This window comes from Telopea speciosissima, chromosome 3 (genome assembly GCF_018873765.1).
Source record: "Telopea speciosissima isolate NSW1024214 ecotype Mountain lineage chromosome 3, Tspe_v1, whole genome shotgun sequence".
Lineage (NCBI taxonomy): Eukaryota > Viridiplantae > Streptophyta > Magnoliopsida > Proteales > Proteaceae > Telopea > Telopea speciosissima.
The window spans coordinates 30,114,787-30,177,261 of NC_057918.1; the positions used below are offsets into that span (position 1 = coordinate 30,114,787).

Here is a 62,475-nt window from a genome sequence, read left to right on the forward strand (position 1 = left end):
GGCAACAGATATTAGTCAAGTAAAACAGAACATCATAGACCCGTATTGAAATCTGTGGACCCCACCATCTTGTTAAAACAAATATAAATCATCTAAAACACAAACAGCCACATATCTGATTTTATCCATCAAAATGGGACTAAAAACTTCAAGAGAAGAGTGAGAATTCAAGTGGACAGAAACCAAAATGCATGAACAAAAATTCAGAAACATGACCAGTAGAAGGAGGAGAGAATACAATCCAAAGGTAGGGATCAGACTCAAAATAAAGACATGATAAACAAATACAAGATACAGCAAACACATCATGTAGACAGAATCAAAGTGAGACAAACCATGAAACAGGTGATATGTTTAAGAGGACACTAAACCAAATAAATCAGGAAGAACAAAGCAGGATAATAAATCTAAAATAACAAAATATAATAAAGCAACAGGAATAGACTAAATGAATTAAAAGAGAGTGAAAAGTGTTAGAATTTTAGTTCTAATAAAATTCCATATGGACATAATTAAATCCCTAAACCAGGCTAATTAGGATTTTGGTCTAATAAAGTGGGGTCATTAAGTTATATTAGAAGTCTAATGTGGACTGGCTTAGTGTGGGCCAGATAGATTCCTATTGGGACTGTGATGAGTCAGACCCTATAGGGATTACTATATAAGGAGAGCTAGGTCCCCCCTCGACCCATCACAACTTATTATTCTCAATTGCTATTGAGAAGTACATTATTGAAAGAGAGGGAGATATTCAGTGTTCGTCATCCCTACGCATTCGGTATTCTCATCAGGCCAGTTACTTTGGGAATAGAGGGGAAGCACCTAGATCTTTGTTCTTTATTTTTCGCTGCAATCATCATCACTATGGATGCGAAACAAGGTTGGTGGTTCTATCCCTATTTTCTATTATTTATTTGATTGTGTTCTTGAACGCCCTATGGAGATCTTGGCTTTCGGGATTTTGTCCCTATTCGGATCGATTTATTCTAACATGTGGTATCAGAGACTCCATAGATCCGTTCTTGAACCTATATGGATTCAAAATAATAGAACATAATAAGGGAATTGGAAATTTTTTTATTCGAATCAAGGTTTTTAAGGTTTTTTCCAGTTTTCCAAATATCCGTACGGACACTGGCATTCTGCCGATTTTTTAGCCGGCGAAAACAGAATCTAATCACATGGGGGCGTAGAGCTCGAAAAATCAGAATTTTCGGTGGGTGGATCACCACCGGCGGCTGCCGAACGCGCTCTCACGCGCCGGCGGCAGCCGCGGGTGATCCTCACTCGCCGACAGAAGTTAAGGAAAAAAAAAAAGAAGAGAGATTCTGGGTTTTGCTATCGTGCGCCTGATATTATTTATGGGCAATGCTAATGTGGGCCACCCAGGTCGGGCCGACCCTTTTTCCGACCCGGAGACCCGACCCGTTGACCCGGATTTTGACCCGAGCCCGGTTGGACCATAAATGAACCGGTTTGATGGACTGGGTTTGGTTCAGAACTGAACCGGTTTGACCCTTCGGACCGGTCAAACCAGTACAGTCAACCATTTTGGGCTGAAAACTTTGACCAGACTTTCTGGGGGCTACGAGACTCCGTTTGGGGTCCCCTTTTTTGCGTTGGTTCTGTTTTTCTGTGCTCTACACAATGGTGCCCTCTGTTTTGATCAGATATGCATATTTTAAAATTGTATTCTTTTGATGCATGCCCTATTCTGGAATTTGTCGATTCGTTCCATTGGGAACCGAACTAATTTTCTGACTTGCTGGAATACCTACCTTGATGAACAGAATCGTTGGATTTTGTGTTAGTTTTAAGACATTAAAAATAGATATGCATATTTTAAATATTCTTGGTATTCTTTTGATGCATGCCCTATTCTGGAATTTATTGATTCGTTCCATTGGGAACCAAACTAATTTTCTGACTTATTGGAATACCTACTTTGATGAACAATACTGTTGGCATATTTGTGTTAATTTTGAGACAGTTAAGCCCCTTGTTATAAATTATAAAATAACACAATTTGTTTAAGGATGTAAGTAATTTTGGAATATCCCAAGAGAGGGTTCCATGGGTTCGACAGGATGCAGCCGCCAAAGCGACCTTCCTTGTTGGATTTGTGAAACACCGGTCTCATACAGTTGTGGGTTGTCCTTCAACTCTAATGTGTGGTCATACACCCAAAGGTGGTGGTCATGTATTGGTACTTGAAGGGGTACATATATAGTATGCATATGAATAGGCTGACCCTAGAATTCTGCACACCCAAAGGTGGTGGATTTTGAAAGTTGAGCTGTATTCCCATGACCACTGGTATGTAGGGATTTTTACAATTGCATGTTGGGAATTCGGCCCAAAGGTGTTTTCACAATGATGTGTGTAAAATTCTCATAAGCTTATAAGGTTTCAAGCTATACTTGCATCATGCTGATTATTGTACTGTTCATTGTTTAAATTTTCAGTCACCTTTTCTGTCAATAATAACATGGTCACTATTGAGATTCTTACTGGGTCAAATTTTAAGAAGTGGAAAGAGGACATTGCCATGGAAATGGAAAATGTGCATACGTCCCTTGTTATAGATAAACCAATGGACCTAACAGCTGATAGTACTGAGGATGAAAAATCTGTGCATTCTGCATGGGAAAAGAGTAATCGCTTAGCTGTACTATCTATAAAGAGGTCGATACCGAAACACCTTAAGAGTGGTCTATCTGATAAATGTACTGCCAGAGAATTGTTGGATGCAATTTCCAAGAGATACCAAGTTTCATCGAATGCTGAGATTGGGAGACTTCTGCAAGGGCTATTTAATATGGAATATCATGGTTCTGGGGGTGTTAGGGATTATATTGTTTGGATGGTTGACTATCAAACCAAAATCAAAGCTTTGAATATTGCTCTTCCTGATGCCTTGATTGTTCATCAAGTTCTTAATACCCTACCTTCTGATTTTGACATCATCAAAACCAACTACCTTTCCCAGGATGGTGTTTGGAGTATCGATGACCTTATTTCTAGGGTTGTATCCGAGGAAGAGAAACTACTTGTTATTTCCAAATCCCATGAGAGTGAAAAGTCTAAAAATCATACTCATAAGTCTACCAATAAAGAGTGCGATCGGATTAACAATTTGGGACCTAAGAAAGACTCTTTCAAGAAAGAGAGTGATCGCTACTTCTTTTGCAAGAAGAAGGATCACATAAAGAAGGACTGCAACAAATACAAGACTTGGTTATCAAAACCCAAGCCATCACGTAACGATTCTTTGGTTTTTGTTTGTGAATCCAATCTATCATAAGCCTCATCCAGTTCTTGGAGGCTAGACGGCGGGGCAACTAACTAAGTTGCCTTTACCATACAGGGATTCATAAATCGGAAGAGGCCAAATCAAGATGAATCAAGGCTTGTCATAGGGAACGATGGATATGACTGACAAAGTTCGTGGGAGATATCATTTTCTTACTAGTTTCTAGTTTTAATTTGACTGTAAAGAATACTTTTTTATGTACCATCCTTCAGGCGGAATTTAATTTCGATTTCAGTGTTGGACATTGGTAGTTACCATTTTGAAATAAAGAACAGTATGATAAATTTGTTTCAAATAAAGTTGGTTCCTGCATTACGTCCAATGGATTGTACAGATTGTGTTTATCTCCCAATGATATCTACGCCTTCCATAATGTTGAGAACGTTATTTCCAAAAGACCCTTACCTAAAGAACGGTCTTTCACATTGTGGCATAAGATGTTAGGTCATATTTCTAAGGCAAGAGTGGAAAGGCTGATAAAGTCTGACATCCTACCTACTCTCGAAAGTGATCTAGAAACTTATGTAGACTGATATAAGGGAAAGATGACCAAGATAAAGAAGAAAACTGTAGTCTATAGTTCTAATCTGTTGGAGGTCATTCACACTGACATCAGTGGTCCCTATTCAGCCACATAGTGTAGAAATTTTTTATTTCATCACTTTTAACAGACGACTACTCCCGATATGGCTATTTGTTCTTAATTAAAGAAAAATCTGAATCTCTTGACAAGTTCAAGATTTTTGGGACTGAAGTTGACAAACAGTTGGGGAAAGTTATTAAAATTGTTAAATTCGATCGTGGGGGTGAGTATTATGACAGACATGGCGATGCTAGATAGCTTAAAGGCCTATTTGCCAAATACTAAGAGGACTCTGGGATAGTTGGTCAGTTTACTATGCCAGGAAGTCCTGAGAAAAATGGTATCGCCGAAAGGCATAATCGCATGGTGAGGAGTATGATTAGTAAGACAAATTTTACCTAAGTTCTTATGGGGTGAAGCCTTGAAAACTGCTCTTTATATCCTTAACCGTGTACCTACTAAAGCCGCTCCTCTTACACCTTTTGAGTTATGGACCGGCCGTAAACCCAGTTTAAACCATCTTAGAGTTTGGGGTGCCCTGCAGAAGTAAAATTATATTATCAGACTTTGAACAAGTTGGATCATTCGAAGGGATATAAATTTTATAACCCCTGCGGAGACACTAGAATTATGGACTTATAGGCAGCGAAGTTTCTGGAATTTGATATGGCCAAAAGGAATGATTGTTCTCAGACTGTTCGAGATAGTGACATGGTTGGTACATCGGTACATGTTCTTCTACCTATTCAGACGGATATGGGGCATACCACGCCATTAGTTACACCTGCTGGAGTTCAGGAGCCTGATATTGATAACGATCCTTGACATTCATGTAGCACCTGATGAGATTCCTCTCAATCAGGATGCGATTGAGGATCCTATCATTGATGCAGTTCCAGCTGAGATTTCTCAGATTCAGGGTGAGGCAGTGGTAGCACCATCACGGAAATCCATCAAGGGGAGAAATTCAGAAATACCATCTATCTATGAGGTCTATCTGAGAGAACATGACTACGACATTGGTTGTGTGGTTGATCCAGTTACTTATTCAGGCGTTGTTTCTAGTTCTCAGTTAGATTTGTGGTTAGATGTAATGAGAGATGAGGTGGAATCGATGAAACATAATGATGTTTGGGAGCTTGTTGAATTAAACCTGAGGGTCTTACTGTGGATGGTTCAGACCATCTTGCGTGGACTCAAGAAGTCTATTTACGGTCTCAAACAAGCTTCCAGGCAGTGGTATTTGAAGTTTGACAGTGTCGTAACTTCATTCGATTTTGTGGAAAACAAAGCGGATCAGTGTACATATCACAAGGTCAGTGGGAGCAAATTCTATTTTCTCATATTTTATATGGATGACATCCTGCTTGTTAGCGGTGACCTAGGGATGTTGCATAAATGAAAGCAACTATTATCTAGGGAATTTGACATGAAGGACCTTGGTGAGGTTTCTTTTGTCCTTGGCATTGAGATCCATAGGGATCGTTCTCGTCGTTTACTAAATTTTTCTCAGAGGGCTTATGTTGATCGTATTCAGGAGAGGTTCAGTATGCTGGATTGCAAACCTGGGAATGTTCCTGTTCTCAAACTGAGCTCGACACAGTGCCTGAAAAATGAAGCTGAGAAGGATGACATAATGAGGTGCCTTATACTAGCGCACTAGGTAGTATCATGTATGCTCAGGTCTGTACCAGACCGGATATTACTTTTGTGATGGGTATTCTTGGCAGATATCAGTCAGATTCTGGTCTTAGCCACTGGGTTGCTGCCAAGAAAGTATTATGGTACTTGTAGGGGACAAAAGATTATATGTAACATAAAGACACATTCCGGAACTCAAGCTAGTGGGTCATACAGATTCCGACCTTGCTAGCTGTGAGAATGATAGGAGATCCACATCTGGTTATGTTTTTTTAATGGCAGAAAGGGTAGTATTATGGAACAGTACAAAACAAACATTGGTAACCACATTGACTATACAGGTAAAGTTTGTAGCATGCCATGGGGTTGCTACTCAGGTTATTTGACTCAGGAATCTCATAAAGTAGTTGACCATTTTAGATTCTGTGGATAGATCCATCCAGACATATAGTAATGACAGTTTTGCTGTGTTGTTTATAAACAACAATAAAGAACTTAGAGGGTCTAAGGACATGAAGGTCAAGTATTTGACTATAAAGGAGACAGTAAAGAAAGGTGACATTGCAATGGAGCATATTGGTACAGATGATATGGTTATAGATCCCCTAACCTAAGGTCTTCACCCTTGTGTTTTGAAAGACATGTCATAAGCATGGGTTTAAAAGCATCATGGGATGCGGTTGGTTAGTGGGAGTTGTTTTGCTCCATTATAAAATAAAATTTATTTTCATCTGTAATTTTTACCTTATGGTAAACTTTGATTTATATATATATCAGGTGTCATTGCATGCAGTTTCTTTTAAACACATGAGTGTTTTATTTATTGACATGATGTATATATTTTTGATTTTAAAGTCTTAAGGAATGTGTTGACCTTAAGCAAGGCTGGGGCATTAAGTTGTTAGCCTAAAGTTATGTCTTGTAACACATAAAGTATAATTCGAGTTATTTCTGATGAGACATACAGATTCGTTAGAATCACAAAGTTTATTTCTCTAGTGAGCCTGTGCCACTTAAAGAAGAGAAATTTTGGACTGATAAATGGATAATACATAAGGAATCACTACGTGAGTATTATCTCGTTGCCACACTACCACATTGCATCCATGTTAGTAGAGTTGAGGGCTCTCGTGACCATGGAAGGCTCTATGTCGCTTGATCATAGATGTAGTTACCGTCATGATTCGGTGTCTAAAACTCTATGGGATAGGATTGACTTTCTAATATGACCTCTAGACCAATTTATTTTAAAAATTGTGCACATAAAGTTTTCTTAAAGAGTTGTTAGCCTATGATTTGTTTTGGTCAAAACTGTTTTTAAATCCTTTTAAAAATAAGGAATTTAATGTAAGTCCAAGTGGGAGAATGCTAGAATTTTAGTTCTAATAAAATTTCATATGGACATAATTAAATCCCTAAACCAGGTTAATTAGGGTTTTGGTCTAATAAAGTGGGGTCATTAAGTTATATTAGAAGTCTAATGTGGACTGGCTTAGTGTGGGCCAGATAGATTCCTATTGGGACTATGATGAGTCAGACCCTATAGGGATTACTATATAAGGAGAGCTAGGTCCCCCCTCTACCCATCACAACTTATTATTCTCAATTGCTATTGAGGAATGCAATTTTGAAAGAGAGGGAGATATTCAGTGTTCGTCGTCCCTGCGCATTCGGTATTCTCATCAGGCCAGTTACTTTGGGAATAGAGGGGAAGCACCTAGATCTTTGTTCTTTATTTTTCGCTGCAATCATCATCACTATGGATGCGAAACAAGGTTGGTGGTTCTATCCCTATTTTCTATTATTTATTTGATTGTGTTCTTGAACACCCGATGGAAATCCTGGCTTTTGAGATTTTGTCCCTATTCGGATCGATTTATTCTAACAAAGAGGACTACCTGTACACCAGAACCAGTAGTAGAAGTGAAGCCACCGGACCGATCTTGGGTAGAGCAGAGATGGGTCGAACGCAAGGGGGTGGGGGATTATTACAGACCAGGGAATAGTGGGGGGTGAGGATCAATTACAGACCACTTAAAGAGAAACAAACATTATAACAAATGAAAATAAGGAAAATAAAAAAAAGGGAAAACAACTTGAATCGGCTCCCTGGACGCTTCAACCAAGGATCACAGAGCTTTACTGTTGTTGCACTTTGCCATCACCATCGGTTCTACAGACCTGAAAATGGGTTCTAAGGGAAGGAATGGGGGGTTTTGGTTGAGATTTCTAGAAATAGGTTTCAATGGAAGAAGAAGTGGAATCGGTTGTGATGGGTGGAGATTTGATCAATGGGATAAAATAGAAATGGGAATCGATGGGAAATGGTACAAAAAGAAAATGAAAGTCGAAGAAGGAGAAGTGGAGAAGAAGACGAAGGAGGTGTGGAGAAGAAGCTTCTTCCTCGGCTCAGGGGAGTTCCGCAAGCTCTGTCTCAGCCATTGCTCTCCTTTCCTCTCTGTTTTTCACTCTCAGTCTTCTCCGGTTTTCCTCCTTCCTTCACCCTCTAAACTCCTTTGCTCTCTCTGCCTTTCTCTTTTCTCCCTCACTCTCTCCCTGTCTTTTTTTCCTTTCCTCATTTTGCTCCTTTTCTGGAAAAATTCTCTCCTCTCTTCTATCCTCATAGAGAATGACGGCTCCCTTTTTTTAATCATTTTTTCCTTTTTTATCCATCTCACCCTCCCCTCTTTTAGGGTTTTAAAATATTTAATTTATTTTTCCAATTCTGCCCCCCTCACCTTTAGATAGGGTTTGTTAGATTTTTATAGTTTCTCTTTTTAACCCTCCCCCCTTTTAGGGTTTTAAAAGTTTAATTCATTTTTCCAATTCTACCTTCACCTTTATTTTTACTTTTTCTATTTTATCCTCTTAAAAAGCTTTTCTATTTTACCCTCTTACTTTTAAGGTTTGACCATTTAACCCCATTTCCCTTTTTATTTTTCTCTTTTACCCTTTTTCAAACCAAGATTGACATGTCTCTTTTTTATTTTCCCACTTTGCCCTTCTCCCTCTTTTATTTCTTTTTTTTTCTTTTATTCCCCTTAGATGCCATGTGTCACCCTCTTATGGACTTGGCACCAATGGACTTTTCCATGGGCCAAGTCTACACATTCTCTCTTTTATTTTTGCGTGTCTGAGACAAAGTTCGTTGGCATTCCATGTGTCATCATCGCCAGGGAGGGTGACCAAAATTCAATGTCTACAATGAGATGTTGAGGGTCATGACCTTCGAATATATACCTATTTTGGCATATGTTCATTTTCGGTTTAAACCAGACCGGTTGGGTCATTTGGGGTTATTTGGGGGCATTTCTATACTTTTTTGGGTTTTATATTTTGTAAAAAGTGTCCTTATCTCTTGTTAGACGTGTGGATGCGATGTTGAGGGTCGTGACCTTCGACTCGATGCCTATTTCGGCATATGTTCATTTTCGATTTAAACTAGACCGGGTGGGTCATTTGGGGTTATTTGGGGGCATTTTTGTACTTTTTTGGGTTTTATATTTTCTAAAAAGTGTCCTTATGTCTTATAAGAAGTGTGGATGCGATGTTGAGGGTCGTGACCTTCGGTTCGATACCTATTTCGGCATATGTTCATTTCCAATTTAAACCAGACCGGGTGGGTCGTTTGGGGTTATTTGGGGGCATTTTTATACTTTTTTGGGTTTTGTATTTTGTAAAAAGTGTCCTTATCTTCAATTAGACGTCTGGATGCGATGTTGAGGGTCGTGACCTTCAAATCGATATCTATTTCGACATATGTTCATTTTCGGTCTAAACCAGATTGGGTGGGTCGTTTGGGGTTATTTGGGGACATTTTTGTACTTTTTAGGGTTTGATATTTTCTAAAAAGTGTCCTTAACTCCTATTAGACGTGTGGACGTGATGTTGAGGGTCGTGACCTTCGAATCGATACCTATTTCGACATATGTTCATTTTTTGTATAAATTTGACTGGGTGGGTCGTTTGGGGTTATTTGGGGACATTTCTGTAGTTTTTGGGGATTGGTATTTTCTAAAAAGTGTCCTTACCTCTTATTAGAGGTGTGGATGCGATGTTAAGGGTCATGACCTTCCACTCGATATCTATTTTGACACATGTTCATTTTCGGTATAAACAAGACCAGGTGGGTCATTTGGGGGCATTTCAAAACTTTTTTGGGTTTGGAATTCTCTAAAAAGTGTACTTATCTCTTATTAGACGTGTTGATGCGATGTTCAGGGTCGTGACCTTCGAATCGATACCTTTTTTGACATATGTTCATTTTCGATTTAAACGAGACCGGGTGAGTCATTGGGGGTTATTTGGGGGCATTTCTGTACTTTTTTGGGTTTGATATTTTCTAAAAAGTGTCCTTATCTCTTATTAGACGTGTGGATGCGATGTTGAGGGTCATGACCTTCGAATCAATACCCATTTAGACATATGTTCATTTTCGGTTTAAACCAGATCGGGTGGGTCGTTTGGGGTTATTTGGGGACATTTATGCACTTTTTAGGGTTTGGTATTTTCTAAAAAGTGTCCTTATCTTTTATTAGACGTGTGGATGCGATGTTGAGGGTCGTGACCCTCGAATCGATACCTATTTTGGCATATGTTCCTTTTCGGTTTAAACTAGAACGGGTGGGTCGTTGGGGGTAATTTGGATGTATTTCTGTACTTTTTTGGGTTTGGAATTCTCTAAAACGTGTCCTTATCTCTTATTTGACGTGTGGATGCGATGTTGAGCGTCGTGACCTTCGAATCGTACCTATTTCGACATATGTTCATTTTTTGTTTAAACCAGACCGGGTAGGTCGTTTAGGGTTATGTAGGGGCATTTCTGTACTTTTTTAGGTTCGGGATTTTCTAAAAATTGTCCTTATCTCTTATTAGACGTGTGGATGCGATGTTGAGCGTCGTGACCTTCGGATCGATACCTATTCCCACAAATGTTCATTTTTGGTTTAAACCAGACCGGGTGGGTCGTTTGGGGTTATTTGGGGGTATTTCAGTACTTTTTTGGGTTTTGTATTTTCTAAAAAGTGTCCTTATCTCTTATTAGACGTGTGGATGCAATGTTGAGGGTCGTGACCTTCGAATCAATACCTATTTCGACATATGTTCATTTTCGGTTTGAACTAGACCAGGTGGTCGTTTTGGGTTATTTGGGGGCATTTATGTACTTTTTTGTGTTTTGGATTCTCTAAAAGGTGTCCTTATCTCTTATTTGACGTGTCGAAACGATGTTGCGGTCGTGACCTTCGAATCGATATCTATTTCGACACATGTCCTATTTCGGTTTAATCCAGACCGGGTGAGTCGTTTAGGGTTATTTAGGGGCATTTCTGTACTTTTTTGGGTTTCATATTTTCTATAAGTGTACTTATCTCTTATTAGACGTGTGGATTCGATGTTGAGGGTCGTGACCTTCGAATCGATACCTATTTTGGGATATGTTCATTTTCGGTTTAAACCAGACCGGGTGAGTCGTTCGGGGTTATTTGGGGGGCATTTCTGTACTTTTTTGGGTTTTGTATTTTCTAAAAAGTATCCTTATCTCTTATTAGCCGTGTGGATGCAATGTTGAGGGTCGTGACCTTCGAATCGATACCTATTTCAACATATGTTCATTTTTAGTTTAAACCAGACCGGGTGTGTCATTTGGGGTTAATAGGGGGCATTTCTGTACTTTTTTGGGTTTTGTATTTTGTAAAAAAGGGTCCTTATATCTTATTACACGTGAGGATTCGATGTTGAGAGGGTCGTGACCTTCAAATCGATACCTATTTCGACATATGTTCATTTTCGATTTAAACCCGACCGAGTGGGTCATTTGGGGACATTTCTATACTTTTTAGGGTTTGGTATTTTATAAAAAGTGTCCTAATCTCTTATTAGACGTGTGGATGCGATGTTGAGGGTCGTGACCTTTGAATCGATACCTATTTTGGCATATGTTCCTTTTCAGTTTAAACCAGAACGGGTGGGTCATTGGGGTTATTTGGGGGCATTTCTGTACTTTTTTGGGTATGGGGTTCTCTAAAAAGTGTCCTTATCTCTAATTAGACATGTGGATGTGATGTTGAGCGTCGTGACCTTCAAATCGATACCTATTTTGACATGTTCATTTTCGGTTTAAACCAGACCGGGTGGGTCGTTCGGGGTTATGTGGGGGCATTTCTTTACTTTTATGGGCTTGGGATTTTCTAAAAAGTGTCCTTATCTCTTATTAGATGTGTTGATGCGATGTTGAGCATCGTGACCTTCGAATCGATACCTTTTTCCATAAATGTGCGTTTTCAGTTTAAACCAGATCGAGTGAGTCGTTTGGGGTTATTTGGGGGCATTTCTGTACTTTTTTGGGTTTTGTATTTTGTAAAAAGTGTCCTTATGTCTTATTAGACGTGTTGATGCGATGTTGAGGGTCGTGACCTTCGAATCGATACCTATTTTGACATATGTTCATTTTCGATTTAAACCAGACAGGGTGGGTCGTTTGGAATTATTTGGGGAAATTTCTGAATTCTTTTGGGCATGGGATTTTCTAAAAATTGTCCTTATCCCTTATTAGATGTTTGGATGCGATTTTGAGGGTCGTGACCTTCGAATAGATACCTATTTTGACATATGTTCATTTTCGGTTTAAACCAGACTGGGTGGGTCGTTTGGGGTTATTTGGGGGCATTTCTGTACATTTTTGGGATTTGTATTGTGTAAAAAGTATCCTTATCTCTTATTAGACGTGTGGATGCGATGTTGAGGGTTGTGACCTTCGAATCGATACCTATTTGGACATATGTTCATTTTCGGTATAAACTGTTGGACAAGTGTGTGTCCATGAAACCCGGTTCAGTCCGGTTCAGCCCGGTTCACCTTTGTATTGAACATTTATACATTTTAGTTTAATATTGTCACATGCGATATAAACTTTTGAGCATTATGTGTCCGTAAGTTATACTTAAAATGGTAGTCACGACTAGGGTTTGGGCTGGGCACCCTAATCATATGGTCGTCGCATTGGGTATGCCTAGACATGTGATGTCAGGGTACGAATGCAAGTGCTCACATGTTTGATGTGTGCATTGGCGAAGAATCTACTTTGTCAATTCCCTCATGTATTCTGCCGGATGCAGGAAGGGATAGATATGTGTCATCGACACCGTGCACTGAGGGAACCCTGTCCTGCAAAGTGTGATCGCATTCTTTGGTTCATCAATGACTGAGACTCAAGCGAGTCAAAGTCGATGTTCTAGGAATGCGTGAACACTTTGTGAGTGAAGGAGTTATCCAACACGGTCACCACTGCCCGATTGGGGAACACCAAGATAGAGACTGTCTGTGCATGGTCGGATCAGAATCTGGATCCAGTACCGTTTTGGAAATGGTTTTGCAAAATTTATTTTACATAAAATGATACATTATTTATAGTTATTTCAAATAAAGTGTTTTATCGAGTTTTGCAGGACCCGATCGGATGCACAGACGCTCTTATATGGACATGTACTATGGATTGGGGTTTGGCAGTACATGTGTACATGCCCTAGATTCCATAATGATGGTGTTGATTAGTGGGGGGGGTTGTATATGATAAATTGTTATCATATAGGGAGTTATTTGGAATTTGCTAATTTAATTGGCTCTTTATTTAATTAATGGATTTGGTGCTAATTGTAATTATCCATTAATAATTAAATAAAGAATCTAATTAATACTTTCCCTATTAGATTCTGCTTCTTCACCTGTGTAGCACTTTGAGTTTAAACAGAACTGCCAGACTGAGAGAGAGAGAGACAGACTCTCACTAGGGCTCTATTAAATCTATCTAGGATTTAATTAAACCCTATTATTATAAATAGGGGACCATAAAACATAGAAGAGAGAAGCTCTCCACATTTTTGGAGCAGACACTCTCTCTCCTACATTTTTGGTTTCTCTCTCTCCCTCTTGTGATCTCTCTTCTTCTTCTTGCTACGCTCACTTGTGTTTGAGAGTTAGGGTTTGTGAAACCCTAGATCTGTGCTGAGGAGTTTGAGGGCATCTGGGATTGGCATGTAGAACCTTGGTAGCACCATTGGAGGTTTAGATCTGTTTGCTTGGAGCGCTCATTGGAGGAAGAACCACTGTCTATTGGAGGAGCAACACTTGAGGCTCACCAGGTTAGCAGTTCTTTATTAATTCCTTCTGTTCATTGATTATTAATATTTATGGGATGCGAAAGAAACTCGATTCGATTAATTTCCGCTGCGCATTCGAGTATGGGATGGATCCCTCTTGCCATGTGATGGACTAGAGACGAATTTCTCCGTCCCTATTGTGATAATTAATTTTATGGAATGCAATAGGGAAGGAGAAACCCTAATAGGGATGCACCAGGGTTCCCATGGGCGACCATGGGAAACCCTAAAATTAACATGGGGCACCCATGGGACACCATGGGCTAACCCAGGGCGTGCAAAACCCTAAAGATAAATATCTTGGTCTCCCTAGGGAACCATGGTTTGATCCCTGGACCGTTGTTTGGCCAACATAAACCAGACTAGGTGGGTCGTTTGGGGTTATTTGGGGACATTTCTATACTTTTTGGGGTTTGGTATTTTCTAAAAAGTGTCCTTATCTCTTATTTGACATGTGGATACGATGTTGAGGGTCATGACCTTCGAATCGATATCTATTTCGACACATGTTCATTTTTGGTACAAACCAGACCAAGTGGGTCGTTTGGGGTTATTTGGGGGCATTTCTATACTTTTTTGGGTCTTAGATTCTCTAAAAAGTGACCTTATGTCTTATTAGACGTGTTGATGCGATGTTCAGGGTCGTGACCTACGAATCGATACCTATTTCTGTTAAATCCGTGCCGAAAACCTGGTTTAAAACCCGGTCTGACCATCGGTCTGGTTTAAATCTTTTATGTAGAACCGGGAGCAGAGTACGCTCGTGAACTATGGGCCATGATACTCAAGCCATCCCATAAGATTGTTGACCGTGACTCGGGAGAAGTCGTCGAGAATAGGTACATCGACAGAGATAGGGGAAAGTTTGTCTTCGAGGGTGCATTCCTAGAATTTCCTTTTTTAGAGGATCCGCCCGGCCCTCGCCCGGTGTACCCGTTCCCACTTACAGATGATTGGGAGTAAGTTAATATCTTAATAACTCATGAGTATAAATACTAGAATGGGCTTAGGACCTTATGTTCCTTCTAATCATATTATGGGCCTAGTAGTATAATGGGCCCAATAACTTAAAATGGACGTAAAGACCTAAGACAACCAAGCATGACTTAAGACTAAAGTGAGGTAAATAGGGGTCAATCTACTATTCACCTCACAATAGAAAACCTAAATCGTGGGGAGGAAAGGAGAGAAGGAAAGAAAGAATAAGAAGAAAAAGAAGAAGAAGAAGAAGGAAGAAGAAGAAAAAGAAGAAAAAGAAGAAGAAGAAGAAGGAAGAAGAAGAAAAAGAAAGAAGAAGAAGAAAGGAGAGAGGTGGAACCCAAGCTTGCTCTCCTACATTGGTGAGCATTCCCTCTCTCTCTCTCTCTCTCTCTCTCTCTCTCACTTCCTAATTTATAGACCTAGGGTTTGAAATTATGAGCTATCAATGCTTCACCTACCTTATTAGAAGAGCCATTAATGGCAAATCCTTGATGCTTAACTATGAAGCACCTAACCCTACCTTAAACCCATTCACCCTTCTCTATTTATGAACCCTAAGTTGGGGATTCACCTCCATTTTTGGGTTTCACCAACCCTCATGGAAGACCATAGATGTGTGGTTTGAGGGGTGTTAAATAACATTGATTGAAGACACTTCCAAACCCCAATACCCAAACCTATGAGTTCCCTTTCCATGTGTATTTTAATGGAGGAAAACCCAATCAATCGATCATTGGGTTTACAAACCCATGTTGGGGGTGTGCTATGGCACCTTGATTGAGTTGTTTTTGTGGCCAAAGAGACCTCTAAAAACCCCTAAGAATACCCCATTTTACCCCAAGGTAAAACCATTCTCAGAATGGCATGAATAGCAAAACTGGCACATGAAAGTACCTGTCCCTGAGAAACTAGATCTGTCGGTGGGAAGTCCGAGAGGGACAGGCACATGTAAGTGTCAGTCCCTCATAAACTAGATCTGCCAGTCCCTGAGAGGGACAGACACATGGACAGGCACATGTAAGTGCCAGTCCCTGAGAACCTATCTGCCGGTGGGAAGTCCGAGAGGGACAGGCACATGATATAGCCTTGCTATATGTGCCGGTCCCCTATTTCAGCCTTGTTTGATAACTTATGGGGCCCAACTCTTCTAGCCCTAAGACACTAATCTCTCCCCACAATGTACACCCTCTTTAGGTTGACTGACCCGGCTCGGGGGCGTATTAGTATGTGGGATAGTGTACATGGCATCGAACGCCGATTTAAAGAACTCCGTACTGACGATTGACTGAGAATCAAGGTGAGTGAGTTAAGCAAAACGTCTTAATTTATGGAATGTTTGTGTGTCGTGTCTTGTGAATGCCATTCATGCATGTGTGCTATAATATATAATTATCGGTAAGATATAGGACGATATAAATGTTTAGATGTTGATAGGACTTTACATTCTTGTCTTGCGATATTATTTATTTTATTGCACTATGGTGCGAATGGTATTGGATTTAGTTATGGGACTCGGGTGCCGGTTGGTGCTGGACCTGGGGATTCCATAATATGGACTCACTCATGGCATGTAGATCTAGGGCTTCGGAAGCGGGATCCAAGTGTCGGTGGGTACTGGGCTTGAGATTGTCGTACTTGAAATTTCATTAGAGTTGTCCATTGCATTAGGTGAAAACGGGATGGTGACCGACCGACTGCCTTCGGTATTCACATCTCGTACTTGTATACGTACGTATGGGCTAGAGGGGCGAGAGGATAGCCGGTCGACCATATTTTGGTATCTATGGACTCGGCCTCTGGCCTATGCACATGCGTACCTCACTCATACAATAGGTGAATGTTGGCTAGGATAAATGTTTACCCAGTACTATGACCCTTACCGATAGGGGGTTAGGTGTCGGTCAAATCCGTGGGTTTCGACCGTTATTCGGGTATACCTCCCGAGAAGTTTGGGCACCGACCATATTTTGGGCCGAATGCCAAGACGGGATTTGACTTGGGGGTTTCTGTATATCTCTTGGTGGAGACCGATACTACGAGGCTTCCAGCGCAACTCGGGTTTGTCATCGCCAATATACCATCCATTTATGATACCGATGTCGGGGATGCTACCTAAGGTGTTGCTATAGTACTATACCTGACTTAGTTGTGTGTTAGGTGGATAACAATAAAACTATACATCATCATTCATTCATGTAGCATGATTGTAAATTGTATGTGATGTACGGTCTACCTTGGTGGTATGGGACACCTTGGTGTTCGTCCATCATATATGGTTTGTAGTCAACCCCATTCATTATTATTATTGTGTATGCTTGTGTGGCTTAGCCACTCATTGGGCTCAGTTAGGGCTCACTCCTCGAGGAAACATATTTTTAGTTGATGCAGGTACATTCGAGCAGAGTGGCACGGAGTACGAGACTCCTGAGGTTGGTTACGTTGATTGGTGGGCTCCGGAGATCGTGGAGCACGGATCGGAGTGCTGCTGTGATGTGTGTTCCTTGGCGGGACAGTGACTTATGGCCGGTGGCCATCTTTTGATGCACTTGATTAGGTGTCTTTCTCTCTCTTTTTCCTAATTTAAAATGACTACTTTACCCCTCAAAAGGAGGAAGAGAGAGATAGACACATAGGGTGGTAGCATACCTAGCCTTTTTCCTTAAAATATATACACTAGAGAAAGATTTCACCAGTTCATAAGTATCATATAACAGAGAAAATAACTCTCACAACCATCTTTCACAACTTTCTTGCATTAGCCATATTACAATTTCTTGAGAGTCCATCCAAACCTCTATCTTTGCCCATCCATGCTTCTTTGTGTTAATGTTACAGAATTGAATTTGTATGCACTGTTCCACCTGTACACACACTATTCCATCTACTACATTTATATTTCTTATATGTACTAATGACTTATATATAGGTCCTCTCTTGTACAATGTTAAGACACACTGAAATACAGAAATTTACAGTTCATAACATGGTATCAGAGCTCTAAGTTCTCCACCATAGTCGTCTTTCTCTATCCCATTCTTAGAAGCCTTAAGCTCTATCTTCTCTGGTTCTGGTCGTATCCTATCGTTTTCTCTGATTTTGCGATCCCCACATACCAGCACAAGATCTATCTTTTCTAAGTTTAGCTTCAAACCTGCTTTGCTCACCTTCTGTAGTGTACGCATCTCGCCATTACAAGCATCAAGCATCTACGACTCCGTTTCTCTGAAGGCGCAACACCACTGCTTATTTGTCAAAGGCTTAAGTTGCGACTAGTCCCAATTCCGCTGCACCAAGCTCTAAGTCCCGCCGCTGCCAGCCCTTCCCTGCCTGCGCTTCCACCTCCTATCTGATCCTTGTTCGTGCACCCAACCTTCATCGTCCTCTCCCTTCTCTACTAAACCGAAACCCATCCCACCATCATTTATTTTCCACCCACCTTTGTCATCTTTCCCATTTTACTTCAAACCCTCCCTGATACATTCCATACTTTATTCCAACCATTACTCACATCTGACATCATTCCCTATATTTTCAATCATCACTCTCTTATAATTCAAACAATCTTATTTTATTCCATCCATTCGTCCTCTTCTCAATTAATATCTTACTCATCCATCCACATTTGTCAAACCTAACCCCACCCACCACCTAGCTCCTACACGATTACTCATCACCCCCACACTCCAAGTCTTACCATCTAGCCACCCTAGTTCCAATGGCTACTACCGATGTCACTCAACCCATCCGCCTCATTTTGGAAGGGACCGTTAACTATGTTCCTTGGGCTCAAGCTATAACTAGCTTTCTTAAAGGGCGTACTCTTTGGCGTTATATCACCGGAGACAAGGTTGTTCCAACAAAGCAATCCACTAAACATACAGATGCATTTGAGAAATGTTTGGACAAATGGGATAGCAATAATCACAAGATTATCTCTTGGATCACCAATACCTCTGTCAATTGGTGTTCTTCTTGGCAAGTATACCACAACGAAGGAAGTTTGGGAATTTCTGGCCCACCGGTATATTCCTTTGGATCTCTCTTGTCAATATCAACTGCTGCTTAAACTTCATGGTTTGAAACTCAAGAAAGGTCAGTCCATTTCTGATTTCCACTTTGCTATGTCAGCACTCTGGGATCAACTTGCACTTATTGGACCTCACCTCAAGTGTTCTACTGATATTGTGATTTATCGCACTCACCATGAGTCCACTTGCTTGATTCAATTTCTCATGGCACTTAATGAGGGTTTTGAGAATACATGAGCCTCTTTTCTTTCTTGACAACCTTTGCCTACAGTTGATCAAGCTCTTTCTGAACTTATTGCTGTTGAGACTCGCATGGCTCTCTCTGATCCTGGCCCGACTGATGTTGTTCTCCTGGTCTCCATTCGTCCACTACCTATTGATTCCTCTCGTTTGGAATGTCATTACTGTAAATGTTTGGGACATCACATTTTTGAATGTCGTTCTCGCCAGCAGAAGAATGCAACGTCTACATATTTCTACTGCCACCGTACTGGACATGTTAAATCTTTTTGTCCTGCTCTCAAAGGCACCACTCGGCCTTCTAATAGACCTTATCGTACCGCCGCTACTGTTACACCTGAAGCTGAATCTTCTTCTTCACCACCTGCTAGCTACTCTACCGTAGACGTTCAGGCAATGCTCAACCAAGTCCTCTCTCAGTCTGATACAACCTCCTCTGTCATTGCTCTCTCTATCACGTCAGATAAATCCTCTTGGTTTGATTTTGGGATTTACAACCATATGACTCCTAACTCCTCCAGATTTTGTTCCAAATCTTGTTCTCTTGCTTTACCCACAATTCACACTACCAATGGGTCCTCTCTGCACATTAGTCACACTGGACAAGTTTCCACACCCCATTTATCTATTTTTTATGTCTATCTTGTACCTCATTTATCTCTTAATTTACTCTCTGTCCGTCAATTATGTGATCTTGGTTATGAGCTCTTATTTTCTCGTTCTGGTTGTGTTGTGTAGGATCCACGGACAGGTCAAACCATGGGGACAGGTCGTAAATTTGGTCGTTTATTTGAACTATCCACCCTTCACCTTCCCAAGAAACTTATTGCTTCCGCCCAATCATCCCTTTCCTTGTGGCATTCTAGACTAGGCCATGCATCAGTTTCTCGTCTACGGTCTTTGGCATCCAATGGGAAGTTAGGTTCTATTTTGATGGATGATTTTGATTGTCATGACTGTACTCTTGCAAAAGAATATGCTCTACCTTTTAATAAAAGTACTTTGGTTTCATCTTCTCCATTTGATTTAATTCATTCTGATGTTTGGGGCCCTGCTTCTACTCCTACTAAAGGCAGATCAAGGTATTTTGTCATTTTCATTGATGATTACTCTCATTTTACATGGATTTATCTATTTCAATTTCGCTTTGAGCTTTTGTCCATCTATACAAAATTTGCCCATGTGACTTTCACCCAATTTTCGAAACATATTAAAGTTTTTCACTCTAACTCGGCTGGGGAATACACTTCAAAATCATTCTATTCATTTCTTCAACAAAATGGTACTCCTAGTCATCTTTCATGCCCAAATACACTTCATTAAAAATGGTGTCGCTGAACATAAACACCGTCACATCTTAGACACTATTTGTGTTTTTCATTTCTCTGTCAAACTACCATCATCCTTCTGGGGGGAAGCCGCTCTCACTGCTGTAGTCACTATCAACCGCACTCCATCTCTGGTAACTCACCACATTTCTCCTTATGAGCGCTTACATGACATCCCTCCTGATTATTCAGTTCTCCGTGTTTTTGGGTTTACTGTTTCGTTCTTCTGCTTGACAAAGAATGCAATAAACTCTCTCCTTGATCTGCCCAATGTTGTTTTCTCGGTTACAGCATCGAACATAAGGGCTACCAGTGCTATGATTCAATTGCCCATTGTCTCCGCTTATCTCATCATGTTGTCTTTCGAGAAAACACACTCTTCTCTAACATTTCTTCGCTTACCTCTGATCCTTCCATGCTTTCTGGCTTCTTACCTGACCTTATTCCCGATCTTTTTCCTCCTTCGCCCCCATCTAACTCCGCTCCTCCAAATCCTTCAACTTCTAACCTTCCTATCAGCTTTCCACCTGCTTCCGACTCCCTCCTTGACATTCCACTTCCCACTCCATCAGTAACACCATTATCAACTACTGCTGTCCTGTCCAATGGTAGACCTCTCTGTGGATTCCTTTGTTGGCCCCTCTCGTCGATATCGTGTCCGGGTAAGAGAACAGTCTATTCGTCTTCAAGATTTTCATTGTTATTTGTTTGCACTTGTTTCTTTACATGAACCAACCTCCTTTCGTGAGGCCCCCATTGATCCTCTTTGGTAGAAAGCAATGACAGAGGAGCTTGATGCTCTCCACAAGGCTCATACGTGGGATCTGGTTGATCTTCCTCCTGATAAAACTATAGTAGGCTGTAAATGAGTGTACAAGGTAAAGACACGGTTTGATGGTTCAATTGAGCAATACAAGGCGTGTTTGGTTGCCAAAGGATCAGAATCTGGTCTTGACTATGAAGAGACATTTACTCCTGTTGCTCGATTGACCTCCATACGTACCTTGATCGCTGTGGCAACTGTTCACAAATGGTCTCTCCTTTAGATGGAAGTTAAAAATGCTTTCTTGAATGGTGATCTCCAAGAAGATGTTTTCATGAAACCATCTCCACTATATTCTCATCCACCTCACAAGGTGTGTCATTTACGTCGTGCCATATATGGGCTCAAACAGTCTCCCCGTGCATGGTTTACTAAGTTCACCTCTACTATCTCTAAGTTTGGTTTTTCACCGAGCCCGTATGACAATGCCCTTTTTGTTCGCTGGACTACCTCTGGAACTGTACTTTTACTTCTTTATGTGGATGATATGCTCATTACAGGGGATGACATCACAGGAATACAATCTTTAAAAGTCTTCCTCAATCAACATTTTGAGATGAAAGATCTTGGATCTTTACGATACTTTCTTGGTCTTGAAGTTTCTTCTACTACTGGTGGTTATTTTTTATCTCAAGCAAAGTATGCTTCCATCTTACTGTCTCGTGCAAGGCTGACTGATAACAAAACTGCTGACACGCCTATAGAACTTAATATCAAGTTATGTGCCACTGATGGTGAACCTCTATCTGATGCTACCCTCTATCGATAGCTTGCCGGTAGTCTTGCCTATTTGACCATCACTCACCCTAATATTGCCTATGCTATCCACATTGTTAGTCAGTTTATTTTTGCTCCACGCTCCACTTATTTTGCTGCAGTTCTTCACATTCTCCGGTACCTCAAGGGCACTCTAGTTCGTGGTTTAGTATATTCTTCAAGCTCTTCTCTTGATTTGAGAGCCTACTCTGATGCTGACTGGGCCGGAGATGTTACTAACCGTCGTTCCACCATAGGTTATTGTTTCTTTCTTGGCAATTCTCTTATCTCTTGGCGTAGTAAGAAACAAAGAGTTATTGCTCGTTCTAGTACTGAAGCCGAGTACTATGCTCTTGCTGATGCCACTTTTGAAATTATCTGGCTTGATGCTTACTACAAGATATGGATGTCTCCCTCCCTACTCCAACTCATCTCTACTGCGACAATAAGAGTGTTGCTCAAATTGCCCACAATGATGTCTTTCATGAGCGTGCCAAGCTCATTGAGATCGATTGTCATTTTGTTCGACATCATTATTCCATGGCACACTCGCTCTTCCCTTTGTTCCCTCTGCACACCAACTTGCAGATCTGTTTACCGAAACACATCCTTCCGAGCGTTTTCATTTCTTGGTATCCAAACTCAAGTTGGGTTTCTCCGATCCACCTTGAGTTTGAGGGGGGTGTTAATGTTACAGAATTGAATTTGTATGCACTGTTCCACCTGTACACACACTATTCCATCTACCACATTTATATTTCTTATATGTACTTATGACCTATATATAGGCCCTCTCTTGTATAATGCAAAGACACAGTGAAATACAGAGATTTACTGTTCATAACACTTTGCTTCTTGCAACCCTTGAAGTAACCCATGTATCTCCGACTCTTGTGGCCTCCCTACACTATCAGAGTAAAGCGTGATGATTCAAGTTAAGAAGCTGGTTTGACACCGCAAAGAAAACATATAATACAGATTAGACAGAAATTGCAAATAAAGAAATGACAAAAGGTAGAAGTTACTTGATTAGTAGATTGTACGTAGAGTCCCTTTACCATTGAGGTCATAACAGCATCCTCACAATTTCTCATGTAATAGTCATATGGGATTCATCTCTGTAGTCATTTCGCAGACCAAAGCCTTCATCCTCTCGGTCATGGCAACAGGATCCTTAGATTTTGACAATAGCTCCACTGAAAATCAGTGAAAGACATCCAGTTCCATAGCATATGCACCTGAACCTTCTAACCCCTTTCACTCTCACCTCCTTCACCACCCCTCACTGGACAAGGAGTGCTTGTTATCACTAGATGAAACTGGTAAAATGTGAAGGGGTTACTTATCAAACCACCAAGGAGTAGCATCCAGTACAATGTCACGCTCCATAGAACTCTTGAAATCAAATGTAAATGAGCCACTGTCAATAAGGAAAACAGATTTAGTATCCAGGGGAGTTCAGGTTGAATTAAAAAAAAAGAAAAGAAATTTAAGTTAAGTAGATATTAAGATAGAAAATGTACTATGAAATAGGTCAGTCTGCTTGGCATGCATCGAATATTACATTGTTGGAGAAGGATGACCATGTAAACATTAAAACGAAATGTATAATATAGTATCAGTATTAATAATACGTAGTTAGATTAATGTATACTTAGGAGGTAGATTTAAAGGTAAAGTGGCCAAATATAAAAAATGTGTCATTAAGGGGTAACTTGTATTTTAAAAACTAAGAGAAAGAGAAGTGAAAGTTTGAATTATTAAAGGAACTAGAAACAAATTTGTTCTATCTGAATATTTGAGCAAATATAAATTAAATTTCGGAAACTAAAGAAAAATTTTCCTAATCTGTTCTCGGCCACTTTAACCATGTAAGGGTTTGTTTCTCGAGAATGGATCATCTGCACGTACCAACAGGTGAACATACATCTTAGAGCCAATCACATTTTAATTTTGTTTCCATAAAAACCCCTCCTCCCCTTGTAAATGGCGAAAATAGGAGGGTGAAAATAGGACAGGTGGTTGGCTCTCACATGTACGTTCACCTGTTGGTACGTGCAGAGGAACCGAACTCTTGTTTCTCTCTCTCTCTTGATATTAATTAAGAAACTTCATCCAATATATATAATCAATTGAATGCGCTGGTCTTAGCGTTCTTAAATACCCTTTTGATACATTTCCCAAAAAAATCCTTTTATTACATGACATATTTTACATAGGACAGAGTTTTCTTCCACCCATTGAGGACGGTTCACCCACCATTGTAGGGTTCACAAACCCTTCCTAGGATTTTGGTATGTTCCAAAATACCCTCCCGATACCCTTTCCTGCTCTCTCCCGCCCCTCGGTGAAATGAGATCCCATTCACCGTTGTGGAGGAAAACTCGATCCTTTTACATAATACTTATTTGTAGTGTTTTATTATAGAGGAGTGAAGAGCACCAACAAAGGAGCAGGTATTTGAATCTCCCCTTTTCTCCCTCTTAATTTGATCTCTTTAAGAAGGTCTGTTCTCCACCCAAAAAAAAAAGATAGGTCTTCTGCATATGAGCCCCATAGTTTCTTATCTAATGTTGAATCTTATGAGTTATGGTTGTTGGTGATTTATCCCCATTTTGATAGGTGGAAATATTGTGTTGGCCAATGAGAATTATTGTACCCAGTGAATTGAAGGATAGTTACAAACTTGTCTTGTAATGTCTCTATGCAGCTTATTGGTTGCCATGGACCTTTGGCAAGACACCAACCTGGGAGAGCATTTTGGAATGCGACTGCTTGAAATATTATCTTTGATTCAAATTACTGGGATATCTATTCAAAAGCCTTTCGGTTCAATTTTTATTCTTTTAATTAGTTGGTATCTGTTGCACTTGTACTCTTGGGAGAACATTTTTTAATGCCACTGCTTGAAATATTATCTTTGATTCAAAATACTGGAACATCTATTCAAAAGCCTTTCGGTTTAATATTTGTTCTTTTAATTAGTTGGTATCTATTTGCACTTGTACTCTTTTTCAGGGAGTCTTCTGAAATATCGTTTTTCTTAGGTCAGGGTTGGATGGTGAAACAGAAGCCAGGGTCTCAGGGGGGCCTGGGCTAAGCTATGATGATTCAGGGTTGCGTTGGGGTTGTAAAAAGCCCGACCCAACCCAACCTGTTGCAGCCCTAGTTTAGTTTTATACTTCAAAATTGTATTTTTCATATATCCTAAGCCTTTTCATATGTTTCTTAACCATTTCCATACATATCTAGCAAATCTTGCATCTCTTTGATACGATGAAGCTTTTGTTCTACCATTCAGTTTGCATCTTTCTGATATAATACATCTCTTAAAATCACCATTCTGAGATGATACCCAATACTGATACTTTAAACCTTGCAACAAACACCTTAAAAATTGCCCCGCAAACTAAATGATAGAACAAAAACTTCGATGCCAAAAACAAGATTCCTGGAGCAACTCCTCTAATTTTAGTTTGTAAAGAAGAAAAAATAGGGGACCGTAGAAGCATTAGGTGCAGGAGAAAAAAATAGATTGATGGCATTACACAGGAAACTGGTTCTAGTACAAATGAAGATACAAGGACAAAGCAGAAAATACCATGTCATTTAGCGTGTTTATTACACAAATGCAGCAGTCTGTCAACTTTTCCTTGATCCAGATGATCCTCCCTTGCGAAATCACTTGCTGCAGCAGTCCACCGATTCAAAATTCCCACCAGATGGTTAAGCTGTAGTGACTTGAGGAAACCAAGGACATCACGAGTCATGATGACTTCTAACAAGGAAACAAAGAACTTCCAGACAATTTTTCAACTTAAAAACATATCTTACTTGCCTAATCAAATTATGTCACAAGAAAGAGGATCTACCACAATATATATATATATATTTTTTTTGGGGGGGGGGGGGTGTTGAGAGAATCCATCATTTGATGAACAGCACCACAAAAATCTGGGGCCGTTAACGAAATAACCCAGGGATGCTAAACAAATGTAGTAGTACCGACTACTCCCATAGGAAAAGTGATTAGAAAGGACTAAAGTCCATAAATTGGATGGTCACGACCATCTTTAGGAACAGAAATTATGCTAAGTCCCAAGTCCCAACACCTCTATGTACATTGTTACGGTCATTCTGAAAGTTGAATTAATATATTTCTTGGAAGATTGAAATTCTTCCAATTTTGATGGGATTATTATTGGTATTTTCTACTTTACTACAACTGAAAGAGAAAGGATACAGCAGTCCTGAGAGTAGATTTCCTGCCAGAAGTGCTTGAGCTCTTAAAATCTTCACTGGAATCTTCTACCTGGTGATCAAAGAGGTCTTCTTCAATAAAATCAGAATTCTTTACAAGAATCGCAACATAATTGTGCAGATTTGATGGGCTCATATCATCTTCTTTAACTTCAGCCAATAACCTTGCCAGCACACTCCAGAGTGCACTCCGTGTTTCCAAATCATCCGAAACAAGGGGAAAGTTTTCAAGAAGACCCTGTAAGAAAGGCAGGTCTGGATGGACCAAATGCATTATTCCTATGTGGCAAGGATAAAATAACTGGCCAAAGATTTTTCAACCTAGTACATTTACCTTGAGACATAGCCAAAGCTAGACCTGGTGCATCAGACAGTATATTTGAAATCAGGACCACAGAACTAACACAAGAGCTGGCTACCTGCAGAAAATAAATGTTCTGTGAAACATACTCATAGGTTAATGCTTCACTATATTGCTTTGAGCTCATTGCCAATTTGAAGGCAGTGTCAAATTGCATGCAATCCTTTATAAATTTATAATCCAGGAGATTTTATTCTGCACTACATGCCCTAGGCATCTCAAATTGTTGCCATGGGAGTATAACATTAAGCAGTTCTTCTAACATCCTAAGTTCAAATTCCGAGTTTTCTTCATAGCTTATACAATAAAAAGATAAATGTCAGTACGACATACTATTTGGCATAAGGTGATAAGGAATACCTCAACTTTGTCAGGAAGTTTGACCAGGCCATAAACTAGTCTGAGAAGTTCATTGTTTGAAGAGATTGATTGTGAATAATCATCATTAACAGAAAGAGCCTCAATTGCACGCAGGATCAAATCAAGAACAGGGAACCTAAAATAGAAAACAGAGACAAAAACTCAATGACAAAAGTTGTCTACCAATCATTCGTGTGGATTCTTGTGTAAGTGACACATGATCAGTAAACAATATCTGAACAGAACCTGCATAAAAAACATTGAAAAAGTAAAATGAAAAATGTAGTAAGAACCTCTATGAAACCATTGAATCACCTAAAACATATTTTTTGCCATCTGATAGAATGATTTACATTTTATCAAGTTCGGCTGAAGTTGAATTCATAATTGCAGTTAAATTTTCATAGCTAGGCCAAGAATCCAGACATTTCATTCTTTGCAAGATCACTGAAACAAATGTGGAGGAAGGAATATATTTGATCACAAATGGTTCAATAACTTTGAGATGGCCGAATCCACCTACTACTCAAAATTATTTGATTCTTCAGATGCAATCCAATTTGAAACAAGATGGAAACTCTACAATCTATACAATGCCTCTATGGAGTAAAACTTCATGCCACTCTTGATTTAGCAAACTAATCCTTAGTGCCGCCCACTGATAAGAGTTCAGAGGAGAGCCGGCAAGAGCCAACTTTAGGAACGTAAACCGAAAAGACAAAAAGAAACAGAGAACCCACAACACAAGGGCGAGAGAAACGTTTGGGAAAAAAGCCCACACCCATTACACTCTTGAGGAATTACAGTTTCAACATGTCAACCTGCCAAGAAACAAGAAAACGTTGGCAGCAGCAAACAGCTGAGAAGTACAGGAGGCTGTCAACAGGTGGGGGAGCGAAGTTTCATCAAAGGTGATCTGATCCATATCCAAGAAGTTTATTGATCCAATTTGATCTGATAATCTGATGGATCATCAGATATTCAATAAGCTGGGGTTGGGATTAATTTTAAACCAAATTGAGCCTGAGCCAGGCCTCGCTCATTTTGGTTCAAAGTTGAGCCCGAATTCAGTACAACCTGCACCCCTAGTAATGTATGTAAACTGTAAAGTTACTACATACCTGTATTTACGATTTTAATTGGGTCAGATCATAAACAGGTAGGACCAAGGCATTACTGAATTTTATTCGATTACTGATCAGATCACTCCTAATCAGATTGAATCTGATCCCAAATGGTCAGCATCAGACGAGATCCCTATCGGAACAGATCCAGATCAAAATCCAATCCATTGACAGCCCAACTGGCATTAGTCTGGCCGATATACCGCAGTCTAGGGTGACTAGATGGTGTATACACTAGGGGCCAAATCCTATCATGTAGTGTCTCGCTGTGGTCCTGGGATCTTGTTGTTTAACTATATGTTTGTGCAGCTTCATCCTCAATTAAAATCATATCTTATAACCAAAAACTTTACGCCTTTATTTCTGTATAATTTATGCTCTATGCAAGTTTACTATTGCTCCGCACAAGGGGCCTCTTGGGAGTAAAGCCAAGCCTTATGTCACACATGGCGAGCACATCCTACCCAGTGCACGAGGCTCCCACTACTGCAGGGTCTAAGGAGGGGCATATGTACGCAGCCTTACCCCTGCATCCGGAGTGGAACCACTACAGATGATATTTTTTCAGAAGTATGAATATCAAACCTGCCTAGTTTCTCCAACCTTCACAAGAGAAACAGTATAAACAGTTTCAACAGTAAATGGCAGACAAGAAGGTTATGAATCTCTTGCGATAAGCTTTTGTAACTTTCTAAGGACTAGAACAATAAGAATTAGGAAGTCTGCAAGAGGAAGAGTATAGAGATGTTAAATTTACCTCTCAGGCATTCTTTCCCCGATCAAAATGTCCATCTCAGTTGTTAACAGATTAACCAGAAGACTAGGCAAACCCAAGTTCATCAAAAATGGAAGAAGAATTTGAGCCACTTTTTGACCTTCCAACATGGACAACAATAACTCCACACTCTGTTCCAGTTGAAAGGCTAATATTAGCATAAGAATAACAATGAGAAGAAATTTACTATTTAAGAACATTTATAAAACTATTATTGAGACAACAGATAACAGGTTAGTGGGTTAATGGTTTTGTGGTGATGTATTATGAATGGAGAATGCAGTCCATCATTTCAGTAGTTGTTAGGCACATCTGTATTCTGTTATCTCTCCTTCACCCCTGCCTGCTCATTACACCACTTCACCCCTGCCCATACAACCCCGCTGCAAGCCTTGAACCCAGCCGCACCCCTGAACATAAATCGACCAAACCACCGCCACACCCCTGCACATCCATCGCCAAACAACCGCCGTTCTTCTCCACAAAACCCCTCCAATCCCTTCTTGGAACCCATCTCTCACTGCACACCACTGCTGGAACACGCAACCCCTTTTCTCCATGCTACCCTGCGATTGCCTTCTTGACCTTGAGCTTCTCGGCCTTCTCATCTTTCTTGCACTTACGGGTTTGGCATTGCAAGCTCTTGGCAGTAAATTTAAGCTCCATGATCAGGTTCATCTACTTCTCCGTGTTTACGATAACAACAGATCACGACCTCTCTCTCTTGATCCCAGTCCCCACCTCCAATTGCAAGGTTTTTCCTTTTCTAGTTGCGATCTTGTGAATATTGGCGGAGATGGAGAGAAGAAGGAGATGGCGGAAGGGAGAGAACAGAAAGATGAGAGAATCTTGAATGTCAGGGCTTCCTTTCATTTTTGTTTTTAAACAAGAAAAACAGATTTAAATCTGTTTTTCCCCCCCATGAACATAAGTATTTTTTTACCGGGTTTGTTTTTATTTATTTATTTTTAAATAGATAAACGAACCAGTTTCCCAAACACAAATCTGTTGTTTTTAACCCCCCCCCCCCAAAAAAAAAAAGAAAAGAAAACGTTGCCAGACAGACACATACTGGAAGAAATGTAGTTTTGTTGATGCTCATTTCTCATATGTCTTGTGGACAGAGAGAAAAGTGACTCAATGAACCACTCATCTCTTCACTTCTCTTTCACTAGGAAAATCTAGCACCACTTCCTACCAGTGTTTCAGAGGACATGGGTCTTTCTTAAGGATGTTAAGGAGCTGATATGGCATTGACACTTTGCCCACCTTGCACGAAGGACAAATTTCTGTCGAGGTGCATTCTTATTGCAACAAACTATGGTGCTTATTGGAAAAACACAAACGGGAATAGTCCAGGATCGATTCTCAAACATTCAGATGGTCAGAAATAAGATCAGTATCAGGGGATGATTTATTTGGCATCACCCCACTGAATAGTGAAAGGCATATCCACAGTAGACTTTGATAGTAGCCTGTTGGGAAATCGAGGCCCACCAGGAATCAATGGCACATTCATACTATGGGACATTTTCAGTTAATGGAGCGCATTCAAGCCCTATTGGGCAAGAAGACTCTAATAGGGCAGAGTTTCTCCCATTTAAAGTAGGATTGGAGTGTTTAGCTCACTAGACGTCTCAACCATGTACTCACAGAGGGAGATTTGGCTAATGTTAATGGTTAATGAGTAATGTCAATGAAAGCCCAGGTCCAGTAATGACTAATGAGATGGAAGATGTCTTAGCAACAAGAATACAATGGCCTCCAAATCTGTATTGGCAACAGCTTTGTCATGAGGTTGTGTACATGTTTTTGTTGTGCTTCTTGCTTTGTTGTGGTCTGAGAGATGGTTCCACTCTTGGAGGATTGTACCATTACATCTTTGATTTTCTCCATAAAATCTTTAACTTCCCCCCAGCCCCCACCCCCTAAAAAAAGGCCATTGTATCGCACCCAACCAAGTATAATTAGGGAATTTTAGTAATGTTTAAAGGAGTTACTGTATCAACATGCAACAAAAGACATAGTAATGCAAATAATGTAGTCATAACCTTTTCCAGTAGCTGAGTATTTAACGTATTTTCTGTAATCCATAGTATACGGCCAAGAACAGGTTCAGGTTGCAATGTTTCAGTCCAAGTAGCAGATCCACTACGTTGTAGACCCCAAGTCAACAACCTGTGTCATAATACTCAATTAAAAAGAGCTGTTTAATTTGAACAAGGAAATACATGATATTGTCAACAAGTTTGAAGAACACTACTTAACAGCTGTACATAAGCTTAAATGAGAAATATAACATGACTAAACATAAAATAGAAAAAACGTCTAACATTAGTAGGCTGTGGTATATGTCGGGATTAGGTCATAATGAAGGCTAATGATCATGCATATGAAGAAAGAGGAGGAAAAACAAAAATAGAGGCTGCCCCTGTTCTGCATATAGTACATTATACCAAATGACCGATAGGACGCATCTTACAATCCACAAGACATCTATCTATAATAGAGCTACAACATAAATTATAAGGCATAATGTTGCTATATCAATATATCATAGGGAACAGCATGTTGTCAAACTCTAAGTTCAACACCATAAAGACTTATGTTCCTTTTTGCTTCTTTTTTTTTTTTTTTTTTGAAATAATATTCTATTAGTAACGCAAGAGGGAACAAGACTAGTGCACAAAGAAGTCAATGGTCTTTAAATATGATTCCAGGAGATTACCACTGCCAGTACGCATTGCTGGCTGTGAGTATTGTGCTTCTTCCAATTTCATCACAAAGTTTGGGCATGTATATTTTCTAATGATATGGAAGTCAAAGCCCTCGTACAAACTACAAACCACCCATCTTGATTGGTGAGGCTAATCAGACTAAATAGTTAGTTTTGCAATTCTCCACTATATAGAAACCAATAGCTGGCAAAAACATCATGCACTAGTCATATGTCATGAGATCTAGAGATTTTTTAAGAACGAAGGCAAAGAGTTTTAGATTATATATCAGAACTCATACATGGTATGATGATTAGGGTATAATGCACCAAAGCCACAATCATGGCAGTGAAAGTGGGAAGGTAGTGCGAACTCAAAAATCCAAATATAAGGCTTATACCAAATAAATATCTTCGATGGGAAAGAACAATCACTACAGGGTTCCAACATCAAGAAGCTGACGCAGATATCACATCGTGAGTCCTTTTACTTCTTATTACCGGAAAGTTTCAGAAAGGCATGGAATGTCATCTATAAACAACTGATCAAAAACTATCTCAAGCAATCCTTTTGTAGAGACTATATGTGCTTGTGGAACTTCATGACAAGCCAAATTCGCGAGGATTCCAAGGCTAATCTCCTGCAAAAGAAATGCATAAGTGTTACAGTTTTCAAAAGTTCCAAAAGACATAGTAGACACTGCTACTTACAGGGAGTGGCTAAAAGATATAGTTATATGACTTACCTTAACCCTAGCAGATTCAGAAACAGTAAGAGTTGCCAAAAGTACTTCAAGGATAAGATTTTCCACCTGCACCCAACTAGTGATAGTCAGAGAAAATACTAAAGTTCATACTGTGATAAAAATTCGTACTCAAAAGCTCCCCCCCACCCAAAATATCAAGTCGTTCTATCCATCTGATATGTAAATCACAAGCACAAAAACAAAAATGACCAGGAAGGGAGAGTTATGAGTAGGTAAATGGAAAGAAACAAGGTTTGGGTACCATAAACTCTGCATGTGTCCTACTTGCAGAGAGGTCCCACAAAATGCAGCCGTACTCTTCCCAGGTCGCATTTCCTGCTGTTGCACTGGGATATTCAGAACCATGAAAGGAATCCTCTCTTTCAATTAGACCGTGATGACCATCCAGGGTGTCCATGACCTCAACTTCATTGTCTGTGACATTTGCGGCCCCAGCTCGAGGGAGGTCGGCTGCACATTCTTCCAAACTAGCGGTTTCCGATACAATGGAACCACTGTGATCATTTACTACATTAGAGCAAGTGTTATCCCTCACAACGTTGGGAAGAAGTTTTCGTATCAAAGAGATTATATAGCCAGGATCAACTGTCGTTGAGATGTCAAATAACTGCAAAATAGAATCACAAAATTACAATCCGAACTTCTATGGACTTAAATTATGATGAATGCCTATCATCAAAATGTAAGGTCATAAATAGAACAGGCAAAGTGATTTCCCAAGTAATATACAAAGTTATCATCAAAGCATACTAAAGTGGCGTAGTTCTTGTTGGTTGCGTTCAAGAAAGGATGATTAGAAGCGCTGCTACATTGGATAACAAGAAGAACTACAACAGAAAATAATGAAAAATCAGGGGATAAATGATAAAGTCTGATTACAATAAGATGAGGTAGCGACTGCCGCCAATAGATTCAGAGAGACTGCAAAGTGGAAATGTGTCTACTGAGTTCATGACCTCATGGAGTAGCTGATCTGAGCTGATATGGGAGAATATTGCGGCATAAATGAGTGGCAAGAAATGAGATGTGAGATAGGGTTTTCTCTGAAAACAAGAGGAAGTGGGTTTCAGGGCAAGCAGAGGAGCCTTTGAATAGCTTTTCTTTGGGTGATTAGAACCTTTGAATTGCTGTTTCTTAGTACCTCGGAAGAAGGGGCGGAAGGATTATAGGGTAGTGCCTCCTCCGCGTCGTCTTCTTCTTCTTCCTCTCCTTTTTCGTCTATTGGTCGTTCGGGCACCATCGGCTCTGGTTTTTCCTCTTTCTTTCTTCTGCTTCTTCAAGACCGGCTCCGCAATTTGAGTTAAAACCGCCCAATATGAATGAGAAAATTAATTTTTTTAAAAAAAACAGTACGAACCGAGAAACACCGACGATAATTGCTTCTTGTCGGTCCGGTCGAAGTTTGGAGTCTGGTCCGATGAAATAAATGTTAAAAGGAAATTCTGCTTGTCACTTGCTCTACTTCTTTCCTACACTACCGGTGATCTTCTTTTTTTCACGAAAAGAAAAATGGTGCTCTTCTTTTCTTTATTTCTTTTTGGTAAAGGTCTTCTTTAAAATATAAATAGTAAGGACCGAATTTCCCTCTATCCAAGGTGCATGGGATCCCATTCATCAAGGGGTGGGAGAGTGTGGGAATGAAAATCGGGAGGGTATTTTGAAACATACTAAAACCCTAGGAGGGGTTTGTAAATCCCAGCATGGTGGGTGAACTGTCCTCTAAGGGTAGAGGAAAACTTTGTCCTAAATGGGCCCTAAGTAGTAATATAAAAATTATTGACTTCGTTTCTTGTTTGAACTTTGAAGAGTTGTTTCCCCGATGAACTTCTTTTCTTGTTTGAACTTTGAACTTTGAAGAGTTGTTTCTTCGATCTTATCCTATTATGATTTGTGTTTCATTGATGTTTTCAGGGCAGACCTTGGTGCAATGCTAAGGTTACTCTATTGTGACCTAGTGATTGTGAATTTGGGTTTGGAAACATTTTTCCCTGAAAGGGGGGGGGGTTATAAAGTTGCTTACATTATATTTTTCTCAAGACCTTACAATGGCGGAAGCCTCGTGCACTGAATATGCCTTTTTTTTCCGAAGATGTTTTTCTTTTTCTTTTCTAATCATTTTGCTATTATTTCTTTGTAACCTCGTAATATTCAAGACCCTGGGCAAAATAATTAGTGTAAGATATGGATGCCCTCTAGCTACACTAACCGGTTCAAGAGTTCTACTTTGGATTGCTAGAAATGATCCAAGTTCATCGGAGGCCGATTTCACGTTGCTAGATATCCGAGTGACACATTAATTATTTTGATAATTTTGTCCCACAAAAATAAGTAGCTCAAGGAGTCGAATTCTCTTTATTGGCATTAAATAATGCCTAGTGCTCACGACTACCATACAAATTTTTATTTTTTATTTTTTTTCTTGGCAAGACTAGAGAATTTTTAATCTGTTCTAATATTTATCACATGGTTGATTGGATGGAGCTGAAATTTTGTAGAATAGACCCTAGATACTGGTCACATTTCAATTTTCTGTTAGAACAGGCGGAATGTAAAATTTCTAAAAGGGAGAATGTTCACTATGCCGCAGAGCAGGCTGCGCCCACGCACATGGGCCTACCACTCAGGGGGCAGGATGGTCATTGCACCCACCCCCATGTGCCTGGATGCAGCCTGCGCTGCGGCACAGAGAACATCGCCCCATTTAAATAATATAGTTTGGTTTCTTTAGAATGCCCAGCTCCAATCGGTTCAAAGAGCCTTGAAAATTTCTAAATACATAAATTTAGAATAGAGGAATACAGTAGAGGAAAAAAAATTTACATGGAGATGATGCACCTGGATCAAGGAGACTTTCTAATTTTTACAGATAACAGAGGAATACAGTAGAGGGAAAAATTTAACTGTTTATACATAAATTTCTGGTTTGCAATCAACAAAATTTCATGTTACAGAAGGCATTCACCTAGGGCACTTGACGAGCTTGCTAACTTCGGATGAATTTTTCAAAAGTCCAGAGAATGTTTTCAATTAAGCACCCAGCCATCCTATACAAATCAATACCCTAATATAAAAAGTAGAATCAAAATACCATCTTTCAATCTTTCCCACCACTCGGGTGCTGGATTCTGTATGTGTCACCTGCGATAAAATAGGATTTCCATAAAATTATTTGATTAAAGGGATTTCTCATTAACACCCCTCATGGTGTCAAATAATTTTGTAATCTTATTTTTTTGCCCTTTTAGTGTATGATGATACACAATTTTTTTAACGAGGATAATAGTGTCATTTCATATTTGTACTTGGAAAATGTGCATGATAATGACACTTTTGATAATGATGTCACTTTCAAATTATTTTGAAAACCCTTTTATACCCCTATCTTAAATAACTTCTGGAAATAAGACAAGGGGCATTTAAAAGAAGGTGTCAAGTTCTAAATACACCAATAGAGGTGTCATTCAGATCCTCCTTTGATTAAAACAGGATTCTGTGAACAAACATAAACTGCAAGTAAGATTTAGAAAGCATACCTTTGTCAAATAGGTCTGCCAACCTTTGAAGAACCTCAAACATTACAATATTTTCCTTGCCCTAAGGTAAGAATACAGAAGATAGAACGCAGCGACAGCACCAACAATAATGCCAGCAGTTGTAAGCCAAAATGCATACTGCAGCAATCAAAGGATGAACAGAGTTACGATGAACAACAAAATGGTGATCTCACTCTTGCAGATCTGACCAATTGCTTAGCACTGCTTAGCCATGTGCTTAAGCATGCAGTCAGCATTTTGAGGGCAAAAAAAAGTAGACAATGGAGTAAAGAATAAGGAGAGTGTACCACATGCTCTTCAAGATAGGACTTCAAATTCATCCCAAAAATACCTTCAACCAGAGAAACAAGAGTTGTTAAAAGACACAATTGTACTAGTGATCTCATTTTTTATGTCTGCATTTACAATTGACAACTGTATGGATTGAAATCCCATAATACTGATATAGTTCCATTACAAATAAGACAACAACTGAGACCTTTGAGGCCAAGTTCAATACAACATGTTGCTTTCAAGTTCATCATGCCTTTCAGAAGCTTAGAAAATGCAGAACATCATAATGGATACTAAAGTCATAACAGAACTATGGAATGGAAGACATTGCTGAGACTAAACTAGTTAGTAAGGAAAATAGGTACGAGATATGATCTCAAATACCAACCCAAATAGAAGGAATAAAGATTAAGTTGAGTTCAACACCATTGGTTCTCTAAGTAACACCATTCTCCCAAGTAGCCTCCAAGCATTAAATCTCTGACCTATGAACTTAACTTTAACAGGAACTCTGATGGGAGACCAGAATGGCATACCGAAATGATGCATCTATTACAGTAATACATGCATAAAGCAAAAGGAAAGCAGACGAAATTTGTATAAATTCACATAAATAAGAAACATCACAACCTGTATAAGCAGACAGCATTCAAATTTCAATGACAGGAAAAGTTTTACCTGCTACAAGAGCACCAACTGCCACACAAAATGTCCCAACTTGGAGAAGCAGTTCAAGTCTGCTAACCTCAAGTCTCCGTGAGCTGAAAGCAAGAAAAACAGATCATAAAGAAAAAGGTTCACAGCCACAGCAATCTGACGTCAAAAACTCTTTAAAACCATTTTTTTAATTATTATTATTAGGAAAAATTACATTTCCCTCCCCTGTATTATAGCCTAACTACACATTCCTCCCCTGGATTTTCCCTAATTACATTCAGACCCCCTCTGGCTGACGGTGTTAACCTGGTGTTAGTTATAGTTTGGAAAAGACCATTTTACCCTTAACCCTTTCCCTGCATCATCTTCCTCCATTCACCCTCCTCAACCCTTTCCCTGCAACTCCGCCCCTCCCTGCTGTATGTGCCACCCATCTCTCCACCCCCACCCTACTATCGGTGCAACCAATCTCCCCACCCCACTAGGAGCTTGATTTGAATTGGGCAAGTATGGTCTCGAAGCAGAAAGAGACAAATTGAAGAGGGACCGTAACCTACTCATACTGGAAATTGTGAAGCTAAGGCAGCAGCAACAGTCCTCGAGGGATCAAATCGTTACAATCGAGGAACGACTGCAAGGTACAGAGAGGATGCAACAACATATGATGGCTTTCCTGTGTAGGGCTCTCAAGAACCCAGCTTTTGTGCAACAGCTTATTCAGCTAAACGAGCAGGGCAGAGAGCTTAGAAGTGATGGCATTGGGAGAAAACAAAGACTACCTCCCAGCCGGAGCACCAAAAACTTACAGGATGAGACTGCATCGGCGATTGCAGCAGCAGAAGCCATAGGTTCTCCCCAGTTTGCGAGTTTCATCAGTCAAGCCCAGGAAGAAGTGCCCACCGTTGAATCGGATATCGAGACTTTGTTCTCTGCAGCCATTGAAAATGGGTCGAGCAGAGCAATTAAGGGCAAGAAGGTTAATGTCAACCCCAGTTATAGCGATCCGGATTTGGGCACTGGTGCTACTGATTTAGCGTGGGAGGAGTTGCTGAACGAGGATCTGATTGCAGGAGAAGGAGAAGAAGAAATAGATTTAGAGAATAATCCATCCGAAATTTATGTGGAAGTTGAAGAATTGGTTGTCCAACCAACCAATTGGGGTGGAAATGTGGAGGATTTAGTGGAGCAAATGGGATATCTGGTGTCAAAGAAAACCTCAAACGAGGATGGATTTGATGGGTTGCAGATTACAGGTTCCTAGTCTTGATGTCAGCATCTCCATCTTCGTCTGTGCTTCCCATTTCTGTGGGGTACATTAATTGGAACTTTAATGTGTCCTTGTTGCTGTTGTGTAGCTCTTAGAAATCCATATATGTATCCTTGTTTGTATTATATGAATCTGCCTTGTGTGTGAACAGATCTAATACAAGACTTCCTATACAGCAGCAAGCAGGGGAAGGGGTTGAAGATGAAGGAGGAATCAAGAGAGATGGGTTTCTTTCTTTCTGTATAACTGTCAAAAGGTCTTTTTTTTTTTTTGCAATTTTCTTCTACGTAGCTGCACCGTTTTGCTTGGTTAATGAATGATATTGCTGATTCTCTGGTGTTTGTGTTGTTCTGTAGAATTTCTATACAGCTTCAACTAATGTCTCAGAACCACGGTGTGCTCTACCGTTTTAGGTAGAATGGAGCATGAGTGTGTGGGCGTCGGCAGCACGGTGGGGCCGGAGTTGCAGGAGGAGGAAGAAGAACAAGAAGGGTAAAAGGGTCATCTTACAAGGACCCAGGGTTAGTTTGGGGATTACAAAAAATATTATTATGCCACATCACCACTTAACAGACAGACATAACAGCAGGGGTGTAATAGCAATTTTGCAAACTAGAGGGGGTCAGAGTGTAATTGGGTAAAATGCAGGAGAGGAAGGTGTAATTAGCCCATAGTACAGGGGAGGGGTACGAAATTTTCCCTTATTATTATTTGTGTGGCTAACAACACCATTCATTACTTTGTTAGGAAAATAACTGGCACATTATGTGTTTATGTTACTTAAGCTCCAGGGAGCAAGTTTTACATTTCCTGTGCATGATATTAGAGCCCAAGGCCTCCATACAAATACTTATCAGAATCAGTTTCCAAGTGACATACCAAGATTATCCATGCATTGCTAAGGTCAATCTACAAACCTAATCATGGTGTTCTCAAGGGGAAAATAAGTTCGGCGACCAATGAAGAAATAAAAGAAAGATATTATCCAAACCTTAAGTTGACAGCGATAGAATCTTCCATTTCCTTTGCAGAATCAAGGAGTCTTTCTGCTTGACCATGACAAGATTCGCATCTGCAGATTAATAAAATAATAATGATATATGATTTAGCTAAATCAACATCCATTTGTGCATCATTCTATCCATTTTAAACATACTAGACAAGATTTCGTATGTTCCAGGAAAACAACAGAAGCTTCTTTACACTGTAGAGCTTCAAAAATCCATAAATTCTGAAACAAATTTTCTGTAATATGGATCCTTCTTACAAGAAATTTAAATTATCAAGTTGGTTGGAAACTTTGTTGAACTACCTAACATGCATGCTAGGAATATTTGAACTGAGTGTGATTGCTATTCGAGTTGAGAAATGCTCCATGATTCTTATTATTTTTTTTAACTATCATGGGAAGTAACTATTCCCATTGTAACCCAACAATAATTAGGGTCCAGGTAATGAAATTAGAACGTTCCATAAAAGGAAAAATCAACGGCTAACCAACCACTGAAGCTACTAAAAGTTCCAACCAAAAAATAACTAAAAGGGAGGTACTACAGTACATATGTGTGGACCTCAGCTCTCAAGCAAGCTCTCACTTGGGCACCGCATCATTAAGAATATGTCAATAAGCCCACTGGCCTGAAATTTAAGGACCCTTTCCAGACACTGAAAGAGCAGTCTACAGACCCTGCTGTTCTCCATTCTCACTTGCGAAGTACTTTGTGTATGATTTAATATCTAACCATGCAACAAGAAAACAGAGACAGATACTAAGAGAATTAAAAGCAAATAAACTTCAAGCAAGGTAAATAAAAATTTTCATTTATTTGATTGATAACAATATTATTAACTATGTATCTGATTATCTACAGTTAAATGTAATAAAATTAAAATTAAAAGACCAAGTGCCAGGGAATGATGGCTGCCCTAGCGTTCCAAGGGAAATCTAATGATGAGATCTCATCTAATGGTCAGGCAATAAAAAAAAATGTGCTCATAGAACTCCATCTATTGAATGTAGCTGAGGACAGGATTACAAGATGGATGAATGGCAAGACTAGAAAGTGGACAAATAGAAATGAATTGGACCACCAAGTATCAACAATTTGGAATTGGCATAATAGTTTCAATTCAATCTCATTAGGTTTTGACCAAGTGGAAATTTGATTTAAATACTTCTTATCCCTCACTAAAACCAAGGTAAGGTTTTGAACATGCCGTAGTTGTTAATGCTGAATTGAATCGTAGAATCCCACTCAGGTATTGTTGAATCGAATCAGGATTCGAATCATGAACCGTAGGATCCATAGCAATTAGAGGTGATGGAATGAAGATTTGGAAACTTGTACATAAATTACAACATTCTCATTGGGTTGTGAATAATAAAAACTCCAAAATCCACAATTATTCATGCTCGTAGGAAGTCAAAGAAGTAAAGAGGGTTTCTAAAACACTAAGACAAATTTTTGAAGAGTCAATTTTGACACAATTCAACTGAATCAAATCAATTAGAGACTCGGTTGTAATCCGTACAAATCACAAGAACTGTGCGAATTGGACCGATTTAGTGGCAATCATAAAATCGATACAAATTCAAAGGATTCTTCTAAAAAAAGTGACTCAACAGGGGTTTGACATTGATTTACTTTCAATAATAGGATTCATTGTCTGAAGGCGAGATTAACGATAGGAACCTGCAACTTTCAACTTTTTTTATAGAAACAGATATTAACTACACTATCAGGTTATGAATGATCGCTATACCATAGATGGATGCACATTTATACATATTATGTAAGTGTAAAAGATGAATACATACATCAGTATAGAAAAGAGTTTCGATAATTTATACATCTAATGGATGATACCCAAAGAAAAATCCAGTCAATTGCTACCGCTATTCAAGAGAACAAAGGGATAGCATCAATAGGTGACAAGATGAGGCAAAATCAATTTAGATGTGCCATGTGCCTCAGCAGTGACTGCACTGGTCGGTGGTGAGATCTGTATTGTACAAGTTTAAGGCCTTAAAAGAACGAGGATAACCAATTAGGACATGAGTTGAATTGCCCATAAAGAGAAAGAAAGAAATTAATGTAGACAAACTGGAATCGATTGGAAAGCCATTTACTGAAATGTGTCAAAATGTTATGGTACCGCAATACATGTAATTGGACAGGGAAATCATATTAATACTTTTTTTTGAGAAAAGAGAGAATCTATACAAGAGGAAATAACTCCGTAGAGATTTTGGAAAAAAACTTCAAAATTCAAATTCAAAAACAAAAATAGAAAAGGACCCTACCCAAAAGTATTGTTTTATTCAACCCTGAAGCTAACTGGTATGTCAGGCCCATAAAATTTTCCTTAGTTCATTTTTTGTTTCCATATTCTCTAACACATTCATCGTGAATTTCCACAAGATTCAATATTTTTCTCAGACTATTTTTGGCCATGAGATGGATATTTCCAATCAACAGCAACAACGTGGATGGAGCTATCCTCTTATAGCCCTTGCTACCCTGCAGCGAATGAAGAGATGGTATGCATATATATCTTCCCTTTTTGAGCTTATCATATTGATTGGCCTTCTCTTGCATCAAAGCCGAAGAAGAGCTTCTACTCCATGTTGGAGCACCTCAGTGGGAACTAATGCATTTCAATTTGGTGTCTCAGTTATATAAATATTTAGTATGTAACATTTCTTTTATAGGTTTCGTTTTCTACATAAATCTCCTTACCCCCCTCCAAAAAAATTCATGCAAAAGGTGTACTTTATGTAATTATATAAACATACTTTAAGTAATTTACAAATGGAAAGTAGTATTCTGTCTGGGAGTGTGGCCTACACCATCACTCCCATGTGTGTATCTCTCACCTCCTCAAAACAAGGGGGCAGAGGTGCCTTTTCATATGAAGAGGAGAGAGATAGGCTCCTGAACAGAATTCTATTTCCCTTTACAAATTAACACATATACTGACATGCTTCCATTTTTACATAGAAGTATCAGTTTTTCCAGCTACCACATTTGAGAGGTCAGATAATTCCAAGTTACAAAACATCCATAGCATATACATCAAAACACATTCACTCCTGAACCCCAAGAAAAACAAATGGCAAAGAGTGGGTGTCAGAACTATATAATGTTAGATTTCCATCTCAAAAGACCGGTCTGTTAAGTGGAGGTACTACCAGGTATATGAACGGAATGGGAACCTACTCGCAGCCGATGTGGGACCTAACACTCCCCCTCACGTGTTGATTGGTCGGAAGCACAATACACGTGAACAAAGGAAGGAGATGCACAGAGGCAGGGATCGGGACCCATAGCAGGATCAGGACCTGCTCTGATACCATATTAGATTTCTATCTCAAAAGACCGGTCTGTTAAGTGGAGGTACTACCAGGTACATGAACGAAATGGGGATCCCACTCACAGCCGATGTGGGATCTAAAATAAAACATTATTCTTTAGTCATACTATGAAAAAAACAAATTCACAGAACATGGAAGCAACTTCCATTCCTTACACTATTTGGAAAGATAAATTTGCGTTGGTTCAAGACATAACCTTTGAAGATAATTTTCCAAAAGCATTTCAATCTCTTCCTCTTCTTCTGAAAATTAAGGGGAGAAAGAACAAGATACCGTTAAAAACCAGATTTTCTTAATCATAGATCATACTGGTCATGAACGAAGAACAGGGACCAATATGTTCTTGAGATACCTTCAGCAATCTCCTTGTCTATGGAAACAGAGCACTCAATATCACCGCTTCCTTTCCTAAGCGAGCAGTTTCTTCCCATGATACACATACGCCGTATTTCATCGGGATCTTCTAGAAGATCGAGCAGCATCTGTCTCAGAGCTCCGGACCGTGAACCCAATTCAACCTTTGAATAAAAAGAACCAAAGATCTATATTTACTCAATGCCATGAATTTCAAAAGCTAATAGGTCTTTCAAAATAAAAGAATCAGTAAATCATACCAAGGTTTGCTTACTGAGACGAAGTTGCTCTAGTACATCAGCTGTCAACCGATTTGGTAAAACTTCAAGTAATGTGGCAACCTGAAATCAAGCTACTTCGTTTTAACAGCAAGGACCACATCAGAAATTACAGTAAAACAGCCTAAACACCAACATCAACTTCCCAACTTAATGATGAACTCAGGAACTGAATCTTTAGAATCATAAAATGGCGTTAAGTATTGCACTGTAGATTTATTCAGAAGAAGGTAAATGGCTTTAACATCTCAACTAATGCATAAATACTTCAAATGGTTCTTGGATAAAACCCTATAGGGACAATCTGTCAAGATGTTATTACAACGAGGGATGAACAAAAATCCAGAGCTCTGATTCAAAATTATCTTGATTCATCCCCACCGAGGAATTACCGAAACACTGACTCTTCACATGTTCCCAATATAAGGGATTGTTAAATATTGACAAAAAGAACGCTACCTGGTCGCAAAGCTCCTTGGCCCAGAGACAGGAGAGCACGAAAGTACCGTCCTGCCCCCCATGAAATAAAAATCGCATCTATGTTGATGCCTCTGTATGCACTCTCATTTGCCCCCACGCTGGTGCAGGCGCTACACGACTAGACAGCAATCTCTTGCCCTTAAATATTTAAGTTTAATGTATATAATATATAATAGTAATATATATACCTAATAAATAATAAAAAAGTTATAGTATTGCACCGTAGATTTATCCAAAAGAAGGTAAATGAATTTAACATCTCAACTAAGTATAAATACAATCCTATGGAGTCAATCACAGAAACATGAAACACACAGCATTAATCCTGGCCATCCAGAAAAAGTAGTACCTAATAAGCACAACATCACAGAAGTTTTGGATAGTATCTATATTCCTGGGGTATACATGTGTGTATCTAATAACCTTAAAAACTGAAAATATGGTAAAAGAATTAATTACAATCATTAAAAGAGAGGTCAAAAGTTGATCATATTATTAAAAAAAAAAAGGTCATAGCTAAAGCATTCTCACTTCAGCACTCCACCTCAGTCCCCCACATGCCCAAAAAGGGGAAAGAAGTGTCAAAAGCAGGCAATCCCACAGCAGCAATAGACAAGACAAAAAGGTTGATTGATCAAACCCCTTATATACGAAATGGGGGTAGCTTTAGTGCAATGAAGTGCAAACTTGCAATAAGCACCTACTGCCTCATCACAATTTCCACCAACCAAAAGAATAAAGATATACTCACTATGTTCCATACTCACACGAGGTTCCACATCCATTAGTCTCTGCTCTAAACGCTGTATTCTTGAAATCAAAGCTGCTTCAACAGCCTAAATACCATGTCAAAGTTTATCAATGAACCACACAACATTTTCTGTAAAATTGTACAACAAACATGTAGGTAGCAAGTTACTACTTGATCCTTATGCTAGAAACTTCAAATCATGATATGAGCTTTCTGTGCATGAAGTGAGATTTGATCATAAAGGCAGTAAAACATGATGAAATCCAGTCATCAGAAAATTAAGAAAAAATATGCTACATGCAATCTCTTTGAAAAGAGTTAATTCAGTTAATAGCATCAAGAACAACCATTTTTGCTCCCCTAACCCCCCTCCCAAAAAAAAAAAAAAAAGAAAAGAAAAGAAAAGGGGGAATCCAAAAATACATTTGGTGCAGTTTTAGTTTTTACGACAAGTGATTCTATGGGGGTGAAGGGCTTCCAAATCACAATTCAATCCTTTGGTGAAAATGGAAAGGTATCGGGTGATGGCAGACTACTTTCCACATTTGCTAATATATAAGAGGATAAGATTGGTCCATAATATACATCTTGCAGCTCTAAGAGAATGTGCAGCAGAGGAGAGTTTCACCAGCATTTGCAGAGAGAGAGAGAGAGAGAACGCTTTGCCAAGTGAGCTCTAATTTGATAACCAGAATCACCAAAATGCATAGCTGAGCCCAGGTTTAAGACCTTAACCTAGCCAAGTGCCTGTTGGCTAAGCCAGTCAGATTTTTTTTTTGTGGTCTAGAAATTTCCGAATTTGAAGTCACAAGATAAATGAGTTTCACTTTATAGTTGATTGCACTGTAACATACACATAAATGACACACTGTAAGTAATGTACACAGATCGATATTATATTGGTAGCTTCTAATTCTTCAGAATAAAAAGGTGTCAATATGCACTGGCATAAGCTATTGAGTTCGTCATTTATAACCAGACATGAGAGTAGCCACCGAAGCGAGAGAAGCCACACAAACCAGGAGAGAGAGAGAGAGAGAGAAACGGTGTTTCAAACCGAGCTGTAGTTGACAAGGTATGTAATTGCAGTTACCTAGGAGAGAGAGAGAAAAGAGACTACCAGTGGGTGGTAAGAGGTAGAGGGGGTAGCGAGCGAGGGTAAGTTTCATTAATATGTCGCCATCCCTTTCTGCTAAACAGTTAAACACTCTCGCCCCCTTCCTGGTTTGCATCTGATTGATCCTAACATACTAAATCTTATAAATGTACAAATATTGATAGAGGGTGTGCTGTGTGCAACATGGTACCCAGAAACTTTAATGTAGAACTGCATCTTAACAAATACCTGATAAGCATAATTAAAGAAAAACCAAGAGGTTTAAGCCCCAACCTATTCAGAATTTTGTGAAACAGAATAGTCTGATAAGGAATTATTTACCTCAAGTTCAAATGGCATGAATGGCCCACCATTTGTGTTTTTCTGGTTTAAGCGAGGCAACAATGAAGCAAGAAAAGCTTTTCCTCCTTTACTACAGTTGTTCAAAAAGCATGACAGATTTAACACTATCAGTTTACTCAGGACCATAGGAAAGAATATCTCAATAGCTTAAGTACTTAGAAATTTTTGTATTACAGTGGGAGCCAAGGATTACCGGTGATAATCAAAAATAAAAACATGCTCTTGCATGGCGATTGCCCTTAAGGACCCAAGATTCAATAAAATAGCATGCTCACGCACCTACAACTCCAAGCAAAAAAGCAAAAGTTATACCAAGTTATGTGATTTCAGCAAAACAAGTCTTCCAAATATCATTACAGGAAGAATTAAAACTTTTTTCAGTCTGAAAAATATTCATATCTAACCAACAGATTTCTTATTAAAGGATTAGTTCAGAGCATTAAATTTCAACTTCAGTAAAAAGTAACAAGAATCTGAGAAAAAACTCAGAAATTTTCCATTAAAAAAGACTTTTAAGAATTTTGGCAGAAGAATGATGAAAGTTGAGGAAGCATAAGGATAGGCAAAATTTCAGGAACCGCTGGAAGAAAATTGAAGAGAGAGAGAGATTGTATCATCCACAAACGAAGTTAAGAACTGGGAATGGAGAGTAGGAAACAAAGTGGTATCTATCCCCATTCCCCATAGTCATTCAAACATACAAGGCATGTTACCGGTCTAAAAGTATCAACTAATTTTCATTTCCATCTAAATAGAACCATATGGTATCATTTTCCAAAAAACATGATCACATGAACCTAATTCTTCCCAATGAAAGTGAGTGCTAATCCTTTATTTTCTTTCAGTTAAGTAATAAAATACTGAAATAGTGCAATCAAGTATAAGGTAAAAGCAGTCAACTACTTTTGTTTATTTATGATTGTTGAAGTACTGTTCATGTGACACTGTTCACGTGAACAGTGATTTGGTTGATATGTGTATCTTCTATTTTCCTAGTCCTAGTTTCTAATTATGTCAAGTCCTAATTATACTGTGAGTTGTTAGTCTTAGTTTCACTTTGAGTTGTTAGTTCTAATTCTTTTCCTATTGTAACTTGGAATCCTATCATGATTAGGAATTCCTAATCTGATTAGGAGTTCCCCTTTCTATTTGTAATTTCCCCTCTATTATAAATAGAGGGGCTTTCCTATCAATGAAAAAAACAAGTTATTATTCTCTCATTCTCTCTTTTTTCTCTTCTCTCAAGTTACTGGTTACAGGTCCTAGGTTTTCTACATGGTATCAAAGCTAGGCAATCAGTGACTGATTCTCTCCAAGATTGCCATTTTGAGAGTCGGTTCGGGTTTCTGGTTTGAAGAAGAAAACCCTAGTTCATAGAAAAAGAAGAACTAGGGTTTCATGTACTCAATTCATTTATTCGATTCTGAAAACTCTACATCAGATTTCGAATCTGATTTCTGCTCTTCAGATGAGTTGCAAATTAAATACTGATTTGTTGATCGATTAATGAAGAACCTGGTTCTGGGCTGTAGTTGCTTCTGAAGAACCTGCTTTCGTTGAAGGCGCAATCCCTTTTTCTCAATTTGACGGTGATCGAGGGGCTGGAGTTTAGGACCTGCCCTATTTTTGCTCAGTTTCTCTTTGCTTATCGTGAGGAAGATCTCTGATTTTCTGGTTTTCGTCTTGCTGAGTGTTGCTTGGCTTAGTTGTTGGATGGGCTCTTGTTCTCTGATGTTGGCTATTGATTTCTGGTGGTATCGATTCTTTGCTGGTATTTTGTTGCTGTTGGTTCGATTGAAGCTGTTCTTCCACGGAGTCAAATATTTATCGCTGCTGTTTCCCCTACCGCCAGATTCGAGTTGCAGGTTTTCTGTTTAATCTTCGACCTTCTATTTGGAGTTGCGTGGAAATCTTCCTTTGTTGGAATCACATCTATTCTGGTTTTACTGTGAGGTTGAAGTTGCAGCTTTTGTTCCGCCTCCTCCTTTCCCTGCTTTCTGATCTGAGTTTTTGGAGATTACATTAATTTTCTCCATGAGCTGCTGCTGTTTCTGATCGAAGAATCAGTTGGCTGCTGGTTCTCGTTTTCCTCTATGGCTCGTTTTCTTCTTGTGGTTGGTTCTTTCTCCCATCGTGAGGTTGAACTGTTGAAGACAGCGTTATAATGTTTTGGCTGGTTGCGTGAGGAAGACATCCAATATCTCAAAGTGGGTTTCCTTTTATGAGTTGGTTTCCTTTTTGGTTACTCTACTTTATTCCTAGCGTTTTATTTTATTCTTTAAGTTCCCTTTTATGCCCTTATCATCTTTTCTTATCTACCTTTGTCCTTATTTTACTGCTCATTCCAACATTACCCTTTTGCCTTGGGTGGTATTTGTAAGTAGATTTCATCTAAATTATCTACCCAAGAGCCCCTTGACAATTCTGGTTATTTACAAGATTGCCACTCTCCATAGCCATTATTTTACTTATTGCATCCCATTGCTTTTTATTTAACAAAAAGGCCCTTGCAAAATTTTGGTTATTTACGGAACTGCCATTACCTTTTAATACATTCCCCTATTTGACTACCCAATTGACCCTTGAAATTCTGGTTTATTACCAATTTACCCTTTGGCTTGGATTGTATTTAAAAGTGGATTTCCACCAAATTACAGTCATGCCATCCTTTTTTCCAACACCGTTCCCTTTCAATAATTCTAATTCCCTTCATATCCCAAAACATACATTTGGCATTTACCCATAACACCTTTGGAAACTTTTGGTAAATTACAATTTTGCCATTCCTTCCTTTTTAATTACCCATAGCACTTTTAGAAAATTCTGGAATATTATGTTTTTGCCCTATCTTTTACATTATCTCTGTTATGTCCACGTGTACTACACGTGAGGGGGGGATTATTTACAGTACACTTGCAGACATTGTAGAAGCAAAACTTACAGAAACACTTGGTGCAAAGCATAGACGATCAGAGTTTTCACCATTGCCAATGGGTATCTACTTTGTTATTGGGTTGAGTCTGCCGTAAGGGGGAGATTGAAGTATTGAAATATTGAAGATATTTGGTTGTTGCCTATTTGAGGACTTTCGATTGGGTTGATACAGTTTTTTTCCGCTGCCTGATTCAGTTTGTTTTCGCTACTTGCTGCTCTAGTTATTTCACTTCAAGATTCTAAGTCACTATGACAATCTGAGATTCATCACTGGATAGCTATGGAAGATCGTTGAAAGCTGCCTTTTTTGGAAGACATTCCAGTCTCGGTTTGTTGATCATGTCTGTCCAAATTTTGAAGATCTATTTTTTAAAGTTCTTGAAGGTTGTTGGAATATGGGTATTTGGGTATTACGTGTGACATGGGTTGATCCATGATATAAGATCGACCCATGGGGTGTTATTTCTATTTTAGTTATTTTCCCTTTCCTAGTTCTATTCTAGCTCTATTTAACTAGTTAGAATTAGAGTTATATTTGGGTTGTGATACTGTTCACGTGAACAGTGTCGTGAACAGTGTTTCCCTTTGTAATCTCTTTTATTATTATTATTATAAATAGAGAGCTTGATTGATCTCATTGATCAATCAAGCCATTCACTTATTTCTACATGGTATCAGAGCCTAAACTCGATATCTGAGAAATTAATTCTACTCTCCTCCATCGTCTCCCTCCACAATTGATCTCTCCTAGATCAACTAACCCATTACCCTAAAACCCTAAATCAACCGAGACCCTCCTTCTCTCTTCCCTTCTCTCGTTTCCATTATTTCATGGGAGCAGTACTTTGAGGTGATCTAAATATGATCTAGTACTTGCCCTAGAGTTTACCTCCTTTACTTTATCCTATTTTATGATCTCCATGCATAGTGAGATCCATGTTTGAAGATTGAAGAACTGTAGATTTTATTTTAGAAGACCTGCAGATTTTTTTCTCAAAGATTAAAGACCTGCAGATTTATTTCTCTTGAAGACCTGCAGATTTATTTCTCTCGAAGACCTGCAGTATTTTTTCTCCATGTTTGAAGACTGAAGCACTGCAGAATTTTATTTAGAAGACCTGCAGATGTTTTAAGACCTGAAATTTTTTTTCTCGAGACCTGCAGATTTTTTTTTTGAGACCTGCAAATCCATATTGTGCGAAGATCTGCAGACTCCTTTCCTCTTTTTTTAGAAGACCTGCAGTAGTTTTTTATTGAAGACCAGCAGCAGCTTTTTTGTTGAAGATCTGCAGATTTTTTTGCAGGAGTGCAGTATTTTTTTGAAGACCTGCAGATTTTTTTTCTATATACAGATATGCAGCTTCTCTTTGTTTGACAACACTGTAGTTGTTTATTTATACAACCTGCAGAGTTTATTTTGAAGAACTGCTGCCTATTTACCTATTGCAGAATATTCTGCAATTTCCTGCACTTCTCGGTTACTGAGGTTCTATCAGTATGCCTGATTCAGCTGCATCCACTGCTACCACCAACACTGGCCAATCTTCTACACAAGGGACCCATCATGATTATCCCTCTTTTCCAGTCAGCTCAATAAAGCTCGATGGTACTAATTATTTACTTTGGTCTACACAAATGTTTCTTTCCATTGATTCAAGGGGCTATAAGGGATATATATATGGTACCACTGTCAAACCAAGTGAAGCTGGTACATTACAAGACAAGTGGATTTCCAGCAACTCTCTTGTTATGGCTTTTCTTCTCAGTGCAATGACTCCATCCATTGCCCGTGACTATACACTACTTGATTCAGCGGCAAAAATTTGGAAAGCTGCTAAAGGTACCTATTCCCAGGTAGGGAATGATGCACAAGTTTATGATATTCAACGAAAAATCCATGCAACCAAACGGGGTGAACTTACTTTATCTGAATACTACTGTGAACTCCGTAGCCTGTGGCAAGAGCTTGACTATTATGATAACTTTCAGCTTGATTGTCCTTCTGATATTACCAAATATCAGCTTAGGGAGGATAAATTCAGAGTATACACTTTCTTGACTGGCCTTAATGTGGAATATGATCAGCTTCGGCCTCAAGTTCTGAGTCGTTCACCTTTTCCCACTTTGGAGCAAGCCTACTCTATGATACAATTGGAAGATACTCGTCGTTCCACCATGTTACCAACTACACAGCCAGAGAGATCTGCTTTAATTTCTTCTAGAGGTAGCTCTTCTAGTACTAGTACACATTCCTCGTCTGAGAAGGAACCTCTTAAATGTACTCATTGTGGAAAGGAACGACATATTGTGGATTTTTGCTAGAAGTTACATGGTCGGCCATCTGACTCTTCTGATGGTCGTAGTGGTGGTCGTGGTCGAGGCCGTGGCCGTGGTCGTGGTGGCACACAGGCCCATCTTTCTGAAGCTACTGAAACAGCCCCTACTACCACACTTTCTGCAGAGGAACTTGCTGCCTTTCGTCGTATGATGACTACCTTCGCCTCTTCATCTGCACCTGCCTTTACCTCGACTGTGGTTCCCTCTTCTGAATCGAACCTTGTTTTCTCCAAACCAGGTATTTCTTTTGCTGGTCATTGTGCTTCGGCATTATCTCATCCTTGGATAATCGATTCTGGAGCCACTAACCACATGATTGGTCAATCCAATTTATTTTTTTGTTATTCTCCTTGTTCAGGCAAAGATAAAATTAAAATAGCCGATGGTTCTCTTTCCCCTGTCTCAGAGAAGGGAGCCATCCATTGTTCTCCTTCTTTATTTTTGTCCTCTGTTTTACATGTTCCTAAGTTAACTTCTAATTTGCTTTCTATCAGTAGTTTGACATCTGATCTCAATTGCAAAGCTTTTTTTTATCCTTCACATTGTGTCTTTCAGGACTTGGGGACAGGGAGAACGATTGGAACTGGAAAAATGCATGGTGGTCTCTAGTTGCTTGACGATGATCTTATCTCTAATGTTGTTACTATGTCTGGCCAGGCTTTTACTGCTACTTCTGCTGAACATCATTTATCTGAATTGCACCGATGGAATCATCGACTGGGCCATCCACCTTTAGGAACCTTAGCTAAGATTTTTCCTGTTTTATTTCAGCATTGTAACCCCCACTCTTTATTATGTGAGGCTTGTGTTTTTGCAAAACAAACTCGTTCTGTTTATTCTAGTTCAAATAAAAGATGTTCTAAGCCTTTTTCTATGATTCATTCTGATGTCTGGGGTCCCTCACGTACCTCTTCTATTTCTGGCTTTAAGTGGTTTGTCACCTTTATTGATTGCCACACACGCACTACTTGGGTTTACTTAATGCGACACAAGAGTGAAGTTTTTTCCTGTTTTAAAGTCTTTTATAGCATGGTTCAAACTCAGTTTCAAGCTACCATTCAAACTCTCAGGAGTGATAATGGTCATGAATATTTAGATGGAGCCTTTCAATTATTTCTTGCTACTCAGGGAATTATTCATCAAACCAGTTGCGTTGACACTCCACCCCAAAATGGAGTGGCTGAACGCAAACATAGACATCTTCTTGATGTAGCTTGCTCTATTATGTTTGAAATGCATGTTCCTTCTCATTTATGGGGAGAGGCTATTTTAACAGCTGCTTATCTTATCAATAGGATGCCCTCTCGGGTACTTGACTATAAATCTCCTCTTGATCTTTTGAAGGGGTCTTCTTCTTATATTATTCCTCCCAAAATTTTTGGGTGTGTTTGTTTTGTTCAAAACCACTATGCCCATGGCAAACTTGATCCCCGCGGTCTCCGCTATATTTTCATTGGTTATTCTCCCACCCAAAAGGGGTATAAATGTTATCATCCTACATCTCGTCATGTTTTTGTTTCCATGAATGTCGTTTTTCATGAGGCCGTGGCTTTCTTTGCATCTTCGGCACCTCTTCAGGGGGAGTCCATTCCTACTCTAGAAGAAGTGCCGATTCCCATTCCTCATCTACATGAACCTATTGATGACTATCATGTACCTTTAGATAATGATGTTCAAGGGGAGCAGCAGGTACAACCAGTGAAAGATTTCACACAGCAGTATTATCGAAAGAAAAAAGGGCAACAACAGCCCACCACTGCAGCATTACCAGACCAATAGTTGTCCTCTGACCTAGGATCGAATGACACCTCCTCTGGTAATATTTCTAATCCTTTAGATGCTGCTACTTCTCCTATTACTTCTGATCCATCACTTGATCTACCCATTGCTCTTAGAAAGGGAAAAAGGTCTTGTACGCAACATCCAATATCACAGGTTGTTTCGTATGAATCTTTATCCCCATCATTTCATGCTTTTGTTTCCTCTTTATCCTCTGTTTCCATACCACAAACTTGGCAGGAGGCATTTGTAGATACTAGGTGGAAGGAGGCCATGATCGAAGAAATGCTAGCTCTAAAGAAGAGTGGTACATGGGATCTTGTCACACTTCCACCACAAAAGAAGACTGTGGCGAAGTGGGTCTTTGTAATTAAACAAAAAGTGATGGCTGTTGATCATTTTAAAGCAAAGCTGGTTGCTCGCGGATTTACTCAGACATATGGGATAGATTATTTGGAGACTTTTGCACCTGTTGCCAAAATGAACACTATCAGGGTAATTCTCTCTTGTGCTGTGAACTTAGGATGGAGTCTACAGCAGCTTGATGTTAAAAATGCCTTCCTCCATGGTGAATTAAAGGAAGAGGTATATATGGATGTCCCTCCTGGGTTCTCATCTGCTGCAACTCATGGCAAGGTTTGTAAACTTAAACGTGCGTTGTATGGTCTGAAACAATCACCACGTGCATGGTTTGGTCGTTTTCAGACAGCGATGTTGACATTTGGTTATAAACAAAGCAATGCAGATCACACTTTATTTATTAAGACATCGGGCAGCATTATTACTCTCCTCCTAGTATATGTCGATAATATAATTGTAACTGAAAATAACCCTGCGGAAATTTCCAAGTTGAAGAATTATTTGGCTAAGGAATTTGAGATTAAGGATCTAGGCATACTTCGCTATTTTCTAGGGATTGAAGTGGCCCATTCTTCTCAAGGGCTGTTCTTATCTCAACGCAAGTATACTCTAGATCTTCTTTAGCGGCATGTTAGGTCGTTTCTCCGTGGATACTCCCATTGAGGCAAATGCTCGTTTCCGAGACACGATGGTGAACCAGTGGACAAAGGGAGATATCGAGAGGCTAGTTGGGCGACTAATTTATTTATCTCACACTAGGCCGATATTGCCTATCTTGTGAGTCTTATCGATCAATTTATGCATGATCCCGGTCTAATCATCGAAGCGATTCGGATTTTGAGATACTTGAAGTCTGCTCCTGGTAAAGGAGTATTATTCTTTCGTCATGATCATCTACAGATTGAGGCCTACACTCGACTCGATTGGGCTGGTTCCCATGATCGAAAATCCACCACAGGTTACTGTACATTTGTGGGTGGAAATTGTGTTACATGGCGCAGCAAGAAGCAAACAGTGGTGGCCCATTCTAGTGCAGAGGCTGAATTTAGAGCTATGGCTCTTGGTATTTGTGAATTATTGTGGCTCAAGACTTTGTTACAAGATTTGAGTATTCCTATTACTCTGCCTATGCGACTCTACTGCGACAGTAAATCAGCAATAAGCATTGCCCATAATCCAATGCAGCATGATAGGACGAAACATATTGAAATTGATCGTCATTTTATCAAGGAGAATCTGGATAATGGGACGGTTTGTGTTCCTCATGTGCAATCTGGGGAACAGTTGGCTGATGTGTTCACCAAAGGCTTAAGTGGAAAAAATTTTCAACCTTTAGTGTGCAAGTTGGGCATTACTGATATCTACGCACCAACTTGAGGGGGAGTGTTGGAATATGGGTATTTGGGTATTACGTGTGACATGGGTCGATCCATGATATAAGATCGACCCATGGGGTGTTATTTCTATTTTAGTTATTTTCCCTTTCCTAGTTCTATTCTAGCTCTATTTAACTAGTTAGAATTAGAGTTATATTTGGGCTGTGACACTGTTCGCGTGAACAGTGTTTCCCTTTGTAATCTCTTTTATTATTATTATTATTATAAATAGAGAGCTTGACTGATCTCATTGATCAATCAAACCATTCACTTATTTCTATAAAGGTTTATTTGGGAGCTGCATTCATATGTCAAGCTGGATTCTACTACAACTGAGTTTTTTTTTTTTTTTTTTTTTCATTTTGTTCAAGTTGGGCATTAGTACCTTGTATGCGCCAACTTGAGGGGGAGTGTTAGCATTATTAGGAGTTCTTTTTTCTTTAGTTCAAGCTGGATCTTCTTTCTTTACTTATTTGTATAATCCAGCTTGAGGGGGAGTGTTGAAGTACTGTTCATGTGACACTGTTCACATGAACAGTGATTTGGTTGATATGTATATCTTCTATTTTCCTAGTCCTAGTTTCTAATTATGTCAGGTCCTAATTCTACTGTGAGTTGTTAGTCTTAGTTTCACTTTGAGTTGTTAGTTCTAGTTCTTTTCCTATTGTAACTTGGAATCCTATCATGATTAGGAATTCCCCTTTCTATTTGTAATTTCCCCTCTATTATAAATAGAGGGGCTTTCCTATCAATGAAAAAAACAAGTTATTATTCTCTCATTCTCTCTTTTTTCTCTTCTCTCAAGTTAATGGTTACAAGTCCTAGGTTTTCTACAATGATGAAATGGATTGGGGAGAAATAATGACTTGTGTCACTAGAGAGCAATCATGTTCTATTTATAATAGAAGAAAAAGGAATAAATTACAAGTATACCCTTGGGGCGACACATCTTTACAAGTATACCTAAATTACCCTTAAACCCAAATTACAACAATTTACATCTCCCAAGTAACTTTAGCATCCTACATGGCTCTCCTAATTCCACAATGTCCATAAGTTCTAGTTCAAGTTAAGAGTTCTTCTATAGGCCCTAAGAAATTAGAATTTCTTAACACATGTTCATTGTGAGAGGCATAAAGAAGAGTACATGTTCACAACTTTAACTTCTTCTGTGCATCCAGCCTAACTAGTGGTACAGATGAACATAGCATATGGAAAGTAGGTAAGTAGGAAGAAGCTTTAGAGTTCAATTATCCAGAAACTTTCAGGACTAGTACATTTCAGCCTATTAAGAAAAATAGTGCACAAAAAATGTAGCTATAATTATGTCCAATCAGCCACAGATACTTTTGAGAAGTATATAAAACTTTTCTGAAGCTACATTTGAATACTTTATATTAAATACTTCCTGTTCCTAATGAAAGTATTTTCAGTTTCAGGAAAATGTGTAATATTAAGAAATATAATAAGGGACAATTAAAAGTATCCCAGAGTAATAAATGACACAGCAACAAATCAAACAACCATTAACTGAAGAGGACTGTCACACTACCAACAATGATGGCATTGAGTTAGTCACCCACAACGAAGGATCAATGCTCCGGATGTCTCGTGGACGAAGACCTGATGTTGTAAGAAGTCATCAGAATAGAACAGGAAAAACAGCGCATTTGTGAATTGCAAAGCATACGCTGTACATTGCTCCAATAATCAGTAGAAACCAATTAAAGACAGACAACTTACTCCCACTTAAAATCAGGACCAAACCAAAACAACAGTTTAGACTTCCATAAATTACAGATCCTAGTAAAATTTGTAAACTTCAGTAATACAATTTGAAACCAAACTTCAGTTGAAGTGTGTTGTATTTCGAACACTTCCATTAAAGATCATCTAGTCAATAACCTGATAAGAATAATATTAGGTAGAAATATTCTATTTTTCTTTTATCGCTTAATTTTTATGAAGAATGTCTATTCCATGCATTGTGCATTGTGGATGGTAGGAAATACATCAGCAGCTGCCTGTGTACCTTTAAAATGACCAAGATGCCTTATCTTACATTTGCAAGGTCCTCTTACCATAAAAAATGATGAAAATGCCTTTGATATATTTATGATGCAATGACCTAAATACTCTAATATCTCATAAAAAAGTGTATAATGGACTAAAGCCAGCATTTATGTTAATGTAGTACTTTTTGGAAGTAGTATCTCTTTAAAGTATGTGTTTAATCTAGAAAACTTTCTAGCACAGTCTGCATTGATAAGCATACCAAACTGGCCCAAATATCTGCCACAAGGCAGATTGGGTGGGGCCCAAATTTTGTGGATAGATAGACTTCAAGGTCCCCTGCACACATGTCAAATTTCAGCCCAAACAAAGTCTGGTAAGGGGTAAAATAGACCTTTGAAGAATCAGGACAATGTTAGATGGCATAATAGTGGTCAGAGTACACCAGGCATGCATGGACATACAAAGGAATTCATGGACATACATGGGGGGGGGGATATCTGATTAAATTTGAGTCTGAAATTTGATGCATGGCTAATTTAGCCCATGTCCTCTCTATCCAATGATTGGAATAGCCTTATCATCTGTCCATGTGGCACAATGTGGGTGGGCCACTTCAAATGAGGGGAGGTGAGAAATGAGTTTTCCCATTTATCTATATAAATATTATTTATATATACAATTGAACCTTAATACTTTAGACCTACACAAGAACTTATCTTAATAATATTTTATTTTTGATAAGTCATATCTTAATATTATCTTAATAAGTATTAATCGTCTTAAACCATTGTGTATAATTGTCATGCTTTTGTACTGGATCCCAAGTTATTCTATCATTTCTAAAGTTTCATTAATTCATCTGGAACATTCATCAGTTCCATTGATTTTCCATGGACTTCAATAATATCTGCAGGATTTCCATGGACTTCCATAAACTTCGATAACAAATTCTTACTAATACAGAAGTTTTTTTTTTTTTGGGGGGGGGGGGTGGGGTGGGGGATACCACAACTACGTGTACCACACACAGTGGCATGGAACCCCAGTGACTCAAACTAGAGTCTATTCCATGGTGTGCCAGTGCTGATGCCAATTCACCCAAGAAGTGATTGGCAATGCCGAAGCTTAGAACCTTGACATTGTATAAATGGCTCATGGAAAATAATAGTAGGAACCTCTGGTAGAGGCAAGGAAATGATGAATTGACTAATTCCAAAAATCCTTATCAATTATTTACAACGTTATGGTGGTAAACTTCCTCAGAGTTAATCATGAACATGGACAGAGAAAATTTGGATGGAGATCCTACCTACAATGACTCATGTGGAGGCGGCAAACTGTACAAAAGTAAAACAAAATTTTAAGGGTACAAAAAAGAATATTGAGGTTATACATAACAATTCTAAAATAAGCAGAAAAGGAAATAACTTTTGCAGATTTGGGGTTAATATTCACACACCACTTGACTTCAACAAGTGCCGCCTATTGATTTTTCTTGTAGACACTTTTCCATCTGGCTTCACTTCTACCACCTGAACGTACATTTTGAAAGTGTTCATGATAACTTTGTTAAAATGAAGAAGGAAACTGCAAAAAAGGTCACAAAACTACAGGGTGGAAGAAACATGAAACTCTTCGATCTCAACAATGAATCAACATCCACTCAATAAAACCTGACATAGATACCTCACCCTAACCAGCAATTACTTAAAAAGGATAGGTTGCAAGTCTGTATACATTTTATGTCAAAAGGGGAAAGGCTTGAAAATTTTCAAAAATTAGTATATAATGAACTTTAAAAAAAAAAAGTGACGAAAGGTGAAAAAAAATGCACATACATGAACATTCAAATGGTACATGGTCAATGAACTATGAAGCAGCACCACACAAATAAAAGCTCCAACACAAGGAATACCCCTTTTGCCCAACTCTTTTAAAGTTTCACAGATGCCATTATCATTCAATGGAATTCTAGAAAGGGCAAGAGAAGATCCCGTTAGGCCTGTCCTCCACCACCAACTGTCCTTTTTAATGGGGTTAATTGTGGTTTCCTAACAGCACTGAAGAAGATTCATGCATTCCTCCACCTCACAATCCAGTAATAGTACAAATTAAGCATGATACACTAGACGGGAAGAGAAATAGGAGATGCTGAAATATCTTTTATCCCAATTCAATCATGGGTAACCATATTTATTGAACCTCTAAAATTCTACTGTAAAGAGCCATCTCTTCCCTACTACAACAGAAGTTCCAAAACAATGTTTAGTTTTCTAATTCCAGGGCATCCCCCCCCCCCCCCAACCTCTTGTATCCAATCACTATTAGTGAACTCCTATTTAAACCCTATATTCTCCGTCAAAGAACAGGGTGACCAACTTTGTATGCTTTGAATCTTTCTTTAGATACACCCCTCCCCCCCCAAAAAAAAAAACTTTTGCTCACATATTTGATTCAAAGAAAGTGATCCAATCACATCCATACCCAATGTCTCCAACGTCCAAGATACCACAGTTGGATGCAAAGGCTCAGGAGATTGGTTGATGAAATTTCTGCGGTACTGAAACATGGGATTGCTCATCAGAGGCATCCATTAAGAGTTTTTTTTAATCAATTCCTGCAATAACCTCGACATCTATTTTTTAAGAATAGCTAAGAGAATAACTTTGACATCTTAATTGTGAACTCTCCATCACTCTATCGTTAATAGTAACTTTTACATTTTTACTTCAAAATCATATGCCACATTCCAACTTCTAATGTCTTATCATGCTTTAAATAGCCAAAAGTTATAAGAGACAGAGTATGTAAATCCTGGACATATTTCAAAATATGTTGACAGACCTCCCTCAAAATTGCAGCTCCCAAGCGCTCAATTTTACTTTATAACATCAATATACAGAGGGTATCCCCCTTCTAATTTTTATTGTGCAGTGGCAACCGCGTCTATCAGTTTGTAAGCTTGAAGATACACGCACATACAGGGTTTTTGGGTTTTGTAAGCAGAAAGAACTAATCTTTCCGTCAAATTGCAAGCATTTCTCATTTTTTTTCCCTTTGATTGTGAATGGAAATCTTATCCCCACCTTAACAGATCCTTATGATCTAATCCAAAAATGCAGGGAAGCAATATTGAATTAAATTAAATATTGTAAAAGAAGTATAGGAAAAGAAAAGAACAGATTCAAACAATATGCAATCGGTAATAATACTAGAGTAAAAATCATCACTTTGAACACTCATTTCCACTTCAATATTAATTCAACAAACAAATAGTGAACAGTTTTATAATCCACTTTTTTTTTTTAAACCTATTGGAGGCATCGTACTAGTCTATCGGTCTCTCCCGTGGAAGAGGAATAAAATATTTAAAAAACTAATGAGAAAATCAGTGGCCTTAGAATTTAAAATGAAAGAAATGCAAGCACTCTGGTCCAGCTAACCATCAAACGTAAAAGTAACAGGCATGCATTAATAAGTTAACAGAGATCCTTTACGTTACCCTTTAACTTACCGAGACACAACTGAATTCAAGATCAGTAAGAGTTGGGGCGACACAATTGAATCACCACAAAATGAAGTACCAAGAGAGAGATAGAAAGTTACCTCGTACACCGGCTCCCTAATCCCCAGAGAAAGAGAATCGTAGGAATACGTTGGTACTTTCTGCGAATTGACGGGAGAAGTCGCAGCAATTGGAGACTGGGATTCAGAGTGGTTGTAATTGTCCCTGCAATCATCACCACTACCTTCAGTATGGATGGATTCCCCTTCGCTCCATCCCTCTTCGGTCGACCTAGGATAGCAATTGACCCTAGATGAACACCTCCACACGATAGGGGAGAGAGCATGAGAATTGCCGGTGGAGCTCCTCAGGGAGGACGAGGAGGAGGAGGAAATATGAGCAAGAGAAGGCGACCATGAGGATCGAGTGAGACGGGGATTTGCGAGATCCGGAAAAAACAACAGAAATGGAGATTCTTGAAAAGATGGAATGGTTAGGGAATGAAAGTGCAGAAGAGAAGTAGCCATTCCTTGAGCTTCAACTGCTGTTCTCCTTGTCCTTCTTTCTTGTCCACCTGGTCTTTTGGTGATCACTGACTGACCACTTATATATGTCGGTTAATCCAATTTGGAAATCTACCCTTTCCCAGTCACCCAGTGGATAATATTAAATATTTACTAAAATTTTTGGCCTTTTGATTTGTTTAGTGATTTAATCTCCAATAAAGCGTGAAAGAACAGGACTTGGATCTTGTGCAGCTGTGGCGGGAGCTGCACTGTGCAGCACCAAAACCCACCCTGAATAAGGGGGGAGGTGGTCATTTCATATGTGGGGCCTAGGTGGGACCCACCTATGAAATGACTACCTTACCCCTATTTTTCTTGTCATTTCGTGGTGCTGCACAGGTGCAGCTCCCATCACGGCGGGATAAGATCCTTTTCTGAAAGAACGCCAGGCATAAATTAATTCGTGGTCTCCAAAAGTCCAGTCATTCAAATCTACTAAGTACAAATAGGCTTTGAACCTTGACGGTTGAGCCAATACAAACCATTGAATGGATCCAGTTTGGTTTGCCCCTCAAATAAACCGATTTTGTAGTAAATGACAGCTATATAACAACAACAACAACTATTATTCAGCTTTATCCCAACTAAATGGGACTGGCTATATGGATCATTGCCTTATAATCAGTTTTATTTGAGGTGATACTTGATATAAACCTAAGCTATGAATGTCTTTATTCATTTTTCCTAATAATTTTAGGTTTGCCCTTGGTTCTTTTAGTACATTTGATTTAAAATCAAATCACTCCTCCCTATTGGAGCATTCAAAGACCTTCGTTGAACATGGTCATGCTACTTATTTGATTTAAAATCAAATCACTCTTCCGTATTGGAGCATTTAGAGGCCTCCATTGAACATGATCATGCTACATCAAACGATTTTCTCATAGCTTATCATGTATCGAAGTTATTCCCAAATCAGTTCTAATGTGATCATTCGTTACTTTATCTTTCCTAGTTTTGTTATTCAACATCTTCATACCCTCTTCGTTGAGTTTGTTTAAGTGATGCTTTTTAACTGGCCAACACTTCGTATTATACATCATAGTCGGCCATATGACTGTCCTATAACATTTTCCTTTAAGTTTTAAAGAGAGATGTAAATCACACAACACTATCTGTTATCCGTGTAATCAAAATTGATTAAACACCATGCATATATTTCGTCTTTTTTCTATTTATTTTAAAACCTTTTGATTTCAATATTGATCTCCATAATTTCAACTTGTTGATAATCCTTGTTTTTGTCTCATCCATTGAAACAATATCATCAATAATAAACAGACACCAAGAAGCCTCATCTTAACTGTCTCTGATTAAATCATCCATGATAAACGTAAAGAAATAAGAGTTTAAAGCTTTATAACAAAGGATTTGATCGAAAATCGAGTTGAACCGAATAATAATCTACATATTGACATTTTAGCCACAAAAAAAAAAGAAAGGAGACAAATCTATCACATGGTTTAAAATATCGATATTTGGATCGAAAATCAGGATCGACTGATACCAATCCAAATCGCCCTAAATCAATCGAACAGAATTAGATGAAATTTCCACTGTTTTTAATAAAACTTGATTATTCTTACCTTTTTACACTTGAATCGTACTAGTGAATCAGTATTAGATCGGTAAAAAATCAGGAATCGACCTACAATCGGTATTCGGTACCATCTGCCAATATGAGACCGAGATTATTCAGTTGGCCATTTCAAACAGACTTGAATCGTTTCGAATCGGCCAATAAAGTATTGGTACGAATAGTATTACAGCTCTATAATGTTATGGCCATTTCCCCTTGCCGTAGGAAATGCGTTGGTGTTGGAGTTGTATTCTTTCATGCTGTTTCAATACTGATTCACCAATCATTCTAACTAGGGATGTAAAGGTTATCAAATTCCAGTTATAATTATTTCATTAAAAAAAAAAAATTCCTGTTATAATT

The 62,475-nt window shown here is 38.9% G+C and overlaps 2 protein-coding genes and 1 pseudogene across 5 annotated transcripts; 1 reads left to right on the plus strand and 2 right to left on the minus strand.

The window, feature by feature from the left end:
* The first annotated feature begins 21,217 nt into the window (after nucleotides 1-21,217).
* LOC122655058 lies at nucleotides 21,218-22,626 on the plus strand (annotated as a pseudogene).
* A 2,747-nt stretch (nucleotides 22,627-25,373) lies between these two features.
* LOC122654569 lies at nucleotides 25,374-33,520 on the minus strand. The gene is made up of 10 exons (XM_043848712.1): nucleotides 33,354-33,520; nucleotides 32,454-32,819; nucleotides 32,192-32,257; nucleotides 31,947-32,086; nucleotides 30,781-30,907; nucleotides 28,712-28,860; nucleotides 26,831-26,966; nucleotides 26,444-26,528; nucleotides 26,093-26,364; nucleotides 25,374-25,580 (listed from the first exon to the last, which is right to left on the minus strand). The coding sequence occupies exons 1-10, from the start codon at nucleotides 33,450-33,452 to the stop codon at nucleotides 25,455-25,457; spliced, it is 1,566 nt and encodes a 521-aa protein (XP_043704647.1). The 5' UTR covers nucleotides 33,453-33,520; the 3' UTR covers nucleotides 25,374-25,454.
* Nucleotides 33,521-35,293: 1,773 nt separating this feature from the next.
* Nucleotides 35,294-60,515, minus strand: LOC122654570 (magnesium transporter MRS2-11, chloroplastic). Of its 4 annotated transcripts, XM_043848715.1 has the most exons (15): nucleotides 60,201-60,515; nucleotides 60,069-60,164; nucleotides 57,922-57,994; nucleotides 55,999-56,072; nucleotides 45,854-45,939; nucleotides 45,640-45,730; nucleotides 44,218-44,286; nucleotides 42,953-43,033; nucleotides 42,691-42,856; nucleotides 42,535-42,580; nucleotides 38,955-39,035; nucleotides 36,718-36,800; nucleotides 36,054-36,097; nucleotides 35,746-35,883; nucleotides 35,294-35,350 (listed from the first exon to the last, which is right to left on the minus strand). In XM_043848715.1, exons 1-14 carry the CDS (start codon nucleotides 60,492-60,494, stop codon nucleotides 35,788-35,790), a joined length of 1,380 nt encoding a protein of 459 aa, XP_043704650.1. In that variant the 5' UTR covers nucleotides 60,495-60,515; the 3' UTR covers nucleotides 35,294-35,350; nucleotides 35,746-35,787. The 4 variants fall into 4 exon arrangements, with proteins under 4 accessions (XP_043704650.1, XP_043704649.1, XP_043704648.1 ...); XM_043848714.1 differs by having other exon boundaries at nucleotides 55,999-56,069; nucleotides 60,069-60,515; XM_043848713.1 differs by having other exon boundaries at nucleotides 60,069-60,515.
* Between the last annotated feature and the right edge of the window lie 1,960 nt (nucleotides 60,516-62,475).

Excerpts from the sequence above, each read along its gene's own strand:
- LOC122654569 (XM_043848712.1), bottom strand. The coding sequence starts at position 33,452 with ATGGTGCCCGAACGACCAATAGACGAAAAAGGAGAGGAAGAAGAAGAA. Across the intron at positions 32,820-33,353 it reads CTTCCGCCCCTTCTTCCGAG|TTATTTGACATCTCAACGAC; the intron begins GTACTAAGAAAC and ends TCTATTTTGCAG. Across the intron at positions 30,908-31,946 it reads TGCCTTTCTGAAACTTTCCG|GTTGTTGACTTGGGGTCTAC; the intron begins GTAATAAGAAGT and ends ATTATGACACAG.
- LOC122654570 (XM_043848713.1), bottom strand. The coding sequence starts at position 60,494 with ATGGCTACTTCTCTTCTGCACTTTCATTCCCTAACCATTCCATCTTTT. Across the intron at positions 43,034-44,217 it reads TAATGGATGTGGAACCTCGT|GTTGCCACATTACTTGAAGT; the intron begins GTGAGTATGGAA and ends GCTTGATTTCAG. Across the intron at positions 39,036-42,534 it reads TTGGAAAATTATCTTCAAAG|ATGCGAATCTTGTCATGGTC; the intron begins GTTATGTCTTGA and ends ATTAATCTGCAG.